This window comes from Eschscholzia californica, unplaced genomic scaffold, assembly GCF_041429995.1.
Source record: "Eschscholzia californica isolate CP2 unplaced genomic scaffold, dmEscCali1.0.p SCAF_2, whole genome shotgun sequence".
Taxonomy (NCBI): Eukaryota; Viridiplantae; Streptophyta; class Magnoliopsida; order Ranunculales; family Papaveraceae; genus Eschscholzia; species Eschscholzia californica.
The window spans coordinates 24,558,801-24,630,889 of record NW_028238309.1 but is presented as its reverse complement, the minus strand read 5'-3'; the positions used below and the strand labels follow the sequence as shown (position 1 = coordinate 24,630,889).

Here is a 72,089-nt window from a genome sequence, read left to right as displayed (position 1 = left end):
ACTAACCTGCATGGGATACACATCATGGTGACTCTTTGCCTTAGCTATTAAGGAAACTAATATGGGCAGCCATATATCCATAACATATCCCATATTCTATTGAATTTTCACATACAAATATGATAGACAAACTTCATAAAAAAAAAAATTTGATAGACAAAACATCTCTAGTTTGCTAGTTAACTAAAACTCCCTAAATGTCACAATATATATAGCTGCCCATAAAATTTTTCTGCACTTGTATCATTTTTAGGAGAGATTCCACTCACAACACTTCATAACTTCCTGCATACTTAAAATATCTTTTGTAGAGCTTCGTATCAGATGATAAACTATGCTAAATCAAATACTTCTCTATAAAGAATATGAGTTAATTCCTATTTGGCCCCCTACTTTGTGACCAGTTTCCTTTATGGCCCGCTATCTTCTGTAAATTCAAATATAGTCCCATTTTTTTTTATGTAAATGCCCTAACTACCCTTCTTTTAAATATTTTTTCAAAATAAAATTAAAAATAAAACATTAGTTCCACCTCATTTCCCTCTCCACCACACATCTCTCTCCACGTCACCTCTCTCTCTCTCTCCAACTCACCTCTCTTCCCAACTCACCTCATTTCCCCGATATCGTGGCAAGACCGAGAATTTGGAGGGCTTATGCGAGATTTTGATAGGGACCCTTCGTACTATAATTGATAACTGTAGAACAAAAGCTACATGTAAAATTAAAATAAAATTTGAGATAATTAAAATTTAAATGCTATATTAGATTGTAGTTCAAACTACGAAGCAAATATAACAAAAAAAATTGAAAGAAAAAAGAGTATTAACAACTTAGAATCTTCATCTATGTGATGTTATGTGTCTCAATCCACAATCTTCACTTTAAATATTTTCTTCTTAAACTTTTTGAAGCATTTCTATCTATTAGATCTTCATTATTGATCTTGTCGAAAAATCCATTTTCAATGGAGAGCAAAGCTAACCCATGTCGTCTGTCTTGCAACATAGTCAATCTCAAGTACATTTTTTTGAAATTTTTATTGTTAAAATTTTCTTTTTGTTGATGAAACAGTCGCTGGTATAATTAACAAATTTTAACAATTTAAAAAGACAATAATACATAGATGCAAGATAAGATTTTTATGACAATATTTGTATTCTATGTTCAAGCTTCTAAGTTCTAACATACCTTATGGGAACTAACAATTAAAAATACTCTTGAACAAAAGTAAATATATGTGAAGTCAAAAATTGTTGAAAGTGTACATTTGTTATAGAGGTCTTGTAATTTGTAAATTTTAATGAAGTAAAATCTAATGTTGTATTTTGTATTTCTACCAAAATATCAAGTACCACTAATTTCCATTTGTGGTGATTAGAAGTAGAAATTTAGAGAGGAAAGAAAAGAGTTTGAGATGAAATATGAGTCTGGGATGATATAATCAGTAGTGTTGTGAAAAAAAGAGGGGAAAAAGAAAGATAATGGAAATATAAACCAAGAGATAAAGACAAGAAGAATTAGATTGTATTCTTATTGCTAATGTCAAAAATTGGCTTTCTGTTAATCAGTCAGAGAATTGAGACTTGATGCATGACAGCGTCTGTTATGAATGGATATTCCGTCTGGATGATTGATTCTCCTTCCTCCCGCCCCTGCTCCTTAGAAACCCAGGGGAAAACCTGCAAAGGATTTAGAAACCGCTCTGATACTCAAGACAATCAGATTGATGTTTGCAGTTAAAGAATGAGTATTGAGTGATCATTGTTGATGGGCCTAAAAGATTACCCTAAAAGGTCACCACCCGCAAGTATACGGACGTCAAGTAATAAGATCTGGTATGACCAAGGTCGATCCTCAAAGACTTAGTCAAAATCGTTCTTGATTTAGAATTAGTAAGGTTTTGTTCGAAGTTGATTTGGTGATGAAAAGAAACAATTAAATGCTTAAAGAAAACAAAAAAATACCAAGGATACAAGGAGATCAATGTGGGAGAAATCGTAGAATTTTAGAATCCATCCACGAAACAACTCTAAAGATGATCTAATTCAATAGTCAACCAATTCCTTTTATTACTCGGACCTCAAAACATGAATTTTTGAAAATCTGGAAGATATCTTCATTAAAACGATAAAAACTAAAGATACATGCATCATTCCCTATATACTAATTTCTCGATTAAAATGCATCAACTAAGAAGTATAACCCATCAAAGCAATTTATTTTAAGCATGGAAAATCAACTTAAGATGAATAATAAAGGAATTAATCAAGAATAACGCAAGTAAGACATGAACGACAAAGGACTAATTAACTCGCATTGAGTCACATCTAGAAAGTAATTATATCATGAACTTTATTAAAAACCTAATCAAAGGGAGTTAGTTACACACAATCATTAAAGATTTCATAGAGGGTTTCATTACAAAAATTAAGGTCAAGAGACAAGAAAGAAAGAGGTCACCAAAATGATAGGTATCTTGTTGATGGTGATGACAGATGATAATGGATGTGTATGATGACTATTATCAAAGTCCCACTCACAAAGACAAAGAAAATTTAACACATCAGCTCTTTAATCTCTCTCTTCCAAAAAGACTAATAATTCTTGTCCCTCTCTCTCTCTCTACAATAATTTCTCTATGTTTTTCAATGAATCACAAAATCAAGTTCCTGTCAACTCTCTCTTTCTCTCTCATTCTCATTTACTGTGCATCATAAGGGCAAGGACTGTCGGATGGAGCAATTTACGTGCATGTCGTAGAAGGGTCCGCTGGATCTTTTCGGAAAGACCAAAGTTTGGTAACGTGTAAGTACTGGATCCGTTGCTAAAGAGATCTCGAGCACCATCCCGTGGTTCCCAAAGGTGTACCAAAATTTCAAATTATGGTTCTGGATTTGCTCCACTTATGTCACATGAAGATCAATGTTGATATTTGGTCAACTCGTTTTGACCCAAACTTCCATCCACCATAATTTTCTCATCCGGACTCGGACTTAACTTCCACTTTTGCCGATGGGGTTTGTCTTGGACTCTACTTTTCATTGGGGCATCAACATTGACCAAAATTGGCAGATTACCCTCATCACCAAATGACCAGAATGCCTTAGTTGTAATTCTCCCAATTTTATCCTTTTTTCGAGCTCAACTTCGTAAAAGGCACATGGACAAGAAAACGAGTAATTCATCAGCGTAACTACTCCAAATGGACTAAGTATCCCAAGTTAAGAGATTCACTGGGACATTTTCATGTCTCATCAAACATCCCCAAACTTAGAATTTGCTAGTCTTCGAGCAAAACAGAAAAATAAAACTAGACCCAATTCATCACTTTCATAGGGGATCACGATTGCACTTAGCACGTGCAACAAGCCGTTAAGCCTCTACGTTTCCTTAGAGGACGAGTTTTGTCTCGTGAGGGTTTCTAGTGAATTTACCCACAAAATTCAAAAATATCATAAATTTAGAAGGGTCTAAATCTAACATTGTTTGAAAAATGTTTATCCGCTAGAAATTTTTGAAAGCTAATAGAAATGAAATCCAAATCTAACATTGTTTGAAAAATCCCTTCACTAGTAATTTAGACTCGAAGGGCACGTGACCAGCCAACATGAGTATCATTTCGGTTCTGAACAGACAAGACCTCGATTACTTTCTCAATACATTTTGCCTCGACTCCTGCCTCACGGTCATACACTCAAAAATTTAAGTCACTCAGAAATAGTTCACTCAATGTGCGAGTATGAGCAAGTAGAAAAACTCAACACATTACAAAAGACGGACTAAAATTTTTGTGAACGACTGATCTCATAGGAAGGAAACAACCACTAATAATTAATGGGGAAGCTGAAGGATATATCCGTTCGGTCCGAAGGAGTGTCCTTCGACCAAGGTGGCAATGCGATCAATTTGTCAATTAGGATAACGATGACCATACGGTGAAGATCATCCAGTCCGGTCCAATTAGGGGTCGTAATGCTTTGCTAGAAGCCAACTACGATCGTCGGATCAAGTCGTTGATTTGCGGCTAACATAGACCGGATCCTACAACGGGTTACACATAAGAGTGGTAACTTGATCGGAGAGACTTGACTAGACGGGAACAGGCTAAAGATGGATTGGATCCAACTAGAAAGGCCGAAAAGGTTCGAATGGAGATTCGGAACAAGATAGAAAGAACCGGGCCTAAAAAGGGGTGTTCGGAGGAAGGCTTATTAGGCCGGCCATGTGATGGCCGACCAAGATAAGTGGGCCGACCATAGAAAGCCCATAGTGGGCTGCCCTGGCCGGCCACACTTAAAGGGTTAGCCAAAATACCCCAAAAGGGTATTTGGTAATTATCTTTTCTGCGACCCGAAAATAGAAAGACCTAATCTGAATGAGATTCTAATTAGGGTTTCTCTATATATAGGGTCAGTAGAGAACAGAAAAGGTGTGGATTTTTCTCTAAAAGAAAAATATACAACTCTCTCTCTCTCTCTCAGTATACAACTAGTGGAGAGAGAGGAATACAGAGAAAAAGCTCCCGTTCTATCAATCTAGTCAAGAAGAAGAGTTCTTCTCGACCTTCTAGTAAGTCCTAGCAGTCTGAAAGGAAGGGAGATCAAGTCTATTCACTCGGTGTCTCAAGTAGAGGAGCTACAATTGGAGCTCTCGATCTTCACACGCGATTGGAAAGGTTCGAGGGAAAAACGCGATAAATGTATTTATCCCTCTTCTAGTTCATTGATTAGTTCATGTGTATGATTCTGGGTATTCTAGTGTTAACATATGATGTTTGAGATTCCGCTTAGAACACTAGATAGTGTATTAGATACACACAAAATCCTACAGTGGCATCACGAGCCGGTTGCATGAAACTATCTCTGACTAGTCGAATTAGATTCGAGCTTGATTGATTAGATGATTTTATGTTTAAATATGGATTTAAACATGAAATTGATTAGTTTAAATTAAATTTAGACGTAATCGGATAGAATTTGAAAGTGTTTCAATGGGGAGAACTTTAAAATTTCGAGTTTTTGAAAAGAGTTTTCAAAAAGAAGTTTTAAAATAGATGGTTTTTGAAAAGAGTTTTCAAAATCTGCTGTTTTTGATGAATTTTCATCAAAAACAGCAGCTAAAGTTGGTTAGACAAGAAAACCAGGAAGGGAGAAGGTGTTGTCCAAGAGCCGGACTGACCAGAACGCGTCTGGCCAGTCGCGGACGTCTCGGACGCGTCCCAGTCCTTCCCGGATTGGGAATCCGAGACCATCTCGGGCAGACGCGTCCGAGTTCCTCTCAGACAGAAGACGCGTCCGAGATTGCCAGGACACGTCCACCCGAGGGACTTGCCACGTTCTGGTACGTGCCAATCAGGTCTGACCTTGGCTCGGACCTTGACCGTGACTTGACTAGGTCTAGTCAAAGGGTTCCTTGACCAAGTTTGACTTAAGTCTTTAGAGTTTGACTCGGGTCTTTTGGGCCTTGACTTAAGTGGAAGGTTTCGACTTTTCTTCTTCCGACTTTAACCATATTTTTCCGAAAGCGACCCGGGCCAATCAAAAGCCTAAAACGGAGTTTTTCCAAAACGATTTCAAAATCTTTTAGAATAAAACCAAAACGAGCCATTAGTCCGAATTTTGAGAAAATTAGACTTAAGGCACGTTAGACATAGAGATGTCGGTAGTATCTCCCGAATAGCTATCTAGAACATAGCAAACCTAGATTCGACCTAAGGAAGCGAATCTCATACATACTTGGGTGTTTTATGAGTGTCATATTATTATGTGTGTATGAATGTGAATGCGGGTTCTAGTATGGCCATAGAATTGTTTTATTCTTGTTTTTAATCATGGATGGGTGCCCGATGTAATTAATCTAATTTCAAGTTTTATACGATCTGCGAATCGTTGAGTCTTGTAATTAGAGTTAAGGGTCCAATAGAGTCCATTGAAGAGTCAAAGGATGAGATCGTGGTTCGAGTGGGGGAATTCAATGGAGGTTCGAGGATGGAGATCCAGGCGAACAGAGGCAAAACAAGCAAGAACCTAAGAAGTTTAGATCTTTCAGGTTAGGGGCCATACTAGAATCATGTCTTCTTGATTTATTTTCTCGCGCGCATTTACTTATTTACGTTTTATGTCGTGTATGATTATGTTAGAGTTCACAGTAATGCAAGCATGCTAAAAACGTAAAAGTCCCCAAAAAGAATTTTGAATAATGTCTGCCCAGATTAAGACATCTATTGAGCCCTTGTTCATCGATGGTGGGTCATGCCAAAGCAGGGTGCCATCTTTTACCTCGGGACAATACGGGTAGACCTATGAAGAGGTCTACATGTCTAAATGGTTATTCTCAACGAGTCAGCAAAAGGGTTTTGGATTTCAAGGCAAAAGGATGAATTGAACACATAAGTGTTATTCATCAACCAAGAGTCATAGAAGTATGATCAGTAAAGAGTTACTCACCCAGGAGGGTGGAGTTAAGGGCAGTGCCAAAGTACGCTTAACTCCACAGGAATGGGATCTTGGAATCATATTATTCAAAGGGGGACGGTTTTCATTGAATAATATTGCAAAAACTGTTTTTGCTTAAACATTGAATGTAGTACTTAGCAAAATCCTTATTTTGTTTATGTAGAGTAGAGATGACATATAGTATTAGTTCACATTTAGATATAGATCTATACGACTTTCTAGATTGGAAGGAAGATCAGAGAAGAGTTCTCGATGCTTCGAATGAAGAAAGCGTAATAGAGATACCAGAAAGGGAAGTGGAAGTCGGTGCCTATGTTATAGAGGTCAATTTGGCAGATACGGCTGACTCTCCTTCATGGGTATTTGATACCGGATGTGGAGCACATATAATTTCGGAATTAGATGAGCTCAAGGAGATCAGGTATCTGACAAAGAACGAGATGGTTCTACGAGTCGCAAATAAAGCAAGAGTTGTTGTTGTGGTTGTAGGAACCTATAAGCTTAGTCTAGAGACTGGATTGATATTAGTGCTGCATAATTGCTATTATGTACCCACTATTTCAAGGAACATCATCTCTGTGTCGGTGCTAGACAAAGAGGGATATCATGCAATAATAAAGGACAAGTGTTGTTCTTTATAAAAAGATGAGATGTTCTATACCAGTGCTAGACTACGCAATGGTCTTTATGTTGTGAACATAGAAGACGAAATCCTGAACATAGACACAAAACGACTTCATACTCACGATTTTAACCAAGGCTATCTCTGGCATTGTCGTTTGGGTCACATTAACATGAAACGCATGCAGAAGCTTCATACAGATGGACTTCTGGGATCGTGTGATTTAGAATCATACGATACATGTGAGCCATGCTTAGTGGGCAAAATGACACGATCGTCCTTCAAGGGGAAAGGAGATTGAGTGAGTGAACCATTAGGACTGATACATACAGATGTAAGCGGACCTATGAGTACACTCGCGAGAGGTAACTATCGCTACTTCATAACGTTCACCGATGACTTCACTAGATATGGTTACATATATCTTATGCAGCATAAGTCGGAATCGTTTGAAATGTTCAAACAATTCCAGAACGAAGTAGAGAATCAACTTGGCAAGAAAATAAAAGCCATTCGATCGGATCGAGGTGGTGAATATTTGAGTCAGGAGTTTGAGGATCATCTTAGGAGTTGCGGAATAGTATCCCAACTCACTCCACCAGGAACACCTTAGATGAACGGTGTGTCCGAAAGGAGAAATCGAACCTTGATGGACATGGTTCGATCGATGATGAACTTAGCCGATCTTCCTAACACCTTCTGGGGATATGCTCTAGAAACGGCCGCTTTCACACTAAACCGAGCTCCGTCAAAAGCTGTAGAAAAGACGCCATATGAGTTATGGACTGGAAAGGTTCCAAAGTTGTCTTTTCTCAAAGTCTGGGGTTGCGATGTTTATGTAAAACGTTTACAAGGAGATAAACTAGCACCAAGATCAGACAAGTGTCTCTTTGTTGGTTATTCAAAAGAGACAAAGGGGTATTACTTCTACAACCCATCAGAGAACAAAGTGTTTGTTGCTCGTGATGGTGTCTTCCTTGAAAAGGAGTTTCTTTCCAAGAAGACAAGTGGGAGAAATATAGAGATCGAAGAAATTCGATCCGAGCAATGATGGGCCTAGAAAGGTTACCCTAAATAGGTCTACACCCGCAAGTGCACGGGTGTCAAGTTGTAATAATTTCCGGTAAGACCGGTTCGTTCCTCAGAGACTAAGTGAAACCTATTCTAAGACTTGGAAGTAACACGGTTTTGAAAATGGTTTTGGTTTTGGTGATGAAATAATAAAGAACAAATTAATAAAACAAATTATGATACAATGAACTTAAATGGGGGAGAGGACCTAGGATTTTAGAAATTCACCACATAAAATCACCTTTAGAAACAAATACTTAAAATGGTTAATTCTCTTCTTTTTTATAACTCAGAATTTCGGATAATGAACTATCCTAATTCCGGGAGATGTTTTCGTTAAAACCGAATAAAACATAACAATGTAATCATTTTATTTTAAATAAATAAATCTCTAAACTACTATTTATCAATTAATAAGTATGAACCGTCAAATGATTTAACATAAGCACGATGCATCAAATCGAAAAGTATAAATAGTGAAAAGAAAATCTATTTATCAAACTAAAACGAATTAAACTATGAAGCATTAATCAAGAGTTAATCAATAAAAATTATATCTCTAAAAGATCAAAAATGGGTTGCATCGTAAAACCCTAGATTAGATAAATTAGCTACTCATCACTAACGAGATCATAATCATGGTGGGAGAGATAAAAATTAATAACATTAAAGAAAGAAAAAAATTCGGAGAAGAAAACACCTTTTTTCGCTTTTTTTTCCTTCTGCGCAGCCAAACAGAACCTTAGGGAAAATTGTTTTCTCGTCTTCTCGGAAAATACTTCTCTGTGGGAAAGTTATTTTCCTTACTTGAATTTTCTCTCTCTCTACTGTTTTCTCTTTCTTTCTCTCTCTAAACTTTGTCTTTCTCTCTCTATAAAACTAATATAACTATCTCTTTCTCTATCTGACCGAAACAGAAAAGAAAGAAGAAGAAAAAGAGATTTTAATGGAGTTTTATAATATTAATTCAATCTCTCTCTACAAATCAATAGCTTACTCTCTCTTCAACTCTTTCAATCTGATCTTCTCTCTCTCACAAAGATAAGAATCATAAAGAATAAGAAGAAACAGAGAAGAAAAGCTCCAAAGTTCCTCTCTCTCACTACCTCGGTTTTAGTTGTTAATGGCCGAGTATCCTCTTCTCTCTCTCTAACTTTCTTTTCTCTTTCTTTTGCCGTCCAGAGATTCCTTCCAATGGCCGAGCTCGCTGGTTTTTTTTTTTCTTGGCCGTGAGAAGATGATCCCATCCATAGCTCTCTGACTTTCTTTTGTATTGTCTAACCCGAGAATCTCCTCATCCCGATCACAGCTATCATCTTCCTGATTTCTTTCTAATTAGATAAGAAAGATCTTATCTTTCCATATTCACAAATCCCCTTCCATCTTCAACGTATATAAAAAGAGAAATCTATGTCTTTCCTTCTCGGCTTCATCTTTCTTTCCATAAACTTCTATTCTCTGTCTACTGAATGTAACGAATCCCATCTCTCTCTCTCTTTCCAGTGTTAAATTTCACCTTCCATCTTTCTTCTCTCGGTTATCTCTTTATCAATCTCTTTCTTTCCTTCTCTCCCAGTGTTTCCTTTTCTGTGTTAATTCCCTTTCCAAAAATAAAGGGAGAAGATGAGAAGGGACGTCAAGTACCAGGCAGTCATGCGTTGATGAGTTGGCTAGGAAGAGGTGCGATTCGGCGTTTCGCGGCAAGATAAGAAAGAGTTGCGTAGCGTGTCTGATGAAGCCACGTGACCGGAAATCCCACTAGTCGTTGGATCTCTCATGCACGTACAGAAGCAGTATGTTATCATGTCTCGCGCTACATGAAATCAAAGTGAAGAGCAGATCCCGAATATAACCAGAGAGCCCACCAGAGTTCCCACCAGAGTACCGAAGTTTCACATTAACGTTTAGATGCTTGCCATGTGTCACCTGTTGACTTGGAGAGTGGGTTTTGAACCAAACTTTGACTTGCTCCTATTTTCGCATCCGGACTCCGATTCCACTTCCGCTTTCGCCGATGGACTCGTCTTGGACTCTACTTTCACATGAGCACTAATATTGACCAGAATACCCTTGTCATTAAAATGACCAAAATGCCCCTCAAGTATGTCTTTATCACAATGTTTTCGCATTGAACTCCGTAAATGAGACCTGAGAAAGAAAATCAAACAAATAATCAGAGTAACCGCTCGAACTGGACTAACTAACCCGAGTTAAGAGATTCAAATGAGACTGTTACATGTCTCATCAAACATCCCCAAACTTAGATTTTGCTAGTCCTCGAGCAAAACAGAAAAATAAAACTAAGCCATTTCACCACTTTCGTAGGGAATCACGATTGCACTTAGCACGTGCAACAAGCCGTTAAACCTCTAGGTTACCCTAGAGGACGAGTTTCGTCTCGTGAGGATTTGCAGTGAATATACCCACAAAATTCAAAAATCTCAAAAATGCAAAAGGTTCAAAATATGACATGGACTAAAAATGTTTATCCGGTAGATTTTCGAAAGTTAATAGAAATGAAATCTAAGTCGACCAACCCATACAAATGCTAAAAATCCCTTCACTAGTAATCAAGACTCGAAGTGCACATGACCAGCCAATATGAGTATCATTTCGGTTCAGAACAGATAAAACTTCGATTACTTTCTCAATACATTTCGCCTCGACTACTGCCTCACGGTCATACACTCAAAAATTTAAGTCACTCAGAAATGTTTCACTCAATGTGCGAGTATGAGCATGAAAAAAAACTCAACACATTACAAAAGACAGACTAAATTTTTTGATGAACGACTGATCTCATAGGGAAGAAACAACCACTAATACGGAATGGGGAAGCTTACCAACTCTTCTCACCTGATCTACTTTCTAACAATGCTTCCTAGAGGTCAATAGATATTAAGGATGTGACTAGAACTCCTGAGAACTCGACGTCTTCAAATCTTCAAGAACTACTTCAGGGAATAAACACTTAAACACAACTAAACACTTTTTTTTTTTTCTCTTCTTTCTTTTTCTATTTCTATTTTTTTTTTTTTTTTTTTTTTTCATCCGACTCATAATACAAATACTACTTTCTTCACATTATTCTTTCCTTGGTAATATTCTCTTCATTTTGCTTCATGCCTTATTCTCAGGGTTCTAAATGATGGATGAGGTTCCTATCTTCCTCTAGTTGACACTGTTTTCAAGTTTCTCAGACTACAAGAGAAAGGTTCACTTCCTGATGGCATCCCTAGTGGTTGTAAAATTTGAACTCAGGAGATCAAATGAGCTCTTTTGAATATTGCGAGGTTGAGTAGCTCTTCACTCTACTCGGAGTTAGCGCAGAAGAGATCACTCAAAACAAAAAGAAAGGCTCAGAATCTCACATAGGTTAAGTCTCCACTAATGATCAATCTAGTTCTCTCAGAAATGTCTACTCTTCACCTATCTAACACTCACATGGCTAGTGCACAGACAACTCCAAGACTCGAAATTCATGGAAAAACCTTTAGCAAACTGATAGTCCGACCAACTAAACTCTATAACTATTAACAAGCAAAAACAACTAGACTCACATTTTCAATCAAAAATTTTAAAATTTTGAACCCTTTTGATTTTTTAAAATAAGGACTTAGCAAAAATTTCAATCCCCTATCCCCAAACTTAAACCGAACATTGTCCTCAATGTTCTGAAGACTATGCAAAAATAAAGGGTGAAGGAAAGATATTACCAGATTCAGATGTCCGATGCATGGGTTGCCTCCCAGAAAGCGCTAAGTTTAACGTCTTCAGCCAGACGATACAGATGATTCAACAATCCTTAAGTAACATCTCCATAAACCAATAGGCGAAACATCTGAGGATCTACCCAAGACACGAAGTGATTAGTGAATGATAGTTTCACACTTATGTAAGTATGTTGCAGTACCCGTGAGACTATCGTGATCAGGTAAGAATCCCCAAACTTAGACGACAATAAAGTCGTTAAGTTTGGCCATGGACTAGAAAGGGTATAGTCCTCGTAGAAAGGATCTAAGTATGGAGGAGAAACCAAGTGAGGTATTGCAAAAACTTCTAAACATGCTCCTGAGGGATACGATACAAGAGGATCTAGAGGACTATCAAATACACCCAGAGTTAAACAAGAGGTTTCTAAAATAGGTAAACGGAGTTCTTCCAAAGGAATCACTCGGTTACCAGACTCAAGCTCTACCAAAGTTGGTTCAGATAAACCCTCTATAATTTGTTTGATTATGATGTCATTAGTGTCCTTAAAGAACTCCCGGTCCTTGACTAAGTCAAGCGAGTCATCATTCTCATTTACTAGATTGAGCAGCCAAGATTCATCATCTTCGTTTCTGGAAAGAGTTTCGCGGTTATCCATAAGATTATGGATAAAACGAGGTGTTGATACCGAAGATGACATGACCTCGACTTCTCGCTCCTCTAGAAGTGCCTCGAAAGTTTTGTCAGAACTAACAATTGACTCATACGATGGAAGTGGTGACTCTAAGGTGTGCAAACTAATCGACTCAGATACTAATAAGGAAGTAGACTCTGATATGTTTTCTATCTCATTAATACTAGCTTCCTCATCTAAGCATAAAAGTGCCAATAGAGTTTCTAAAGGATCTCTCGATTGAGTTGTTGGTAATGCATCTTGAACTAATAACTCCACCAAGTTCAACCCACTAAACTCATCTATGTCATCAGGGTGAAGTCCCGCATTAAAAATATTCATCTCCACCGTCATATTTCCAAATGACAATCTTAAAAGACCACTTCTACAGTATATGACAGCATTTGATGTAGCTAAAAATGGTCGACCCAAAATGACAGGGATTTGACTTTGTGTATCATGAACTGGTTCAGTATCTAGGATGATGAAATCTATAGGAAAGATAAACTCACCAACTTTTATCAGAACATCCTCTACTATGCCACATGGTCGCCTAATAGACCGATCTGCCAACTGAAGAACTACTGAAGTAGGTTTTATTTCTCCTAAACCTAATTGTAAGTACACAGAGTAAGGAAGAAGGTTGACACTGGCACCTAGATCTAACAAAGCTCGCTCGATCTTATGGTCCCCTATAGTGCAAGGTAATGTAGGACTTCCTGGATCTTTGTACTTAGGTGGAAGGTTTTGTTGGATGATAGAACTCACTTGTTGAGTCAAGAAGACCTTCTTATGCACATTCATCTTACGCTTTCTAGTACATAGGTCCTTAAGGAACTTAGCGTAAGCTGGGATCTGTTTAATTGCATCTAATAATGGGATATTAATGTTGACTCGTTTAAATATTTCCATTATCTCCTCGAACTGAGACCTCTTCTTTGGCTCTACGAGACGCTGAGGATATGGGGCTCTAGGAATGTAAGGCTCAGGCACTACAGGTGGTTCCTCAGACTCAGGAGTCTTCTCAGGCTCATCACTAGGGACTCTGGTTGGCAAAGAAGAAGGTTCATGATCTACTTCACTATCTTCGGGAACTCCTACCCTATTATCAATTACCCTACCACTTCTAAGGGTGGTTACTGCATTGGCTTGATCCATTGGTTGTTTACCTAGTGTACCTTTTGGGTTTTGCTCAGTTTGACTAGGAAACATACCCTTTTCTCTCTGGCTAAGGGCTTCTGAAAGTTGACCTACCTGGATTTTCAGACTATTCAAGGATTGGTTGGTCTCTACTTGGCTATTAGCCAGTTTTATGAAGGCCTCCTCTAGAGAGTTCTTGTTCTCCGGAGGATATTGTGCACTAGGCTGAGCATAGGGATTCCTAGAGGCATTAAACTCAGGAGGATTTATTGAACTGCTAGGTTGACTATGGTTTTGACCCCTGGACCAAGAGAAATTGGGATGATTTCTCCAACCTGGATTGTACGTGTTGGAATAAGGATCATACTTCTGACGATTGTCTGGCCTAGAGGTTTGATAAAGAAAATTGGCATGTTCTTTTTCGGCGAGTTTAAGTTCTGACTCATCAACTCTATAGATGCCACCTTTATTTGGAGTAATATTTGTCCTAGTAGGAGGTCCTCTAGAAGTTTCCCATTGGTGGGATTTCTCAGCTAATTCTTCTAAAAAGGCCATGCAATCATCAGCACTCTTACCGATAAACCCGCCATTACAGAATGACTCTACCATGGATGTAGTTGAATAATTTAGTCCATCATAAAGAATCTGGACTAGTCTCATTTTTTCAAAACCATGATGTGGACACTGCAGTTCAAGTTCTTTGAACCTCTCAAGATAGTTATAGAGAGACTCTCCTTCTTGTTGCACAAAACTGTTAAGACTTTGCCTTAAAGTGATAGTTTTGTGTTTAGGGAAGAATTTCAGAAGGAACAAATTGCTTAATTCTTCCCATTTAGTAATGGAATGAGGTTGTAAGGCATACAACCAAGATTTTGCTTTCTCTTTTAAAGAGAAAGGGAACAACCTAAGTCTCAAAATTTCATCAGGCATATTGGGGAGATTCATAGTCCCACAGATTTCTTCAAAATCCCTAACATGGTGGTAGGGGTTCTCGTTCTCAACCCCATGGAAGGTAGGGAGCATTTGAATAATGCTCGGCTTCAACTCGAAGTGAGTCGTGGAGTGGGGTAACCTTATGCTTGATGGTTGACAAGTTCTAGTAGGATTCATATAATCCCTGAGTGTCATAGGTGGATTTCCATCCCTGGCTTGGTTTAGATTTTCACCCATAGTGTCACTCAAAGAGAGATTGGCTAGAAGATTACTTAGATAAGTTTCTCTACTAATGAAACGACCTCTCTTATCACGATATCTATCGGGCATAAACTAGAGCCCAATGACCAAGGATATTCTCAACAAAGCTCTATTTTTTTTTTTTTTTTTTTTTTTTTTAATTGAAAACCGAGGAATCACTACGAAGACCCTAGAGGAAAGCAAACACAATCAGTCTGACTCCACCAAGCAACCTAAACAGAATCTAGACAGACAAGTTGGTCAGATTCACCCTAAAAATCTAGACAGCTCCTACTTCGTTACAAAGCTTGAACTATAATTGTTATGAGGGTTACTCCGTCAAAGTAACACGGTCAAACAATTCTTGGTGACGACCAACGATGAACGTTGTGATAGCCGTCCAACCTTCGGTAGCGTTGCCTCTTCTCGAGGTGACCTTTTAAAGAATTGATTAACACTTTCCTTTGAGGAATGCCCAAATAAAAATCAAGTCCCTGAATTGTTCCAAAGATCCTATGAGCTCGTCACCTTAGGGGCTGATGTCTAAATCAAATTTTAGTTTTTAGGTGAGGTTTAGGATCTTGAATGTTGTTACCTATTTGGGCAAGAGAACGGTGATGAAATCCGTCTCCTATCTTTCAATTGGGTTATTGCCCTTACTAGAATGCTTATACTAAACAATTCGATCAAGCAATTAGGCACACAAAACACACAATTACCCACTGACAGGGGCTTCGTGGGTGATTAGAGAAATTACCTCCCGTTCAAGACGGGCGATGACCCTTGCAGACGACCCGGGCCACTCTCCCGTGAGTGTTCGAACCCGAGGCTTCGTTTTGGTTTTCGGTTACAATTTATAAAGCCCTCCAATTTAGGGTCAAAACTTTAATACAAAAAAAAAAACTAGAAAGTCTAAAAGTCTCTCTCTCACCAAAAATAAAAAATACTAAAAATAAAATGTAAATTTTCCTTCTTGAGCTCCTCTCCTTGTTGCGCCTTTTCCTTCGCTCCTTAGCGTTCTACACACCAAAAATGGAAAAACAAGTCAAAGTGTCCAAAAATAAAAACTTACCAAAAATAAAACTTTCCAAATATAGAAATAAGATAAGACAAATTCAAACTTAGTCCCCGGCAGCGGCGCCAAAAACTTGATGGGCCTAGAAAGGTTACCCTAAATAGGTCTACACCCGCAAGTGCACGGGTGTCAAGTTGTAATAATTTCCGGTAAGACCGGTTCGTTCCTCAAAGACTAAGTGAAACCTATTCTAAGACTTGGAAGTAACACGGTTTTGAAAATGGTTTTGGTTTTGGTGATGAAATAATAAAGAACAAATTAATAAAACAAATTATGATACAATGAACTTAAATGGGGGAGAGGACCTAGGATTTTAGAAATTCACCACATAAAATCACCTTTAGAAACAAATACTTAAAATGGTTAATTATCTTCTTTTTTATAACTCAGAATTTCGGATAATGAACTATCCTAATTCCGGGAGATGTTTTCGTTAAAACCGAATAAAACATAACAATGTAATCATTTTATTTTAAATAAATAAATCTCTAAACTACTATTTATCAATTAATAAGTATGAACCGTCAAATGATTTAACATAAGCACGATGCATCAAATCGAAAAGTATAAATAGTGAAAAGAAAATCTATTTATCAAACTAAAACGAATTAAACTATGAAGCATTAATCAAGAGTTAATCAATAAAAATTATATCTCTAAAAGATCAAAAATGGGTTGCATCGTAAAACCCTAGATTAGATAAATTAGCTACTCATCACTAACGAGATCATAATCATGGTGGGAGAGATAAAAATTAATAACATTAAAGAAAGAAAAAAATTCGGAGAAGAAAACACCTTTTTTCGCTTTTTTTTCCTTCTGCGCAGCCAAACAGAACCTTAGGGAAAATTGTTTTCTCGTCTTCTCGGAAAATACTTCTCTGTGGGAAAGTTATTTTCCTTACTTGAATTTTCTCTCTCTCTACTGTTTTCTCTTTCTTTCTCTCTCTAAACTTTGTCTTTCTCTCTCTATAAAACTAATATAACTATCTCTTTCTCTATCTGACCGAAACAGAAAAGAAAGAAGAAGAAAAAGAGATTTTAATGGAGTTTTATAATATTAATTCAATCTCTCTCTACAAATCAATAGCTTACTCTCTCTTCAACTCTTTCAATCTGATCTTCTCTCTCTCACAAAGATAAGAATCATAAAGAATAAGAAGAAACAGAGAAGAAAAGCTCCAAAGTTCCTCTCTCTCACTACCTCGGTTTTAGTTGTTAATGGCCGAGTATCCTCTTCTCTCTCTCTAACTTTTTTTTCTCTTTCTTTTGCCGTCCAGAGATTCCTTCCAATGGCCGAGCTCCCTGGTTTTTTTTTTTCTTGGCCGTGAGAAGATGATCCCATCCATAGCTCTCTGACTTTCTTTTGTATTGTCTAACCCGAGAATCTCCTCATCCCGATCACAGCTATCATCTTCCTGATTTCTTTCTAATTAGATAAGAAAGATCTTATCTTTCCATATTCACAAATCCCCTTCCATCTTCAACGTATATAAAAAGAGAAATCTATGTCTTTCCTTCTCGGTTTCATCTTTCTTTCCATAAACTTCTATTCTCTCTCTACTGAATGTAACGAATCCCATCTCTCTCTCTCTTTCCAGTGTTAAATTTCACCTTCCATCTTTCTTCTCTCGGTTATCTCTTTATCAATCTCTTTCTTTCCTTCTCTCCCAGTGTTTCCTTTTCTGTGTTAATTCCATTTCCAAAAATAAAGCGAGAAGATAAGAAGGGACGTCAAGTACCAGGCAGTCATGCGTTGATGAGTTGGCTAGGAAGAGGTGCGATTCGGCGTTTCGCGGCAAGATAAGAAAGAGTTGCGTAGCGTGTCTGATGAAGCCACGTGACCGGAAATCCCACTAGTCGTTGGATCTCTCATGCACGTACAGAAGCAGTATGTTATCATGTCTCGCGCTACATGAAATCAAAGTGAAGAGCAGATCCCGAATATAACCAGAGAGCCCACCAGAGTTCCCACCAGAGTACCGAAGTTTCACATTAACGTTTAGATGCTTGCCATGTGTCACCTGTTGACTTGGAGAGTGGGTTTTGAACCAAACTTTGACTTGCTCCTATTTTCGCATCCGGACTCCGATTCCACTTCCGCTTTCGCCGATGGACTCGTCTTGGACTCTACTTTCACATGAGCACTAATATTGACCAGAATACCCTTGTCATTAAAATGACCAAAATGCCCCTCAAGTATGTCTTTATCACAATGTTTTCGCATTGAACTCCGTAAATGAGACCTGAGAAAGAAAATCAAACAAATAATCAGAGTAACCGCTCGAACTGGACTAACTAACCCGAGTTAAGAGATTCAAATGAGACTGTTACATGTCTCATCAAGCAACAAACTGACACCGTTGTACCGATGTCAGAAGTCGCGATTCCTAACTATTCAGAGCCAATAGAAAAGGGAACAGAGGAAGAGATGGTAGATCTCGAAGATCCTCCCGCGCAAAGCGAATGTGATTCGCAAGAGAACCCTCAAGGATTTGAGAGTGTCTCACCTGTTGTTCAAGCCCCGCGTAGGTTCGCAAGGCTGATTGAATTATCTCAACGACAAGAGGTCTTGTTGATAGAAGATAATGAACCCAGCACCTACAAAGAAGCTATGACGAGCCCAGACTCCGAAAAATGGCTGGGAGCCATGAAATCCGAAATGGAATCCATGTCTGAAAATCAAGTTTGGAACTTGGTTGATTTGCCCGATGGAGTAGAACTCATTGGATGCAAATGGATTTTCAAGATGAAAACAGACAAGGATGGAAATGTAAGCGTTTTCAAAGCTAGACTCGTGGCAAAAGGTTACAGACAAGTCCAAGGAATAGACTACGAAGAAACCTTTTCCCCTGTCGCAATGCTTAAGTGCATTAGGATTATTCTAGCAATTGCAGCTCATTACGATTATGAGATATGGCAAATGGATGTCAAAACCGCCTTCCTGAACTGAAAACTGGAAGAGGATGTGTACATGACACAACCTGAAGGTTTTGAGGACTCCAAAAACGCTGGAAAAGTTTGCAAGCTTCAAAGGTCCATTTACGGGTTGAAGCAAGCAAGTCGGAGTTGGAATCTTCGATTCGACGAGAAAATCAAAGAGTTTGGTTTTTGAAGAACGAAGAAGAATCTTGTGTATACAAGAAAGTTAGTGGGAGCAACCTAGTTTTCTTGGTCCTGTATGTAGATGACATACTGAACGTTGGAAATAACATTCCTATGCTTAACTCCGTGAAAGAGTGGCTTAGGAAGTATTTTTCAATGAAAAACCTAGGAGATGCAGAATATATATTGGGCATCAAGATCTATAGAGATAGATCGAGGAAGATGATTGGACTCAGTCAAGAAACTTATATTGATAAGATTCTTCGGAGATTCAAGATGGAAGACTCTAAGAGAGTATTCCTACCCATGACACATGGCACGATGCTAAGCAAGACTCAGTGTCCCCGAGATCCTGATGAGCTAGCATACATGAAGAAGGTGCCTTATGCTTCGGCAATAGGATCAATCATGTACGCCATGGTCTGCACTCGCCCAGACGTCTCATATGCCCTGAGCATGTGTAGTCGTTACCAATCTAATCCAGGTGAGAAACACTGGACCGCAGCCGTACTTGAGAAGGACGAAGGATCACTTCTTGGTTTATGGCGGGAAAGATGAACTAATCGTGGAAGGCCATGTGGATGCGAGCTTCCAAACGGACAAAGATGATTTCCGATCGCAGTCATGTTACGTCTTTTGTCAAAACAGAGGAGCAGTAAGCTGGAAAATCTCAAAGCAGACTACTGTAGCAGACTCTACCACAGAAGCAGAATACCTAGCCGCTTCGGAAGCAGCCAAGGAAGGAGTTTGGATAAAGAAGTTTATCTCCGAACTTTGTGTCGTTCCTAGCATAGAAAATGGGGTTACTCTATATTGTGACAACAATGGAGCTATTGCCCAGGCTAAGGAACCAAGAGCACACCAGAAGTCCAAACATATTCTAAGGAAATACCACGTGATTAGGGAAATCACTGAGCGAAAAGATGTGGTCATTTGCAAAGTAGATACGGACGACAACGTTGCCGATCCGTTAACTAAACCACTGCCTCAGCCCAAGTATGAGAGTCATAGAAGGGGCATAGGTATAAAGCGCATCGATGAATGGCTTTAGGTTGTAATTGGATTAATGAAAGGAGTTTCATGTAATCAATTAACTACATTCAATAAAAGAAATAAATAAGTTATTTCTGTCATTAAATAATGGTTTAGTGTTTAATTGACAGTCCAAAAATAATGAAGCATTCCAAGTAGGTTTATCAGATATGTGATCTGGTAAATGGAACCCTACTATGTGAACATGGAATAGATTCATTATTAGGTCCCTAGTCCAGGTCATTGTATGGACAACAATGACTCATGAAGACTAGCATGGGAGATTGACTGATAGCGCAGTTTTATGGGCTATAGGAATATAGTATTTAAGTCAATTACATGGGTGTATGATTGGGGAATATACACTGGATAACCCAAACATGAGAGTTCTTCAAGGAGTTGAAAAACGTCACGAACTCTCATAGGCAAGATTGGAGAGATTCCTTAAACATGAGTACTCCACTCATCTTATGTAAGGAATGTCGAACTTTGGTACCGTCAAACGCTGTGCCGTAAAAGGAGGTTATAAAGGCGGATTATTGGGGGAGACAGGATAGACATGAAGTTAAGTGGGAGTACAAGACTGGATGATGTCCTCCTATTGAGTTAGGATAAGTATCTCCGGGCCACTTGAGGAGGAGCAACTGGAAAATGTGTGGCCATACTCAAATGGGTTAATGGTTAATCATTTGTATTGACTGTTGTTCTCCAGATCAAGAAAGTCTGAAGGATATGACGTATCATATGAGATACGAAGTGACATGGGAATCGAGCATTGCACTTGTTTAAAGTACAAGTGGGAGACTGAAGGATATATCCGTTCGGTCTGAAGGAGATGTCCTTCCGAAGGAGTGTCCTTCAACCAAGATGGCAATGCGATCAATTTGTCAGTTAGGATAACGATGACCATATGGTGAAGATCATCCAGTCCGGTCCAATTAGGGGTCGTAATGCTTTGCTAGAAGCCAACTACGATCGTCGGATCAAGTCGTTGATTCGCGGCTAACATAGACCGGATCCTACAACGGGTTACACATAAGAGTGGTAACTTGATCGGAGAGACTTGACTAGACGGGAACAGGCTAAAGATGGATTGGATCCAACTAGAAAGGCCGAAAAGGTTTGAATGGAGATTCGGAACAAGATAGAAAGAACCGGGCCTAAAAAGGGGTGCTCGGAGGAAGGCTAATTAGGTCGGCCATGTGATGGCCGACCAAGGTAAGTGGGCCAGCCATAGAAAGCCCATAGTGGGCTGCCCTGGCCGGCCACACTTAAAGGGTTAGCCAAAATACCCCAAAAGGGTATTTGGTAATTATCTTTTCTGCGACCCGAAAATAGAAAGACCTAATCTGAATGAGATTCTAATTAGGGTTTCTCTACATATAGGGTCAGTAGAGAACAGAAAAGGTGTGGATTTTTCTCTAGAAGAAAAATATACAACTCTCTCTCTCTCTCTCAATATACAGCTAGTGGAGAGAGAGGAATGTAGAGAAAAAACTCTCGTTCTATCAATCTAGTCAAGAAGAAGAGTTCTTCTCAACCTTCTAGTAAGTCCTAGCAGTCTGAAAGGAAGGGAGATCAAGTCTATTCACTCGGTGTCTCAAGTAGAGGAGCTACAATTGGAGTTCTCGATCTTCACACGCGATTGGAAAGGTTCGAGGGAAAAATGCAATAAAGGTATTTATCCCTCTTCTAGTTCATTGATTAGTTCATGTGTATGATTCTGGGTATTCTAGTGTTAACATATGATGTTTGAGATTCCGCTTAGAATACTAGATAGTGTATTAGATACACACAAAATCCTACAGAAGCTTACCAACTCTTCTCACCTGATCTACTATCTAACAGTGTTTCCTAAAGGTCAATAGGCTCTAATAGTAAACCAGAATTCCTAAGAACTCGACGTCTTTCAATCTTCAAAAACTACTTTAAAGGATAAACACTTCAACAAAACTAAACAATTTTTTTTTCCTTTTTCTTTCTTTTTTTTCGGTTTTTTTTTTTGATTTTTTTTTCATAATACAAGAATCACTTTCTTGGTACTACTCTTTCCTTGGGTAAAAATTCTCTTTACTTTGCTTCATGCTTTATTCTCAGGGTTCTAATCAATGAATGAGGTTTCTATCTTCATCTAGTTGACATTGCTTTTAAGTTTCTCAGACTATAAGAGTAAGGTTTGCTTCCTGAGGACATCCCCAGTGGTTGTAAAATTTGGACTCAAGATATCCACTGAGTTATTTTTAGCATTGCGAGGTTGAGTAGCTCTTCACTCTAGTCGGAGTTAGCACAGAAGAGATCACTCAAAACTACATAGAAAGGCTCAGAATCTCACATGGGTTAGGTCTGCACTAATGATCAATCTAGTTCTCTCAGAAAAGTCATCTCTTTACCTATCTGACATTGACAAGGCTAGTGCACAGATAACTTCAAGACTCGAAATTCATGGAAAAACCTTTAGCAAATGGATAGTAAGACCAACTAGACTCTATAACTATTAACAACAAAAAACAACTAGAATCACCTTTTCAATCCGAATTTTTTTAAAATTTTGAACCCTTTTGAATTTTTGAGAATAAGGACTTAGCAAAAATTCAATCCCTATCCCCAAACTTAAACCGAACCTTGTCCTCAATGTTCTGAAGACTATGCAAAAATAATAGGATAAAGGAAAGATATTACCAGATTCAAACGTCCTAAGCATGGGTTGCCTCCCAAAAAGCGCTAAGTTTAACGTCTTCAGCCAGACTAAACCGTTGATTTGACAAAATAGAAAGAATTTATACCTACTGGATTACGGATATGTGACTAACTTGTAGGGTTGTGGTGTCACCTAGTGTTCTAAGCGGAATCTCAGACATCTCATGGCTAACACTAGTATGGTCCCAAGATCATCATGCATAAGCTAATAATTAACTAAGAGTTAGAGATTACCTTAATCGTTAGTTTTCCCTCGAACCTTTCCAATCAAATGCGAAGACCAAGAGCTCCACGTGTTGCTCCTCTACTCAAGACACCTGAATGATCTACTTGATCTCCCACCTTATAGCTAGTTAGAACTCCAATGGTGGTTTGATACGAAGAACACCTTCTTCTTTATTGACTAGTTAGATAGTTTGGGAATTAGCTCACTTTCTCTTCTCTGCTTGATGTTGTAGAGTAAGAAAGCTTATTGAGAAATTCCACACCTTATTCAAGTCCTTAAGAGACCTTATATAGAGTTCTAAGTTAGACTCCAACATAATTAGATTCCTAAAAAGTCCATTTTGAATAAGATTAAGGAAACTAGTTTCTATTTTCTCTAATCCCTTAGATGTGGCCGCCCCATGCATACCATCACTTCTAGATATGGCCGGCCCCTGATGGGCTCCCTAATGTGCATGGTCGGTCCACCTATTGGGCTCAAAACACCCTTTCGGTGCCCCGACCCAAAATCTCTCTTTTCGGGGCTTTTGTGCTATCTTTGTCTAAACTTATTTTAGACCTATGAGACATGTTTATGGGACTCTCCCATGATTATGTGTCTCATTCCCACTAGTCATATCATCCGATTAAATACACACTCTTATGTGTAACCCGATGTAGGATCCGGTCGAAGTTAGCCGCGAATTACTTCATAATTCGACGATCGTAGTTGGTTTCTAGCTAAACACTACAACCCCTAAATCAACCGGACTTGATGATCTTCTTCATCAATTATCCTATCCGACAAATTTCTTGCATTGCATCTTTGGTCGAAAGACATCTCCTTCATAACTGTAAACCAATAATCGAAACATCTTTGGGTCCACCCAAAACACAAAATTTTTAGTGAGTGGTAGTCTCACATTTGTCTCAATTCTTGATAGTGCATGTGAAACTATCAAGAAAGAAGGGCAATCCCCAAACTTAGATGACAATAAGGTCGTTAAGTTTGGAAATGCAATAGAGAGATTGCAGATTGTATAAAATGGGTCTTCATATGGATGATCGACAGAGAGTGCTTCAAAATCTACACATGTGTTTTAGGGACAAAATGCAAAGTAATCTAGAGGACTATCAAGGATACCCGAACGTAAACTAGAGGTCTCTAAAACAGGAACTTCGGGTTCTTCTAAAGGAATAACTCGATCCAACTCAAACTCCCTAGATGTCGAGTTAGATAATCCTTCTATACTCTCTTTTATCTCGATGTAATCAGGGTCCTCGAAGAATTCTAGATCTTCACCAAAGTCAAGTGAGTCAATGGTCCTATTTAACACATTGATCAACCATGATTCATTGTCCTTAAGCGAGTGAGACGTCTTCAAATCATCTTCAACTCTAGCAAACTCTTCATTTTGGTCAGAAGGGATTTCAACTTTGGTACTACGAGAGGATATTTCATTATTAGGTTCCATCGTTTATGAGATTTTAGGCTCAGTAACGATATTTTTGGGTGGACTATACTCCTCTAAAATTGTATCCTCATCATCATCGTACACAGGGTACTATGTATTGCACTCTATATTATCCTCGTAATCCTCTTCTATAACACTGTGTTTCTTGTAGAGTTCTGCAAATTTTCTCACTATTTTTTTCTACATTCTGACAAAACTCGAAAGTACTCTTTTTAAGATCACTAATAATTTGGACTAAAAATGGTGATGCTAAAGATGAAGGGTTAATAGTTTCAATGTTATCCCATTGATGTTGAGACACGTTTGAAACATAAGACTCTCCATTACTCCTCCTTAGCATACTAATAGTTTGGTGCTACAAAGATGAAGAGTCGACAGTTTCACCGTTATCCCATTGAGGTTCAGACACGTGTGTAGCATAAGGCTCTCCATTATAATGCATGTAAGATGATCTACCAGGATATCTATAATCAGACTCATAACCTTCTTAAGGTTGACAATAATCCCAACTATCATCATTATGCAAATTATAGCTAGGTTGATGAACACTATTTTGACCATTTGCTAAGTACCACCATGGTAGATTTGAAGAACTTTCATCTCTTCTGTCATTATGTTGGGACCAAAATTTATCCATCTCTCTTCAAATTTTTTTCAAAAAACAAGGAACCACTACGAAGATCCTATAGGAAAACAAACACAATCAAGTTGACTCCACCAAGCAACCTAAGCAAAATCTAGCAACAGGTTGATTAGACTTACTTAGTGAATGGGTTAGTCAGATTCACCTAAAAGTCTAGACATACTCCTACTTCGTAACAAAGCTTGAACTGTAATTGTTATGAGGGTTACTCCATCAAAGTACTACGGGCAAGCAATTCTCCAGGAGATAGCCAACTATGAAAGCTGTAATAACTGTCCAACCTTTGGAAACGTTTCCTCTGCTCGAGACGTACGACCTTTGAAAAGAATGCTCGACACGTTCCCTTTAGGAATGCCCAAATAAAAATCGAGTTCTAAAATTGTTTGCAAAGATCCTATGAGCTCGATACCATAGGGCCAATGTCTAAACCAGATTATAATTTAAGTGAGGTTTGGGATTCACAATGTTGTTACCTAAATGGGCAGGTGATCGGTGATGAAATCTGACTCCTATCTTGTAATGGGATTGTGCCCTTACTAAAGATGATTAAACAAAGAAGTTCGTCAAATCAATTAGGAACACAAAACACACACAAGTACTCACTAACAGGGCATTCGTGGGTGACCAAGAAAAGTTACCTCCCGTTCAAGACATGCGACGATCTTTGCAGACGACCCGGGCCACTCTTCCCTCAAGTCTAAAGTCTCTCTCTCACCAAAAATAAAATAAAATAATGTAAATTTCTTCTTTTCGACCCCTCCTGCTTGTTGCGCCTTCCCCTTTGCTCCTTAGTGTTCTGTAGATCAAAAATAGAGAAGCAAGTCAAAGAATTTAAAAAGTCAAAAGTTACAACAAACAGAAAAATTCCTAAAATTACCTAATTCGAGATAAAAAAATTAATTTAATCCCCGATAGCGGCACAAAAAACTTGATGGGCCTAAAAGATTACCCTAAGGCCGTGTTTGGCACGCGGGAATCGCGTAGGACACATTCCCGACTACTGTTTGGCTCGCGGGAATACAGGGGGAGTCCTATTCTTGGAAGAATGAGATTCCCTCCAAATGAGGTAATAGCAAACCCAGGGAGGGAGGTGGGTTTGTGATTCCCATTCCCGGGAATGATTTGATTTAATATTTCTAGACAAAATTATCCTTGATAAAATATTAGAATGACTAGTATTAAAATCGTCATTCTCATAATTACTAAAAAATTAAAACCTAGGGTTTCAACCACCACCATAGCAACACACTCTCTCTCTCTCCCACCCTCTCGCTCGAGCGTAACTCTCCCTCTCTCTCTCTCTCTCTCTCTCCTCTCTTGCTTTTTGTTCATTAAAAATCAATTCCATAACGTTTAAAAAAATTAGTTGAGACCTTATTTATTTTAAATAAATCTTTAAATAACAATTAAATTAGTGTATTACGTTACTATTTCATATCTATAAATTTGAATAGACAATACTAATTAAAATATATATAACAAAGTTGACCTATAATTTATGTAGTTTAAGTAAAGGATATAACAGGACTTTCGTAAAATTTACATTCCTATTCCTACACAATCCAAACAACAACTTAGGGATCCATCAGGAATTAAATTCCCATTCCTGGTCGAACCAAACATTAAACCAAAATAATTTGATTCCCGGGAATCGCAATACGGGAATGTGATTCGCGGGAATGACATTCCATTCCCGCACGCCAAACATGGCCTAAAAGGTCACCACCTGCAGGTATACGAGCGTCAAGTAATAAAAACCGGTAAGACCATGGTCGATCCTCAGAGACTTAGTCAAAATCGTTCTTGATTTAAAATTAGTATGATTTTGTTCGAAGTTGATTTGGTGATGAAAAGAAACAATCAAATGCTTAAAGAAAACAAAAATATACCATGGATACAAGGAGATCAATGGGGAAGAAATCCTAGAATTTTAGAATTTGCTGCCGGGAACAGGAACTATTAGTCTTTTTGTGAGAGAAATATTAATGAGAATTAGATAGAGAGAGAGAGAGACATTAAAATGTCTCATGTGAACTTCAAGTTGCAGTTTAGAACTTGGAAGCAAGCAAGGATAGCTACAAGAGACTATAACTAACATAGAAATGGTCTTATGCTGAATGACTAATTTGTTATCGTTTATGTGACACCTCAAGCCTTATCAGTTATTTATATTTTCCTTGTTTTAGACACCAGTTCCAAGTCCATTGGTATAAAATTATGTTCTTGAAGAAGCCTCCATGAGCCCATCCAAAAGTCATCGACACTTATTAAACTTGAGCGCACACCTATAAGCTCGGCTCCAAATCTCTCGAGTGTTGTGGAACTATTACAATCCCTTACCGTCGATGACGAGTCATCCTCAAATTTGATACCATTATAACGCTTAAGTCTTAGCAGTTATCGATATTGTCCCTGCGTTAGACACCTAGACCCAAATCAATGGGCGTGGGATTTTGTTTCTAACAAAGACCTCGACACTTACGAACCTTGAGCCTACACCTACAATAAGGTACATGGGGCAATCTTTTTATTATAAAAATTATCAAAATTTTGATCGGTCTATCCATCATAACTTATATTATTATGGTACCAAAAATTGTTTGAGATATCTTAATTTGATGTTCAGTATAAATGTTTACAAGTACAAATTTCATCATCTATAAGTAGTCCAAGATACACATCTTGGACAATGCTTTTAGCTTATGGGACTTCTGAATTTTAAAGTTTTTCATCAAGTCTCATTTATAAAATATTGTTTATCTAATATGTAAGCTTTGGTGTATCGTAAAAGATGAAAACTTCGATATTTTCCATTCACATTCCCTTTGGAAACCTCAAGATTTTTATTCATTTTGAAATTGAAAAAACGTTTCAAAACTGATGTGCCTATCCTTTCTCTCTCTCCTATAGCCGACTAGAGAATCTCCAACCTCGCTAGAAAGCCACCTCGTTCTCAAACAAAAATGGGCAAACCATTTAAGTCTTCATCATCATTCGACATTGTCTCAAGTTTGGTTCATCTTATTTGCATCCTCCTTCTTGCTTTCATCCTTCAAGGGTTAAGAAATTGTGTTTCGAGCTAGGTATTAACCATCTTCATTATTATTGAAAAAGGAGTTTCTAAAAATTGGGTCTGAAGATCAAATTGATCTTCTTTGAGCTTGCAACTCTAAACTAAAGTTTGAGAAAGTTTTGAAAAAAATGGATTTGAAACCTCTGCTTAAGAACCCAAAGCTCCTCCCTTCATAACTCTAAACTAAAGTTTGATCCTTTATCAGGGCCGACCCAGGCGACAATATCAGTACATGGGTGAAAAGTATAGTCAAAGACGAATCCGTAGGCGAAAACGGAAGTCAAAACGGAGTCCTGACGAGAAAGAGATAGAAATACGAAGATTTGAGGAAATCCAGTACACTTTCGGTCACGGTTTTGGTTGTGGGATGATGGTAGATCACGTGGCACAAATCAGGAGGCCGACACATCGTAATTTCGATGTAACGTAAAGCATCCAATCACTTTTCCAGGGTGCATTATTCAGTGTAGCGCACTGCAACTTAATCCCGTAGTTCTCGCTTGCCACCTGTCTCGAGGATTCGTGATTTCAAGATCCAAAGGTTGCTGAGTCTTGGTGCAACTTAATCCAACAGTCTTGTTACACCTTAGCTTTCGAATTAAAACTCTAGCGAACAGTAGACACGTGGCTCCTCTTTTCTACACAAGTCCCTCTTGGAATTACGAATTGCTCCTCCTTTTTTGTCCAACCTAATTTTCAGCCTATAACTAGTTAACAATTGCCTTTCTTTTCACCACAACTTCCTCCAGAAATTCCAGATTTACCCTTATTGATTTCCAACTAATAAGAAACTTCCTTGCATAAAATCTAACCCAAACATCTTCATTTTACCCTCCTCAACCTTATATCTTAAAACCCTAACCACAAACCAATATAAATACTAACTCTTTTCTTCTCATTCTTGAGCAGACTTGGGTATCCGTCTCATTTTCTCTAACCCTTTCTCTCTTACTACTACTTTTTTTCTCTCTCTCTACCTCTTTTTCTAGTTCTAACAACAAAAACCCTAGCCTCCATATTACTCCTATCCTAATTTCGTCTCAATTCCTTTCTAATCTATCTTCCTTTCCAAATCTTTCTCTTCTCTTCTCACAATTTTTTTCCTTCTTCATTTTCTTTTCTAAATCTAATTTCTCTCATCAACCAAAATCTAGTAATTGGAATTTGGAGCATAATTTGGATCATACTTGGAGAGCATTTGGAGCAAGGATTTGGGTGATTTCTTTTCTTTGTCTCATTTATTTCCATGTATTTTGTTTTATCAATGTATATGTCTTTAAATTCAATGAGTAGCTAATCTTGTATCTAGGGTTTTAGAGGAAATCCATACTTGATATATTTGAAATATGTTATTAATTAATGAAATCCTTTAATTGAGCCTTAATGTCTATTGATTGTCTTCACACTAGATATTATAATATTTTCATTGTTCATGTTTCATAATTAGATATCTCATGCTTTCATTAAGTTGTTAGAGTGAATATGCTTATTAGATGATGAATGATAGTTAAATGAGTATAGTCTTTATAGGATTGTCAATTAGAAATACATGCTTATGAAATGTGTTAATAAAAATTATATTTCAAAATCTAAATAGTTCATTATGTTAGATTTGAGTTATATTAAAAAGGGTTAGTTAATTAATTGCATGCTTTAGGGAGTCAATTTATGTGGTGGAATCAAAATCCCTAAATCTTTTTCCCTTCTTGATTTCGTTCTTTAGTCTTTTATTGTTTTCTAATTAAAATTGTTTTCAACACAAATCAACTTTACGAAAAGGGTGTTAATTTAAGATTTAATCCAAAATTACTTTTCTTTAGAACGATTCCGGACTTCTGGATTTACTAAACTTGATCCCGTATACTTGCGGGAATAGACCCATTATGGGCCCCTCAACATGCTAAACCAAAGCACAACCCAACTGTGTAGCACGACAAAGCAGAATCTAATGAAAGACGATATGTTAGACTTCCTCTTATTTTATTTAATGGGTGGGCCCCAAATAAGTGGCTTCTATATCTTACTTTGATAGGATATTAAACACCCAAGCGTTTCAATCGGCCTTATTTCCCCTCTCACTAATCATTACTCATCTCCCATTTATCAACATAACTATAATAATATATCCTCATAATATACACACACTTAATATGTAGTCACAATATATACTCGTTCTCTTCTTCTTAGATATACAAAATGCTAAAGTTTCCACTTTTCAACTATCACTCTTGTTAAATCTTGGATTTCAGCAATATGTTGGCGCGCCACGTCAACAATCTTCCTAGATCTTTGATTGTTGTATCATTTTTGTAGAACAAACCTACGAGAGATAGGAAATTTTAGAGGATCTCCATGTAACTCCCGAAGCCCAAATAACATCAAATATGAAGCTCATAGGTAACAATAAATTAACTCCACAAAACTTTATTAAGGGTTCGTTTCTTAAGTGAGAAAAGGTTAGATATAAAAACAAACGTTTTCTGACGAGAAAGAAAATAAGATTTTCACATTTGAAATTCAAACATTAGTTGTTTAACATAATTGCAAGAAAATAGATGGGTGCCTTTACAATCCCTAGATTAACCGTTAACCAGGGATGAGGGAGATCTAGTTGAACTTTAAAGAACTGTTTAGAGGTCAAGAAAAGAAGCATTTGTTTTTTTCTTCAAATTGATGACAAGGGCAATAACATCAACAACAAAGATCCCGCTTTGTGTTGATTTTGCAAAACCTTTATTTAGAAGATGGTAGATATGAAGGAAAGAACACCCTGAGGCAGGTAAATTGATGGATGAAGATAATGGTGGAAACCCTAATTTTATTGGCAAAACAGGTAGATATGAAAGAATAATACTTCAACCAACCAAGATAATGATCGGAAGTATTAACAATTAGAGAGAGAGATGAATCAAGTAAGGAACAAAAGTGACGAAGCTTCTGGGTTTTTGGTTAGTTGAAGTATAATTCTCTTTCTCTCTCTTCATGTGTCCCTTTCTCTCTGTAAAACTCCATGGAACCAAAAAAGGGTGTCTTTTATTATAAAAAAATGAAAAAAAATGCATGAGATGAGGGATTGAGAGAGAAGATAGACCAACGATGGAGATAAGCTGAGTGCTAGAGAAGGATAAAAAAATGAAAAAAAAAACACGGGAGGTGAGGGATCGTGTTTATTTTGAGGGTCGGAAATCTGTTTTCCCTATGGGAATTTTCTTTAACATATTTTCTAGTTATTTTTCTAATGGAAAACGACTTTCCCACCTTTTGGCTTTACCAAACCAACAGTGGAAAATCGATTTTTCTTACGAAATTCAATTTTCCCACATAAAAACGGATCCTAAGTCTTCAAAACTAACCTAATATCTTTAAATCATCTTCACTTAGGTTGGACAATAACAAACAAATGAAATAATTAGTTAGGATATGCAACTCCCGACTGAAATAAAGAATTGCTACGAAACTCCTCCAAACGCTAACTAAGACTTAAGCAGGTGACACTTTTTATTTCCTTGTCCTGAAAAATAGGATCCAACAAGTACATCTCCCAATCCCTAAAACCTTACTGGACATTTTCAAGACATATCAAGACAAATAGACAACTATATAACGTATATAAAGGTGTTGAAATAAGTATTTAAGCTATAACAATTATAATAAATGAAATCACACTTGTCATACTAAACTAGAAGTGATATGATAAGTTAGTGTCCACCGAGGGAATCAGATCATTCATCTGTACCCTCCCCATAACCCTCGTTTTATGAGAGTGTGGTCCACTAGGCTATCTTTGTGTTAGCATCGTCGATATACGCTTCATACCTAGGTCGTACCTCAATACGCCTTTACCATGCGAATCCGTCGATTATCGCAACAAATAATCGGTTGAGAGGGTCGAACTAACCACCCAACTCATACAACGTTCCACCAACTCCATCACATCATCCACACATCATGACATCACACCACAATAGACATGTATTACAATCATGTTCGCCGACATGTTATTATGACCTACTAGTTTGATACCGATAATGTTAGGTAAATACTGCTCTATGTATAACAATAACTTAAACCACATAATTCACATATAATGTTGAATTTTATCACCTATACATGCATCTACATACAAAGATTTCGTTTATTAGCAAAGGGTGGCTCTAAAGGCACCTGGCCAAAAGTCTGTTAGCGGGCGACCATTTTGTTGACTCGGGTCAATGACCATTGACCCGAGTTGGTCATTGACCCGAGTTCTCTATAAGCACCCGATTAACTAACTTGGGTGAAGTTCACCTCCGTTTTCTTCTTTTATCTTCTTCTTCCAAAACAAAATTCCTTTTTTTTCCAAAACAAATTCCTAGGTTGTGTACTACTACCGACAACCACATCGACACCTATCGGTGACCACTCAAATAAGCGAAACCATCAATCTGAGGGAGATACTCATCTTTCAACTGTGTTGTATCATCTTTTTAAAAGAAGTAAAGGTCCACTATTATCGATATTCTTAGATCCCAGATCAGCTGATCCGTTTGGTCCTCTTTGGTCCCAGATCAGCTGATCCGTTTTGTCCTCTCAGGACCCGGACTAGTCCAGTCCGTCCGATAGATTTTTAGGGCAAATTAAAATTTTCATCTTTCATCACTATCCGTCTTCGCCAAATGATTGTTGATTCTAACACTCAGAGAGTGAAAGGACTGATGGAGAGCAAAATTTGAGATTCGATATTGAGCTTTAGAGAGAGAAAATGAAGGTTTTTCTCCAAATTGATTTTCAAATTGTGAGATTTAGATGGAGGTTAGGGTTAGGTTACATGAGGCATGGTGCTTGCAGATGAGGTCGGTGCTAACAGAGAAATTAGTTGTTGGGCCTGGTGCTAATAGAGCCCGCCGGCTAACAAACTTTTGGCACGGTGCCTTTAGAAGCACCCATTAGCAAAAGGCACCTAATTCTAGTTGCAGGAGTTACATACTTAAATCATGTCAAATAAAAGGGGTTTAAGTCATAATTATCATTGTAATACTTACTGAATTTTCTTATTATCATACTAAGTTAGATTGCTACACATGAATATGACATGAGAATTATAATAGAAATTAAATGGTTCATTATCTACATCGTTAAGATAAATTTTAAACGAAGGGGGTTTTTAGTCATAATTATTATTGTAATACTTGTTGAATTTTCTTATCATCATACTAAATTAGATTACTACACATGAATATGACATGAGAGTGATAATAGAAGTTATATGGTTTATTATCTACATCATCAAGACAAATTTCCTTCAAAATCTATTATATTGATTCTAAGTGACCTAAATTTCTGGTTTTATAGAAGTGATTAATCTACTACATCCTAACGTGTACTTGTTTCATGATCCTTGATTTACAATTGAATCATATTAAATCTAGGGTTTTATTGTATTCTCTAATTATTTGATTTCTCTAGGAAAATGGTTATTCAAGTCATAAAAAAAAAAGAAACCTACATCGGATTCAAAGCAAAGTGAATCCAATGCGAAGAACAACGAAGAAAAATTATTCAGTTTCGACCCTTCTTCTTCATCATCTTCTTCTTAACTTTCACTCTCTAGAAAACCCAATATCTCCCCCTGTCTATCACTCACGGCTGATTGAGAAAGACAAAAAGAAGAAATGAGACGCCTCCCTCTTTTTAAAAAGTAAGGGATTCTGAAAAGAATTTGATTTCCATCCCACTTAAATTTTGGGGCTGTTGCAATCCTATTGTGTTAAATGCGTCTCTCTCAAGACATTTTTTGAATGACGTCTCTCTCAAGACATTACGACCATAATACACTGGATCCAACAATGGAAAACTCTAGATGGAGAAATTACTAACATGTACGCCAAAATCCTTTGGTTTATTTGGAAAGCGCGATGTGAAAATTGTTTTTCTACGACTAAGCAAAACCCTTTGCAAATGATAGAGAGGATAAACAATACCTCGACTACTTCACTTAAGATTGAGTCCATTACTAAGAATAAATGCAGGTAAACAAATAATGATCAAACATGGAGACATCCATCGACACCATATTTGAAGATCAACGTCGACGCCTCTTTTACTAACATCAACGAACCAGCTGGTATTGGTTGTATTATCCGAGATGCAGAGGCAAACTACATCATAGCTGCTGCGGATTCAGTGAGATCTCAGAATGCGGAAGAATGCGAAAGTATTGCTATACTATCCAGCCTTTAATTTATGGGCAATCCAATTACAAATCTCTCATGTTCATCTAGAAAGCGACAATCAAGCCTTAATCCTTTTCATCAACGGCAAAAGTGTAGGACTTCACTGGCAATCCAAAAGAATCATACAACAGATTATGGAACTCAAGGCTAAATTCACAGGGCTTATCTTCACCTATGTTCCGAGAGAATGCAATACTCAATCGGACGCGCTCGCTAAACGGGGTCGTAAATATAGTCAAAAGAAAATTTGGAATGTAATACCCTCTTTTATTTCCGCTTTTATTTAGCTTTCGTGTAAGTGACGTTTTCATTAATGCAAGTATCCGTCATCAAAAAAAAAAAATCTAGGGAAAGGATACGCCTTTTAACACTTATAGGAGTGCCTTTTATCACTTATAGGGTGCCTTTTATCACGCTGCAGAATCTTACTTTCCTGATAACAATGCGTCGAATATCTCACTTTAGTCGCGGTGGACCTTTCTCAGCCGTCGGATTTATAACTTCTCGTATATCTTTTCAACTTTCTGAAAAGGGACGATAGAGAGAAAAAAGGAATAGGGTTTTTGGAATCCGAATTAGAGAAAGGGAAAATATCCATTAAAACCTAGAGAGAGAGAGAGGGAGAGGAAGAGAAAGAGCGAGCGAGAGAGAGAAATTCAGATTTTGGCTTCAAATCATCATCATCATTTTCATCTCAAGTTCCGAAGTAAGAGATGGGAAGAGGAAAGTTTAAGGGAAAACCTACCGGACGGAGACACTTCTCCACTCCAGAAGAGATGGGTAAACACTAATTATGCTCTTTCTCTCTCTAGATTAATCAGATTCTATTACCCTTTTCTGGACTTTCTTTTAGATCTGTTATTATTTTCCTGTGTTGATATCAAATAGTTTAGATAAGATTTGTGAAATTTGTAAGTTTAATATAAGTTATAATGACAATCCCCAATTTAATTGTTTGGGAAAGTTATTTCTAATTTATTCAGGAGGTCTGAGAAATTTATTCAAATCGAAAATTTTGGTTTGATGATTATTGAAATGAAGTAAAATAGTTTTGGAGACAGACTTGTGTAAATAATAAGTGGTGCTTGTTGATTTAGAGCTCGAGAGAATATAAATTTTGATTTAAAAGGTGAAATTGATTAGGTTTAGCTATTAGTTGATCATCTGGGGTAAAAAATATAGAAAGGGCAGACTAATTTGAGGGATTAATGAGGAAAAAAACTTTTATGCGAGTTTAAGGCTTTAATAGGTATGAAAAAGGCCAAGAGATAAGTGGATGTTCGTAGCGAGGACATGGAACGAGCAGATATGTTTGTTTTTAGATAAGCTGGAGGATGATGTCAGCTCGCGCTTGCTCTATTGTTTGTGGTGAATGGGCTCGATAGCCACTTTCCTTACCATGACTCATGGTCGGCAAGCTGAGTCAATCCTGGTCTAGTCTCCTTGACACGTCTGCATGTATTTCCGTTGTCTTTTTGTAGATATTCATTATATTTGTGTTGAAAACGCTATTGATGTAGATCATCACACAACTAAACCCTGTTTGCTGCTTTGAACTTTGCAGCTGCTGGGACTTCTGCTCGCCCTCGTACTTTCAGACAAGTATGTTACTGTGTTTCCCTTATACGTGTAGAAGTATCTATTTAGTTATTTGATTTGAACTTATTGTGAATCATACCATCAACTATGCTAATAAGTTACCATTTGGCATTGTAAAATACTCATTTTCCAACAGTTACCTTTAGTTTCTATGTATAAATACTACATGGTATTATATCAATAGTGGTACCGGAGCCCGAGCATAGTCATACTTGTAGTTAGTGATAACAAAATCATCATTTGCTACCTTATTTATTTATTCTACTTGTTCCAATTCCATCTACTGAAATATCTTTTTGTGAAGCTATCTATAGTTCCTGCCTTGTTGCGTTAAGACCAAATTTTTTATTTTGCTTTAATAAGTTAGGTGTAACAACTATAGTACTTAGCCTCTTAGGGGTCTAACTTCCTGTATTTGGAAACTTCTAGTTTATAATATTGGAAGATATGTGCTTTGGATTACTATCGTCACCTATATAGGGCTTAATCTTAATGAACAAACTTGTTAAACGCAATTTAAATCCTTTAAGATGATATTGGTTGCTATTGTGGTATTCTTTAATTATGAGGCCATCTATGTGAAGGGTTTCTCTTGTTTATTTCAGTATATGTCTGTAGTCTGGCCCATTTTTAGATATTTCTATTTACATATCGTGATTTGAAGAAAATTAAAGAACTTTGAAAGTTTGGGTTACATCCTAGTAACATTTGTCATAGAGTTATAGTGGACTCTGAGTTTCTTGTGCTTCTGTCAAACTGGTGTTATTTTCTCCTTTTGTTCTATCTGATTGAATATTACGAAATCAACCTATTTGGTACTATTAGGAGGAAGCTGAAGAGGTAGAAGAAGATTGGGAATCAGAATCTGAGGAGTCTGAAGAAGAAACTGAGGTCAGTACTTATATAGTCGTATTACTATTTCTTGTTTCATCATAGTTATTTATATATTTATTTGTATTTTTTTCTAATTGTGGCTCCATACTTGAACGCTTTTTTCCGTATTTTGGATCAAGAATCCAATAGGACTAGTTTACCTTTGTCCCACCAATACTCTCTCAAGTCTCTAACTCGCACATACTGCCTAAACTCTCTATAGCCCAAAAGTAAGTTAAATGTAGAGTTGTGATAGAGATAGAGTTAGAATTTTGGTCGACTTTCATTCAAATGGAGGAGTATCAGCATGGACTTGATATGCCAATAACTGGACGGTGTATGACAGTTACTACAACATTGTATAGTTCATGTGTCATAAGTAATGATTGAGAAATATGGGAGATGTTTTAGGCAGGAGTTACCTTTATATTAACATTGTTGTACATACTATCTACAAACTGCTGATATATATAATATTTTGTTTAGACAAATGTCTTTATATATCTAGTGCTATATTGATTACTTTTCTGTGCAGAAGCCGAAAGGCACCCAGGGTGTTATTGAGGTTCAGAATCCCAATCTGGTAAAACAAAAGAACGTGAAAGCAAGAGATGTTGATGTAAGTTTGCACCATCTTCCTCTTATATGATCTTAATGTAAGTTATTGTTAACTGGTAGTTGGAGCCTTGGAGGCTTGAATTTTCTCAACTTACAATAAGAACCTTAATTATCTCTTCGATTTGAGTTCTCCATGAAAAAGATACATGCTTTAGGAGTTAATTTTATTTTCTCAACTGTACCTTTAAACTTTGTGATAGCATTGAGGTAATTAAATTTCCCTTGACCTAAAAGAGAAAAAGTTTCCCTGACCAATTTATTTCACTCTCCTGCTGTTTCAGGAGCAGATTGTTGTGTAATTTTAACATAAACTCTTATTTGTTTTTCTATTTAGGTCGAAACTTACCTAATTCTTTTTTGCAGACAGAGAAGACGACTGAGCTCTCAAGGCGTGAAAGGTCTGTGAGCTCCTGTTATGTTGCCTCTTTTGATGCCTGTCTAGTTAATGGGACTCATTTCACCTATCAAACTGAAGTCCATACCTTTCCTTACCTAGTGCATTGTGCATACTAAGAAGTTTACCTTCATCAAGTATTTTACACTTAATGGAGTTTTGGTTTACTAAGATGAAATATTCCTATCCTCTACTCACATCTTCCATATATCCATAAAATTTGTTTGCAGAGAGGAGATAGAAAAGCAGAGAGCTCATGAGCGATACATGAAGCTGCAGGAACAGGGAAAAACGGAACAAGCAAGAAAAGATTTGGGTAAGTTTTTATTTTCTCTTTGATAATTGTTGTGGTAAGCTTGTCGAAATAATTTCGAGCCCTGGTTTACAAATTTACACTATTTGCAGCAGATGCATGAATCAACCATATGTCTACGTAATATTTTTTTTCATGTATATGTTCCTTTACTTGGGGTCTTTTATAAACGACAATATATACTGATAATGACTGCAAATCTTTGGAAGAGTTGAAATATGAAAAAGATATCTATTGTATTTGAGGAACCTAACTCGTGAAGTGATTCTGATAGTTTACTAGTTTTGTTTAGGACCAGTTGCTCTTTAATCTATATTGTTTATTTTGTGTATAAATTTGACCTTCAGATCAGTTTCATTCATTTGCTATAATGGGTAAGCTGTAATAAATATGTTTGTCTTCTTAGTTATTCTTTCTAGTTAGATAGGAACTAGGAAATATCATATAAGGAAAAGAGTTCATACAAATCAGACTTAAAAAATAAAGAGAAAGACAAGTTTTTAAAGGGGCTAACCCTAGACTCGGGAACTCGGTGGGACTCGGCTGACTCGGCCGAGTCGTACTTCTTAGAATCGAACATGGAATAATCAAGTTGGATGTTTATCGATCTCTTGAGGAATCTTCTGCTTTCGCATGTAAACTTGGTCCTGCTTTGATGTTCATATATTGTTGACTTGTTTCTTCTGTATTTGATCAATGACCTCGTGTGTCATGCTTTGATGTTCATATAATTGTTCATGCAGACCGTTTGTCTCTAATACGACAACAACGAGCAGAGGCTGCAAAGAAGCGAGAAGAAGAGAAAGCTGGTATCTAATCCCATTCCTCCACTTAATGTGTTATTTTATTCTTCTTCCTTTCTACTCTTCTCCCTTGAAACTGATAGAAGTATATCAATTTCTCCAGCGAAAGAACAGAAGAAGGTTGAAGCTCGCAAGTAAAACCTCGATGGTTCAACAAAGGCACGGGTCAAATCGGTTATTCTCTCTCTACTAGTAAAAAAAGAAATTAATAGAAATATATCCTATTCCATGCCTGGTTTTAACTACTAAATTAATTTCAATGTGGACACTCTATTCACCAATCACATATATGAAACTGTTATTACTAAGATAATGTCTGGAAGTAAATTGAATTATCATGAGACTATATCCTGTTGATTGTGCGTATCCTTGGTATTGTTTTGCTTTTGTTTTCGGAGTTACTGTCACTCTCCCACCTACTATGGTAGTTACATGCCTGAAAAGTTATACACAGCTGGGGATGCCACAGACTGCCTCAAGTGGTACAATTTTAGATGGAGTTCGAAATATGAAAGTTATTAAGGCCCCTGAGTGAAGTTCGTCGGGCATTAGGGTCACGGGTTCAAAATCTGTTCTGTTTATTGGTATCATTGAAGAATGAAGATAAGTTTCTTTTCCAACCAGACTAATGAGAGATATTTATTCCATAACTAGTATAGGTGTTTAGTTAAGCCTTAAATTTGATTTGATCTTTGGGTGAACAAAACTTGTGCATATCTTATGCAATTTATGTTTGTTCATCAATAAGACACGAACACTAAAGTTAGAATGGAGATGGAAACTATACATAAAAGAGAAAGGGAAAGTATCGAGGTGATTTTGGAGTCCTTATAACTCTTTGGGTTATTATCCCCGTTTATGAATGGTTCCGTGCCTGTTTCTAGTTTATTGAAAATGCCCATATGATCTTTATTTCTTCTTTTCTATCCATAGTTTGTTAACGTCTTAGATGTTGTTGGCTAGTTGTCAGGCTCTCTTTCCAGCTAGCTGTCGCTACAAAAAATTTCGAATCATTTGGAAGATTTGGAACAATCTAGATTTACTTTTCCTCAAGTTTGTCAATTCTAATTGATTTTAAAATCAGTCCAAATTTACCCCTATTTCCCTAAGTTAATTTACCTTCTTCTTCAGGCGGGCGTTGTGAAGAAATTAGAAAAAAATTCGGGGTACAAAATTTAAAGGAAATTGTGAATTTTTATAATTTTTCCAGGAAACACACATCATCCTCCTCGTTTCATATTACAAACTCCGATCACCACCACCATCATTTTCCTCTCTTTTTTCTTTTTCTCTCCTTCCACCACTTCTACCTCCATTTATCCATCTTTTCGCTCCTTCGCTCTCCTCTCCCTTTCTCTCCTTAATCATCTCTCTCTAGTTTGGCTAAGGGACAAGATGAATCGTCTCTCTCTAATCTGGCTAAGGGACAAGATGCACATTCAAACCAAACTTGGATGCCGTGTCCGAGAGAAATGAAACCCCATCTGGAACCTAGGGTTTCTATTTTCATTACTGCGCCCATCTCTGTTTGTGTTGTCAAATCAAACATGAAAAACCACTTCTATCACCTAGCGAATGAACTCTGTTTTTCTAATACCCCAACAATTGTTCCACATTATCTGATACATAAGGTCTTCAAACTCTAAACCTTCTGCCTAGATTTCGTTTATGACTACTCATGATGAAGTTGGTGATGATAATAATGAAAACAAGTCAATACTTGGTTGTCCAAGTGGTTAATAGTGTTGATAGAAACTCCAAAACTCTGGAGTCCCAGATTCGATTCCCAGAGGAGGTTGAATCTATGGTTATTGAATTTGGATTATTAAAGGTATAATAATGTAATAAGTTTGTCGAGCTTTAGACCTCTTTCATGTTGTTGGGCTTTAGACCTCTTTCATGTTGTTGGGCTTTAGACCTCTTTCATTATTAGTTTAGCTTAGGCGGTTATCGTGCTTATCACATCTTCATGATGTATCAATGCCCCGTAACGACTAACTTAGACCGTAGTCGATTTCTCAAAAGAAAAATAATGAAAACACAAAACATGAAATAAAGTTTTGGAGCTAGAAAGAGAATAAGGAGCTTATACCTTGTTCGTTTCCAATAGTGAAAATAAAACCTAAACCTTAAAACTTGAAAGAAAGTTTTCTTTTTCCCCTGCCAATTTGTTGTATGTCGTTGTGGTTTGGAAGAAAAACAAGATATGTGTGACAACATTTGGTTTTGAAAAAATTGAAAGGTTGTCACCAATGGTGGAATTGTGGGAACAATTACCGAAAAGGAGAAAAAATAGTGATGGAGTTGGGGGAAACATAAAGAGAAAACCAAAAATTTCACTCAGAATTTCCCCATTACAATTAGAAAATAAATTGGTCAACTAAAATTTACCCATTTTGACAAAAAATTTGGACCTCGGAATATTTCCCCAAAGCGTTGGTCTTACTAAACACCCAATGGTTAGGTATTCCTTCATTTCCATGAGAAGAGCAAGAAATGAAGACATCTGTGGTGTGGTGATGAAAAACAACCAATGCTGGTAAGTGGGAGTTCTTGAAATGGTTCTTTATGTTTCTTCCTTTTTCCCCCCTTTTCACTTCTCTAAGTTCTCTCTGTAGATTTGTCAAATCGTTATGAAAAATCACCTTATGGGTTGGATTTCCACATATTTAAATTCCATCCAAAGTTCCAAAATGTATAGGCATTAAATGTATGTTTGGCTCAAGGAACAAAGAGGGTGAGTGAAGTGTCCAAATATCTAGGCATTAAATGTATGCCAGTTAAGTGCATGCCCTAGCTTCCAAAGGCTTGATAAGCAAACGACGAAGTCAAACACGAATCAAGTGTCTCAAAGTATCCATAGGCTTCAGCAAATAGATCAAGTACTTAAAATGTGTTGCCCAAACCTTGCTTATGTTGTGGTCTTCTTGATCATTGGGCCGAGGAGTGTCCATGGTTCCCATACTCCTTGTCTGATACCACATTGCACAGGTAAGATGGTGATTCAAACTTCTTTTTTAACACAAAAATTATGAGCGGAAGTTCTTTTCGTATGGTAATTGCTTTCAGGGTGGATTGAAAAGGCTGAAACACGTGCAATTTCAGTTTGATGTCACTTAGGGACCAAACGGGAAAACTCATAACATAAGTTTGTTGTAACTTAGTGGACCAAATGAGAAGACCCATAACATAAATGTGATGTAACGAATGGGCTAAATGGGAAAAGTAACTAACTCACACTCATGTGACTTCCGAAACCCAACGGAACCCAAAAAAAGTTTGATGTAACTTAGGGGGTCAAATAGGATGATCCACTGATGACCCAACTGATGTATGATGTAACCTAGTGGGCAGATGGGAAGAGAAGACCAAGTTTGATTTAACTTAAGGGTCCAAATGGGAAAAATAAGTCATGCGGACTATACTAAAGAGGGACCAAATGGGAAAGGTGATTGAGACTAGGTATATCATCAAATCAAACATATATACACAACTGAACACCTAAAAATCTTAACAAAAAAAAAAACTGAACACCTAAAACATGTCTAAAGCATAAAAAAACATGCCTAAAACACAAAAAGCATAGCCCAAAATGTTGTTACAACACATGTCCAAAACATCATCAACAAAACATCTAACATAACATCAAAAATATCAAGGGCGTACATGTAGAAAATATTTAATAAAAAGATAAGGAAAGAAGACCATCATAAACTGCTAGGGTATTGGATTAAATTTTAGTATGTAGTACATCTTCCTCCGCGACCCCTTCGTTTTGTGAAGATTGGTTGCGTCTCAGACCTCCCAGGAACAACCAATCTTGGCCTCTTAAACAATTGAGGTTGTTGTTAACTCGATCGCACCTGTGATTGCTGAATGGATGAGATATGATCGATTGTTGAGTATGCTCGCTATGTTGTTGTTGTTGTTGTTGTTGTTGTTGTTGATTTTGTTGGTTGTTGATTTTGTTGTTGTTTTTGACTTTGTTGTTGTTGCGGTTGTTAAGTTTGTTGCAATCCGGGACATGCCCCCACACCTCTTTCTTCCACCTCCCCTTCATGCACCCTGTCTCAAAGCCCTCTCCGCCTTCTACCTGCACTAGTAGATGGTACACTGGTTGCTGTTGATGGCTGTGAAAAGGTAAAACCTCGATGAATAGAACAACACAAACTAAAATAAAGAACACAATGGTTTACGTGGTTCGGTCGGAGGATCACGACCTACATCCACGGAGAAAGCCATTCATGGCTGATTTATATTATCTCCACAATCGTGGGATTGATTGGTTACAGACTCGAAGACTCAATGCAACTCAACTCAATGTAAAATACATAGAGGTCACTTCTATTTATAGAGTGATTCCGGTATCTTATTTTCCTAGGACTCTATCTAGGATAAGTATAAATAATATCTTCATATATCTTGGACGGTTGATACGGATATCTACGGATCTCGATTCATCTCGATCTTTATACTCTTAACACTCCCCCTCAAGTTGGAAGCGGAACTTGTGAAGTTTCCAACTTGAAAATTGAACTTGAAAAAGATGGATGTTGCTCGCATACGATCGGATTCAAACTTGAACTTGAATTTTAATTGTTGTTTAATGTCGAACAATTGCCCAACGGTGTTGAATTCTTTGTCTGCAACTTGAACTTGTAATCGCACATAAACTTGATATAATATTTTTGTCTATCGTAAGCTTGAATCTCATTATTTTCTTCTTTGTTTTTTTTTTTTTTTCTCGAGGTCAAACAAAATTTGGTGAGAGGGAGGTCAACTTCAAATTTATCAACAAACTAAGGAGGAAACGATATCATATGCAGTTGATGATGGAAGAGAGGTAACGGTGGACATAATAGATTCATCTCGAGGATCCATGAAAAGGATGATGAAGACGTAGTGTCACAAAAGGAAGAGAAAGGTGACAGAAAAATTATGTCACAACTAGAAATAGATGGATATAAGGGACAGAAGAAATCCGTCGCAAAAGAAAATTTCCAACAGTAAAGAACTGCGGCAAACGACTGTGACAAATTCCCGAAATCAGGATTTCTCAAACTCGATTTAGGGTTAATGTCAAATAATAGAAATCACATGTAATGTGTATTAGACTCATAAACAATGATTTGTATGGACCATATGAATCGGACTCGGCCAAGATCAACCGGCGGTGATCCGTTTGTAGAGAGAGAGAGTGATCGGAAGTTATCACAATGGATTCGTCACCAAATCGAACAAGGAAATTGTTGGTGGTCAGTAGAGTGACGTCCAAATCGATGAAAGCAATGGATTGGTGAGTAAAACTCGTCGAAAATTCAATAAACCAGACCCTAGGGTTTATGTCGCGAGGAAGAATAAGAAATAGTGGGTGTTGCCTCACATTACTACCTGCAAAGGGATGTCCACCAAAGAAGACTTGACTTTTGAAAAGAAAAGATTGCTCATAACTGAAACTGTGTGGTTTGAGACCGAATACGGTCTAATCTCATTAGAACGATGGGTATGAAGCCATAAGCCACATGATACATTGGGGTCATTAGCCATCTTTTTAGGTCTCTGTTCTTGAATGCTTTTGAAAGGCATGAAGTGGGGTGAGGCAGGTACCTTACTGGAGTATGGTCACTTCAAAGAAGATTGTCTCATGGATATTAAATCGACATAAAGCAATAATAGGCAAGGAGGAACCCATTAGAGCATGTTACTGTGAACAAATCTCCACCCTTAGTGACATGGGCATGTGGGCGTGATATCTTGTAGATTTAATACCCAAGTGAATAACGAAGATCAATGGAAAACATAAGATAATCTTGGATATAATTTCTTCTTGAAAATCCATAAGAAGATGATTGAAAAACACAAGATAACCTTGGAAAAATTAAAAATTTGATAAGGTGATTTATCGATTATCTAATCACAACGATTACAAATTGAAGAAGAGTCTAACAAATCGACAAAGTGATTGAAAGGTAGAATCACGACGCAAGACAATCGTCGAAAATAGCGGAAGCTAAATTTTTTTTTTTTTTTTTTTTATGAAACAGTATTGCTGAACCTGCTCAGGATAATTTAATCGATAAAAAAAATCGAGAATTTGCGTAAGTTTAATCAGGATTGATTAACCTGCTCTTGATACCATGTGAAAAGGTAAAACCTCGATGAATAGAACAACACAAACTAAAATAAAGAACACAATGGTTTACGTGGTTCGGTCGGAGGATCACGACCTACATCTACGGAGAAAACCATTCATGGCTGATTTATATTATCTCCACAATCGTGGGATTGATTGGTTACAGACTCGAAGACTCAATGCAACTCAACTCAATGTAAAATACATAGAGGTCACTTCTATTTATAGAGTGATTCCGGTATCTTATTTTCCTAGGACTCTATCTAGGATAAGTATAAATAATATCTTCATATATCTTGGACGGTTGATACGGATATCTACGGATCTCGATTCATCTCGATCTTTATACTCTAACAATGGCTCAACATGTGGTGCAGCAGAAGAAGACTCCAATTTTGGTGCAACAATTATACATTGCTACACCAGAAGATAATACATTTCCACTATCTTACATAGTGCTTTCTCTCATTGCTAGTATATGGCTGTTGAAGCTCTCAAAGAAGTTATTTGTATTTCAACAAAAAAAAAAAAAAGAAGTTATTTGTAATATAGTCGCTTGACAAAGCTACCAAAATGAGATCTTATCGTAAACTTAATAAACCTAGAAGGAACAAGATCTAATAAAATAAAATACTATACACTAAAACCTAGAAAGTTTGTGTGGGAACCCTTGAGATGGAGCCGAGTGAAATACCAGATGATTTAAAGAAGATAGTAAATGATGATCAATGAGGTGTAATTAGAGTTCGATATGCTTAGTTTTTTAGAAGATTATTTGATTTTTATAGTTACTATTAAGTTTTTAACTTTTTAATTTCTTTCTAATTGTAAAGGGTTGCCCTTCACCCCGTAACAAATTCAAATAAAAAAAAGAGATACGAACATGTTAGCGCGTATTAAAAATATAAAATAAAATACACATAAATCTAATTCAAATACGTAAAAATGACAAATACTCCTTCACTTAGAGTAGTTCAAGAAATCAAAAGTATCAAAAGCATTATCCATTAGCTCAAAAAGTAAAAAAGAAATGGATTGAAAGCTACAACCATGAATCTATAAACAATATAGTAAATTTTGCATCATATTAATATTTCAGATCAAACTTCAGTGACAATGGTAGGAAGGGAAAGGAATTAACAATTACAGTGTAATACGTTAAGCGACTGTCGAAATTAGAAAATAATAGTTTTACACACTAGTTAATATAGAGCAATTTTAGCGTCTACTTTTACGATTTTTGAAATTTAAAAATTCACAGACTTAGTAAAATAAAGATAATGAATGATCATATCACCATGTGTGAAATAGTGTGACGAAGTACTCCCACTACAGCGATATCTAAAAACATCCTATTTTGATTTAGAGAAATGCACATGTTCTTGGCTTCCTTGGTCGTTTTTTCGGTTTTGGAGGTCGCAGAACAACTTTGATGGCAGCATCGAATACGGTTTTCACATTCTGTAACAAGCAATACAAATAGGATTAAGAAAACAAAGTCCCCAGTGAGCTTAAGTCATAAACCATTACCACTACCAGTCCTTATACCAATCTAGTCTTAAAATTGTACTAGGTCCACCTTTTCTCATTGAATGATGTTAAAGAAGTGTAAGAAGAAATATACATGACGATGAGTATCTTTGGTCTATTGATATTCTTACCTGTTGAGTTTTGGAGCTACATTCGAGATAAACGGCTGCACCTATAGCCTTTTTTAGATTTTCACCCTGATAAAATGTTTAACAAAAAACCTAAATTAATAAACAAACCCTCCCTTGATCAAATCAATTAAGATCGTGTGAAACCGGATTCATGACAACATGACATACTGAGGAACTTCGATTCTTCGAATGAAGATTTGATTGTCATAAGTAGTTGTTTACTTACTTGAGTAGTTGTTATTGGTGTCGCGCCAGGATGATCAATCAGAAACTGCTTGTCTTCTCTCAAGTCTGTAACCAAAACGATAAAATCATATTACAATGCATGAAGGTCACTTTAGTTAAGAGACCACATGTATATCTTCCCACCAGAGACGTCAGAAAATGTTACTATTTTCAACAAATTCATTTTACAATTCTGCATACTTTCAGAATGATTAGGCAATTGAGTAAAAGCCCAATTAGAGGTTGGAAACGAGACGTTACAGATACCCGTGACTATTAGGACATTAGGCGAGTCTAGAAAGGTGCTAAAACTAAATCCTGAAAGGACTTTTGGGCCGAATCAGAACTTCGCTTTTAAACTAGGCTGTCATAAGTACTTCAGGGACACACTCCTAAATCTTAATAAATATACTCCAAAGCTCTACCAAATCTGCAACCCTCTTGACTAAAACATGAACTTCGCCCGTAGTAGAGGAGAAGAGGGGCGAGAGAGATCAAGACCGAGAGAGAACCCCTTACCCCTCTTTGTCTCTATCTCTTTTTCAATCCCACTAACATAGGCTGTGTCCTATGAGGTTCTGCAAAGCGGAACATGTTAAGAGTACACCCATGTACATCGTTTTTCAAACCCTTTGAAAATGTTTGAAAAGACAAAATTACTCCTTGTTTTATTCAAGATGGTTGTGTGGATGGTACATGGGGTGTACCCCTATCGGGGTCGGTACAAGAAAGGGCCCCCGGCCCCCCCTTAACTTCATAACTCTTATCTCCTAATTTTGAAGTAATTGATCTTACCAAGTTTAGTCCCAACTAGTATAATTGGAACAGTTGGAGCATAGTGTCTAAGCTCAGAGATCCACTGTAAAATTATTGTCAAGAAATGAAGAAATGTGTCAGATTCCGGTGATCATTATCGGCTGAGTAAATTAAAAACGAATAAAGAAATAAAAAGACAAGTTAAGAAAACAAATAACCTTTTTTGAAATATTCTCATAACTAGCTTTGCTGATGAGAGAGAAAGCCAATAAAAATACATCAGCACCTCTGTAACTTAGAGGCCTTAGCCTGTTATAATCTTCTTGCCCTGTTAACATATTAAGAATTTACCCCCTATTTCATCTCCAATTTCAATTCAATACTCAAAATAGAATAAAAAAAAGATGCAAAATCTGTTTAATTTCAATGAAATTTGATTTTCAAAATTTGGTTTTCATGTTGTGGGTCTAATTCCTAAACCGGAGTTAGGCCTCATAACTTATTGTATGACTCAAATCTAAATCTAATTCGTACGAATGTGACTTATTCTACTCAAATAGACTTGGCATCAGCTCAAATCAACCATTCAGACGACTCGGATATTAGGCATCATTCATTAAAAAAAAAGGTATAACAGCGGACTCGAGTCCATTCACGCCTAGATATAGATTTTAGACCTAACTTCGAAAAAAAAAAAATTGCACTACCTTAGTCTGTAATTAGACATTGGATACAAAAGTGGGGAATTACCTGCAGTATCCCATAATCCAAGACTCACAGTACTTCCATCTACCACAACATTAGCACTGAAATTGTCGAAGACAGTTGGAACATAATCCTGTTCACAAAACAAGAAATAGACCAACCCATTTTATCATAACAATCGATCATATCTCTCTATCTCTCTCCATATGTATACACAAAAATGATTGTCTCTCCGAAAAGTGGGACGATATTAGGCCTAAATCCAATGGTTGGATTCGTCCCACTGTCTTTCTCCCTTGATTGGGCGAAATCCAACCGTCTAGCTAGTCAGCCGAATTTCGGCCACTTTTCCGGGGAGACAATCACTTTTGAATTTTGATATAGAAAAACTGCGAAGAATCTATGATGAAGTATATATATAAAGCTGATCATACCGTAGGAAATGTGTTACTTGTGTAGGAAATAAGCATACAAGTTTTCCCAACAGCTCCATCTCCGACTGTCACACATTTAATGAACCTAGCTGTACTCATTCTTCCTTCTTCTTCTTAAATCTTGAACCCTTAATTTAGTTACTACCCAACTTAAGGATGAAATGTTAGTTCCATTAGAATAAGTACTACTACTTGAAAAAGAAAAAGTGGTCTATGAAGAAGAAAGGTAAAGTTAGAGAAAGAAATTCTGTTATTGATTTGGTAATGAGTTTGAATTTTGAAAAAAGAATTGCGGAAGGTGGGTAGCTTTTATCAACCTATACACCCACTTTACCACTGTAACCATTTGGCTTTACAATGATTGCCTTGTGGCTTTCTGTTTCTTTAAGAGAGAGAGAAAGAGGGAGAGAGAGAGAGAGGGAGAGAGAGAGAGGTTTTTGGGTTTGGTGAGAGAGTTAGTTGGTTAAGTGTGGGAGAAGGGAGGAGTTGGAATGATGGAAAAGAGAAAGAAAGAGTTGCTTAATTAATCACCTAAAGAAAAAGAGAGGAGCTTTTGTGGGTGTCACCATATGTATGAGAAAGTTAAGTTGTTTATGTGCGGGGTTGGAGTGTTTAGATGAATTAGGTTAGACTTTTTAGGGTCCACATGTTCTTTCAATATCTATGAACAATCTTTCTTGGCTACCTTTCTTTTGTGAAAGAAATAGGGCAACTAACCCTGTTAGTTTGTTATGTTCATTTTCTAATTTAATTTCCTTTACTTATTACTCGTAAGGTGAGTGAGCAACACCACCTGTCCACCCATCTATCTTATAAAAAAGTTAAAAATTTTAAGCCAAATTTTCTGTAAATTTCATATGCACTCGTCAGTAATTTTGTATAGTATGGAACTGAAATAAAAGAAAGATTTCCAAATAGATACTGAAGGTCGGCTCTTGAATTTTTTTTTTTTTTGATGAGAGGGTCGGCTCTTGAATTAGTTGCAAACTTTCTATTAGTGTTTGATGCATTGAACAAAAATCTGCGCATAAGTATTGTGACAAAAACGTGTCTATTCTTATCTTTTATTTCTTTTGTTGAAAATGTCCATTCTTGTCCAGGGTCATGGTAAACAAACAAGAATAAATCTTATTTTAATGTTATATCTTTTTTGATAAGTAATTCAGAAACTCTACTTGCCTTTCTCACGCTTCCAATCACAATTCCACTTGTTTCTACTCTGTTGAAAGTGTCTTTGATGCAGGGAGGTTTTCATGAGATATTCCAAGTATCTTGGATATCTTAAAATCTAGTTATTTTAGTAGTATAATATTTTTGTTCGTTGAGAATTATTATTTTTAGCAGTTTTATATTTTTAGGAAACCTTATAGGTTTTAGATTCTAGTATTTTATTTATTTAGAAGTTGTTATTAGAATTTGATTAAGTTTACAAATGTGACGCCCCGTGCCCCATAACTAGGCATGACCACGCCCCGACAATTCACAGACGAGCCGAAAATTCGACAGCACCTCCTCTGTAAATCGAACCGGTCGTACCTGTAACCTGTCATGCAAACCATACATTCGCATACACATACGTAATGGAAGCTAAAAATAAGACATAACTCAACTAAAAACTCTGGTTCCAAGCTGAACCACCAACACTAGGTTAACTCAACCTGCACACAACCTTACATCCCTGCACAACCTATGTGATACATATATATTTACATTATAAGGTGTTCAGTGTATAAAAGTATAACTTCCAAGATAAATCAAAACCGAAGTGAAAGGAAATAACACCAAAGTGGCACCACGCCACAACCCCTGCAATTCATCTGCTAACCCTGTCGCTGCAAATGCTTCTAACTAGGAATCTGCATACTAACACACTGGTAGGGGGTCAGTAACTCACCGACACGAGTTAATTGGTAGAGGAGTCCCAAAATAAAACTACGATAAAACCATTTTCGCCATAAAACATGCACACGTATAAATATATATCAATCCTACTCTAACATACAACAACACCCATGGTATGCTCCTCAATCAACAGAGAGTTACGCAGAGAACTCTATAGTACTTGGGCTAGTATCGTCCCATACCGGCACTAACCCAGGTACTCAAGTTCTCTCGAGAAAGTGGCTTACCCCTAGGTAGGTAAGCCCTTCTCCCACTAGGCGACTCCACAGTCATTGAAAAGCTAACCTCGTGATAAATATATACACCTAGCTTAACTAGATACGTTTTAGCTTTACCGAAGTCGAATAGTCAGGTCGTCCCTCCAGTATTCGTGTTGGGACGAAAAGCATATTCTCATCGGTACCCTAGCATGCAACTATCCGTTCTGGTTTTGGAAAAGAATTTATTGTGTCAACAACCGAAATAATACTCTTTTCTTGTGAAAACATCCTTCACCCACAATTTCAGCAGATTCAGAACTCGCCCGTTACGCCCTCGACTGAGATAGGCTTTTTAAAACATTACTTATCTTATCACACACAGAAGTGGCGCAACCAAGAGTCATGTCATAATGTGCAGAGGGATCCGAATCACCAAACCAGTCGGGCGGTCAGAGGTGTACAACCCCTGAGCCCCGAGGGTAAGAATAAACAGGCTTACAGTCCAATCGAGCGGTCAAGGGTAGAAAATCCCTGATCCCCGAGAGTCCAACCTAAACGAGAATCCTGGCCAGAGAGTGGAGCACTACAACTGCCAAGACCCTCATAACTCGTCTCAGTCCACTTCATCAATCACATACAGCATACAAAATATTTATGATTTCGAAACATCGATTATTACAAATCAGTTCAAAACTATTAGTTTGAAAGTCCTTTGCGAGTAAACCTCATCGAAACAATCCATCGATAACACAATCAACGATACAAACTTCATCGTAAAACATATTGAAATAGGCATAATCAATAGTTAACTTCATTTAAATCAACCGTATAAATCATGCATATATGATCACCTACCATCTACACATAGTGATGCATGCATATCTCCTATTTCTAGCATGGATCTCGACAAAAATATAAAAGAAAACAAAAGGTATCCCCTATCTAGCGATTCAGGACTCCGTCCTCATCCGCTTTGCTTCGAGCATCTCGCCCCCAACTCATTTCGGCTTTCCTTCCGACACCCTAGACAAAGATAAACCTGAGATTCTTCGAGAAGAATCTTAACATAACACAAATAACTCCGAAAGAACCATAAGAAAAAAAAATACAAATAAGACTTGACTCGCAGTAACGTCGGAAGAACCCGAGTGACTCTATCACGTCTTAGCTTCATTCCCATTTTAACTCTGATCGGTTTCGGTCATACCATATATAGATGGAAAGCTAATTCAATTTCTAACATTTCATTACTTGGTATCTCGGTCAAACTTAAAGTGTACGGTCCTCGAAATAGCAAAATACAAACAGCAGCAAATCTTTCTTTTCTAACAGCGCGCTGCGCACTATAACAGTCGTAACTCTCTCGTCCGAGATCGAAATACCTTGTACCATACCTTTTCGGAAAGCTAACAACCTAAGCTACGATTTATCTCTTATCTAAAACTTCATCCGGATACTCAAATAACACAGAAACGTATCACAACAGACTGCATTGTGCAGCCCTCTGAAATTGCTGTTCGGTCTATAGTCTAACCCCTATTAACTTTTAACATTTCTTAAATACCAATTCACTTACTTCCCAATTATTCGAATACTAACATTTCATTACTTAAGGTCTAGGCCAAATCCCAGTGTACAACTTCGAAACGAACCAACTAAACGCAGCAGTGCATCAGTCATTCCCGAATGCGCGCTGCTAACTCTAACGGCCATAACTCCTCCATCCGAACTCGAAACGACTATTACCATACCATTCTGGAATCGGCTCGGGACGAGCTACAAGTTTGTAGAAGACTCTAAAAGATTTTGAACCATCCATATCATGCTACAGCCCTAACAGTACACTGTTCTATAGAACTCATTAATTTCGACCTTATTTCACCTCTTGGTTCCACCATCTCTTAAATCAAGCATCACGCTAAAACTACATGAAATTGTCACTCATTCAAACCCTAAAATCAGAAAACCCCTAAATTTCAAACTCATAAACCCTAAAATTTAGAACAACACAATTAAATCATCAAACTACAAGTTTTACCTTGATTTAGTTGCCTTTGATTTACATGTTCATAACGTCCATCAATTCCTCTCAAATCACATAACCAATGAGTTTTAGAGAGAGAAACACAAAATCTCTTACTAAAATTGCACAAAAACCATGCTTAGATCACATCATGAAGATTAAATTCGATGAAGCAACTATTCCCCTCTTGAATTTCTACAAATTTCCTCTCTTGATCGAATTTCTTCTCCCACGATACCCCCACGCCACTCTTGAACTCGGTTAGAAGAAGGAAGAACTCAATTCTGATTTTCCCCTAAAACATACGAACTTTGACTTTAGTCCCTGGGTTTGTACTAATTGCAAAATACCCCCTGACTCTGACCGGATTGCACACTTAGTACCAGTTTTTAACTTGGCCTCGGTTTAGAATGGTCCCTCGTCTAACTTAAAATCTTGGGATGTTACAACGAAAGTAGTATTTTATTTATTAGAAATTGTTATTTAAGTTTGATTAGGTTAAGGAAACCCTAAGTCTATATAAAGGGGGATCTTGGAGTTGTTTTGTTCATTCAGTTTAATCAATAAAGTTCTAGTATTTTAGTTTAATATTGTTAGTTTTGGTTCCATAAGTCTTAAGATGGTGATCTAAGACTTTTTCTGAGTTTTAAAAGTTTTAGACGGAGTTCTAATTCTTTTCGGAATTTTCCGCTGCGTCAGTTGGCATCAAGAGCGAGGATTTGCCTGGTTCGATATCATCTACGCGAAAATCACTTTAGAACACATCGATGGATTTGCCAAAAATGCACCTAAAGTTGGTTTTAAAAAAAAAAGAAAAATCAAATTATTATTAGTATTCTCTATTTTGTTATCAATCAGTCAATATGGAGAATTACTATCATGATAACAGTTTTTCAGTTCAAGTGCACCCACGTAGAGAGTATAATGAGTATAAGATCAACGAAGAGATACCAATTTTCGACGGATATTTAACTATTAAAGAGTTCTTGGATTGGCTAGAGAAGGTTGAACGACAAGTTAATATGTCAACTAATATTCTCAATGAGAAGATAGTTAAAATTATTGCTTGTAGACTTAAAGGAGGCGCCGCAGATTGGTGGGACAATTACAACATCAAAGAATGAGACAAGGAAAGGCACCCATCCAAAATTGGTCGTCTATAAAAGAAAACTTGAGGGAGTGGTTCTTACCTCCCGATTATCAACAATAGTTGTTCAGGATATACCAGAACTGTAGACACGGGTTGCGTTCAGTTGATGAATATTACGAGGAGTTCTCACAATTGCCTCAAAGAAACAGAATGGAAAACATTATAAAACCTAATAATGTTCTAATAGATCGATTTCTGAACGGATTAAAATTTAGCTTGAGATGTGGTTTGAAGAAAAGGTGAAGTTAGTTAATTTATGGATTATTCAAGAGGCATACAACTTGGCACTAAATATGGAAGCTCAGGGGCGAGAATATAGGAACTTTGGAATTTGGAGAGAAGAACAACCTCGTTTTAATACAAAAAAGATAAAAGAAGCTCCGCTAAAGAATGTTGAACCACCGCGAATTGTCACCATCGACGATTCAAACAACATTATTCATGAAGCAAAATCCAACGTTATTGTGTTTAAGGATAAGTCTCCTAATATCAATTTACACAATGAGGAAATTGTTTCCAAAGAATTGGTTCGTGAAATTGAGTTAAAAGAAGTTCTTCCAGAAATTGAGTCAAAGAGAGTTGTTAAGAAAATTGAGTTAAAGGAAGTTGTTCAGGAAATTGAGACAACGGACGTTGTTCAGGAAATTGAGACAAAGGACGTTGTTCAAGAAGCTGAATCAAAGGAAGGAGAAAAACTTTGGAAGTCAGACATTAGTCCAATTGAAGTTCCTTCATACGAAGATCTGTTCTCAGAATTTTGCGAATCTCAAATTGTTTCACATGGATTGACAAGTAATTTTATTCGAAAGTCTTCATCGAAGTTCATAATTTTCAATCACTATACTCATGATCTGTACAAGTTTATTTTTGGGGTGAAAAGAGAGCTTGAGTCAAATTACAAATATAGGCAGAAAATATTTTATGGCCTAGTAAAATTGTCAATCAAATCTAAAAGTTTGGTAATTCCTATGCATAGTTCACGAGAAGGATATAGCAAGGGAGTGTCAATCAAGATAACATTCAAGTCAATTCGTAAACTCGAGGCGAGTTTCTTTCAAGTGGAGGAGACTGATGCAGGGAGATTTTCATGAGATATTCCAAGTATCTTGGATATCTTAAAATTTAGTTATTTTAGTAGTATAATATTTTTGTTCGTAGAGAATTATTATTTTTAGCAGTTTTATATTTTTAGGAAATCTTTTAGGTTTTAGATTCTAGTATTTTATTTATTTAGAAGTTGTTATTAGAATTTGATTAGGTTTAGAAAAGTAGTATTTTATTTATTAGAAATTGTTATTTGAGTTTGATTAGGTTAAGGAAACCCTAAGTCTATATAAAAGGGGATCTAGGAGTTGTTTTATTCATTCAGTTTAATCAATAAAGTTCAAGTATTTTAGTTTAATATTGTTAGTTTTGGTTCTATAAGTCTTAAGACGGAGATCTAAGACTTTTTCTGAGTTTTAAAAGTTTTAGACGGAATTCTAATTCTTTTCGAAATTTTCCGCTGCGTCAGTCTTGAATATGGGTTGATATCGAACCCGGTTTACCACCCTCCAACCCGCTTTGAAGCGAAATTTCGACCCGTTAGCGGAGCTGATTACTGAGACAAGGCTGGTATGTGAAGCAGGGCTCCGAGGCAGAGCTGGACTCTGAGACAGAGTTGGAATACGAAGCTAGGCTTATGTCGGTTATTAGTGTTAGCGTATCCATGTGTAATTTGGATTTAGAGAGAGGGTCGGTGAGGCGGTGGTGCTGATGTCAAAAAATGGTTTTCCGTTAGATCAGCATGAATAGGGAGTTGATGCATGACAACCTCTGTTATGTGTGATTATTCTGTTAAGTTGAGTGTTGCTCGGCTTAGAGTTCCTGCCTCCTGCTCTGCCTCCTTTTCCATGCTCCTTGTTCCTGCTCCTTGTTCCTGTTCCTGTCCGTCTGCTCCCAAGGGGGGAAAACCTGCAAAGGGTTCGAAAATCGCTCTGACGCTCAAGCCAGTCAGGGTGCTCTTTGCAGTAAAAGAATGAATATTGATTGATCCTTTGGGGCGAGTTATGGGAACTCTGAGGTTTTGGGTGATCTTTTTAGGGTAAAGAGATCGTGTCCTGGGAAGGACGATATGTGGGGCCTTTTATAGGCGATGTTAGGCCGACTATGATTAGTGGTGGTGGTGAGGCGGTTGTCGTCAGACCAAAGAGAAAGTTTCCTCTCTTGAGTATCTAGGGTTTCTTTTAGGGTCTATCTCGGATCTTTGATAAGTGGAAGTTCCTAAGTTCATGGAACACTCATAGATATCTTGTCGATGTGATGGATCCTAGAGGAGAAGTTTCCTCATTTAGTTACGTGGAGTTCAAGCTAGCTTAAATACTTCGAGATGTCTAGCCGACTGAGATCTTTCTGGAAGATTCGGGATTAAGTCGGTAGATCGCCTAGAGCTGCTGCCTACCCAGTTCTGGGCGTAAGACATTGGCCGGATCTGTTTGGACCCCCCTTACTTCTCTGAAGACCCCAGGGCTGATCTGTCCATGCCAAGGGCATTTTGCAGGGCTATTTCTTCTGGCCGACCTCCCAGTTAGGGGAATATTTGGTGGACCATTAAGGGCTCAGCGGTCCTGCTACCTTAAGCTGGTTTGACCCAGTAGACTTCAGGTCTGATCTTGACTCTTCAGACGTTAGTCAACGTCTGGACATTTTATGCATCATCAGGTGGGATTGGGGTTTAGGGACTATATAAACTAAACCCTAAAGAGATATCAGTAGCATAATCTCACGAATCTCTTCTGTAACTTGTTTGCTTATCATAGTGGAAATCATCGCGCCGTTGTCGCCGTAGAGTATGTCTCACCAACCGAATCACGTAAATCTCTGTGTTCAGTTCTTGATTTTTCTTTCTTTCTTATTGCTTCTGCTTGATTACCTGTATTGATCACATTAAACCCCATTCGGTTATAACAAACTGGTGTCAGAGCTAAGGTTTTGAGGTTTCTATGATGGCGAAATACGAGATAGAGAAGTTCGATGGAAGTAACAATTTTAATCTTTGAAGATTAAGATGCGAGCAGTATTAGTTCAACAGGGTCTGTTGAAGACGTTGAATGGGAAGGTTGCACTCGCTGAATCATTATCAGAAGCAGAGAAGGAAGATCTCATAGAAAGAGCTCATGGTCAGATTCTGTTATGTTTGAGTAATGAGGTCTTGCGGGAAGTAGCGATGGAAACTACAGCCGATGGGCTATGGAGTAAGCTGGAGACAAGGTATATGAGGAAATCTCTAACTAATCATTTGTATCTAAAGAAGAAATTATTTAGTTTACAGGTGTTAGAAGGAAAATCGTTGAAAGACTATATGGATGAACTCAACCGAGTATTCTTGGATTTGGCAAATATAGATGTCAATTTCGAAGATGAAGATAAGGCAGTACTATTGCTTGCATCCCTGCCACCATCATATGAAAGCTTTGTTAATTCTTTTATGTCTGGTAAAACAACTACAACCTTTGAGGATGTTAAAGCAGCATTGAACTCGAAGGAGTTGAGACGAAGGTCAATAGAAGAAAGAAGCTCAGGAGATGGTTTGGTTGTGAGGGGAAGGACGCAACAACTAGGCGATGGGAAGGGCCAGTCTAAATCAAAACCTAGGAAGTACATGTGCTTTAATTGTAAGGAGGGACACTTCAAGATGAATTTTCCTGAGCTTAGCAACAAGCCAGGTGAGGCAGCAGTCATCGAGGAAGATGATGGTAGTGTCTTGGCAATCATTGAAGAATGTGATGAAGCTATGGTTCTGGCGATCAATGCCTGCTTCGCTGAAGATAGGTGGATTTTGGATACTGGTTGTACATTCCGTGTATGTCCTCATGAAGAATGTACAGCGGTTGGAAAACTGGAATTCTGTGAACATTGCGTCTTCGGGAAGCAGGGTCGGGTAAAGTTCAGTATAACGGTTCATACTACCAAAAGAACTCTGGATTGTATTCAGATCTTTGGGGTCCCTCTAGGGTTAGCTCACATGGTGGGGGTAGATACATGTTAACCTTGATAGATGATTCTTCCAAGAAAGTATGGGTCTACATACTGAAATGCAAAGATGAGACATTCGTCAAGTTCAAGCAGTGGAAGACCTTGATCGAGAAGCAGGCTGGAAAATCAATCAAACGCTTGAGCACTGAAAATGGCGTGGAGTTTTGCGCAAACGAGTTTAATAGGTTCTGTGGACACCAAGGGATTGTGAGACACCACACAGTCAGAAAGACACTACAGCAGAATGGTGTGGTGGAGCGTATGAACAGAACTCTATTAGAACGAGCTCGTTGTATGCTTTCAAATGCAGGGTTACCGCGGATGTTCTGGGCTGAATCAGTGAACACGGCAGCGTATCTGGTAAATATTTCATCATGTACATCTATTGAGTGTAAAAATCCTAATAAGGTGTGGTCTGGTTATCCTGCAAAGTATGAGAACTTGAGGATTTTCAGTTGCCCGGCTTATGCACATGTTAAAGAAGGTAAGTTGGATCTGAGGGCTAAGAAATGTGTATTTCTTGGTTTTGAGCCCGGGGTGAAAGGTTACCAGTTGTGGAATCCGAATGGAAAATCAAAAGAAGTTTCTTACCAGCAGAGATGTTACTTTTGATGAGTTAGTCATAGTAACTCAGAAGGTAACACCTGTAGATGTTCGGGAGGGTGTTGGTAAACAGGTGGAGCAGGAAGATCATGTAGAACAGGTGGAGTTTGAGATAGATACTCGGGAAGAGCTTAGACCTCAGGTAGATGAGCAAGCTGAGGAAGATGAACCACAGCTGGTTCATTACAGTGTTGCGAGGAACAGGGGAAGGAGAGACATTCGGGCACCGGAAAGGTATGGAATGGTAGATATGGTTGCATTCTCACTTAGTGTGCATTGATGGAGGTGAACCATGCACATATGAAGAGGCTATGAGGACTAATGAATCAAGACACTGCTCTCTTGCCATAAATGAAGAGATTGAGTCTTTTAATAAGAACCAGGCCTGGGAATTAGCCGAGCAGCCTAAGGGTCAGAAGATTGTTGGTAGAAAATGGGTTTTCAAAAAGAAGGAAGGAATCCCAGGGGGTGGAGGATGCACGATACAAAGCACGGTTAGTAGCTAAGGGGTTTACACAGCGAGAAGGGATGGACTTCAATGAGGTATTTTCTCCTGTTGTTAAACTAGGTCTATTAGAGTATTACTTGTTGTGGTTGCTCTGTATGATATGGAATTGGAGCAGCTTGATGTGAAGACTGCGTTCTTACATGGAGAGCTGGAGGAACAAATCTATATGCGTCAACCAGAGGGGTTTGAGATTCTCGAGAAAGAAGACCAGGTCTATTTGCTGAAGAAGTCCTTGTATGGACTGAAACAGTCTTTTAGGCAGTGGTATAAGCGTTTTGACACGTTTATGGTTAAAAATGGCTATGACAGAAGCAGGTATGAGAGTTGTGTGTACCACAGGGAACTATTCGATGGTTCTTATGTGTATCCACTCCTATATGTGGATGAAATGTTGATAGCTTGCAAGGATATGTCGGAAATCCACATGTTAAAGGATCAGTTAAAGGGTGAGTTTGAGATGAAAGACTTGGGTGCCTCAAGGAAGATATTGGGTATGGAGATATGGAGAGACATATCTGCTGGGAAACTGTTCTTGTCTCAAAAAACGTACGTCGAGAAGGTGTTGGAACATTTTGTTACGACTGAGGCAAAACTTGTCGGTACTCCATTGGCAGCACACTTCAAGCTTTTGGGTGAACTGTCACCGACAACTGATGACGAGACGGAGTACATGTCTTGGGTGCCTTATGCAAATGCAGTAGGTAGCATTATGTATGTTATGGTGTGCACAAGGTCTGATATTTCACATGTTGTTAGTGTAGTAAGCAAATACATGGGCAGACCTGGGAGAGGTCATTGGCAGGCTGTGAAATGAATACTGCGGTATCTGGGAGGAACTGCTGAGCTTGGGCTCGTTTATGACAGAAGGGCTGACACTTCTGGTTCGGTAGTTGGATTTGTAGATTCAGAATTTTCGGGGCATCTTGATAGGAAGATGTCGCTGACGGGCCATACTGTGACACTCTACGGGAGTGCCATTAGTTGGAGAGCAGTGCTGCAGTCGGTAGTAGCTCTATCTACAACAGAAGCTTACATGGCAACAACAGAGGCGGTGAAGGAGGCAATATGGCTGAGTGGCTTAGTTCGAGATTTGGGCCTGAAGCAGAAGATGACAGAGGTCTACTGCGACAACTGGAGTGCTATTCATTTGACCAAAAATCAAATGTATCACGAGAGAACTAAACACATTGATGTCAGGTATCACTTTATCAAGGACGTGATTGAAGAATGAAAGATCACAATGAAGAAGGTTTCCACGGTAGATAATCCAGCGGATATGTTGACCAAGGCAGTTACATCTTTCAAGTTTAAGCATTGCTTCGACTTGATTGAGATTCCAGATGTTGTGCCCTAGTAGGGCTAGAGCAACGACGACTCAGAGGCGCTGAGCTATGATGGTGGCAGACTTAAGTCAAGATGAGCATATTCAAGTCAAGGTGGAGAATTGTTGCAAGTGTCATGAATATGGGTTGATATCGAACTCGATTTAGGACCCGCTTACAAGCGAATTTTGGACCCGTTAGCGGAGCTGATTACCGAGACAAGGCTGGTGTGCGAAGTAGGGCTTCGAGGCAGAGCTGGACTCCGAGAGAGGGTTGGAATGCGAAACTAGGTTTATGTCGGTTATTAATGTTAGCGTATCCATGTGTAATTTGGATTTAGAGAGAGAGAGTCGGTGAGGCGGTGGGATTTGTATTTAGTGACTATATAAACTAAACCCTAAGGAGATATCAGTAGCACAATCTCACGAATCTCTTGTGTAACTTGTTTTCTTATCATAGTGGAAATCATCGCGCCGTTATCGCTGTTGAGTAGGTCTCACCAACCGAACCACGTAAATCTATGTGTTCTGTTCTTGATTGTTCTTTATTTCCTATTGCTTCTGCTTGATTACTCGTATTGATCACATTAAAACCCCATTTGGTCATCTTATAAGAAGGTGAAAAATGCCGAACTTTTAGTTATGGGAAATTCGACAACCTTGAAAGTTGAATGCAATGGGACAGTTATACTGAAAGTCACATCTGGGAAGGAAGTAACTCTGAAAAATGTTCTTCATGTACCCAGCATCCAAAAGAATTTAGTTTCTGGTTCTTTATTAAGTAAGAATGACTTGAAGCTTGTATTTGAATCGGGTAATTTTGTTATTACTACAAATGGGATGTACGTGGGAAAGGGTATTTAAGTGAGGGTCTATTCAAGATGAATGTGATGACTGTTATTCCTAAGATCAATAAAATTAATAATTCTGCTTATATTATTGATTCTTGTATTAAGTGGCATGAGAGGTTAGGACATGTTAATTACGATTCTTTAAGAAGATTAATTAACATGGACCTTATACCTAAATTCGACTTAAATCCCAATCATAAATGTGAAGTTTGTGTCGAAACTAAAATGACTAAGTCGTCTTTTCAGTTGAAAGAAACACAGAACCGTTAGAAACTGATACATAGTGATGTATGGACTTAAAAACGGTTCAAACAAGAGGCGGAAAAAAAATATATACTTCATCACGTTTATAGATGATAGTACTAGATATTGTCATGTTTACTTATTAAGAAGTAAAGATGAAATAGTAGAAAAATTTAAAATATATAAAAGTGAAGTTGAGAATCAACTCGATAAAAAGATCAAAACTTTACGAAGTGATAGAGGTGGTGAATATGAATCACCATTTACTGATATTTGTGCTGAAAGTGGTATTATCCATCAAACAACGGCTCCTTATTCGCCTCAGCAAAATGGAGTCGCTGATAGAAAAAATCGAACTTTAAAAGAAATGATGAACGCATTACTTATAAGTTCAGAATTACCCCAAAATTTGTGGGGGGAAGCTTTGCTTTCAGCAAACTATATTTTGAACAAATTTCCTCATAAGAAAAAGGATAAAACTCCTTATGAGTTATGGAAAGTAAAAAAACCCTCTTATAAATACCTCAAAGTGTGGGGGTGTTTAGCAAAAGTGGCGATTCCTACATCAAAGAAGGTCAAAATTGGACCAAAAACTATCGATTGTATTTTCATAGGATATGCACATAATAGTAGTGCATACAGATTTCTCATACATAAATCTGAAGTTCAAGACTTACATGTTAATACGGTAATCAAATTAAGAAATGCTACATTTTTTGAGGACATATTTCCATGTAAATTAGACGATGAGAAAAGTTCTCAAAAGAGGAAATTTGAGAATATTAGTAACAATGAAAATACAAACCAAAATGATAAAGAGAATGTGATTCAAGAACCACAAGCAGGAGAAAATAAAGAGGAACTCCGAAGAGGCAAGAGACAAAAAATTGCCAAAACATACGGTCCGGATTTCCTCACATATTTGTTAGAACAAGAACCGCAAATATACAAAGAAGCAATGTCTTCTCCTGAATCTCAATTTTGGAAAGAGGTCGTAAATAACGAAATTGAGTCTATCCTTCAGAACCATACATGGGAGTTAGTAGATCTTCCACCGGGGTGTAAACCATTGGGTTATAAATGGATTTACAAGAGAAAATTAAAAATGGATGGTTCTATAGAAAAGTACAAAGCAAGACTTGTCGCAAAAGGATTTAAACAAAAAGAAGGATTAGACTATTTTGATACATATTCTCCTGTTACGAGAATAACATCAATTCGGGTGCTAATTGCTATAGCAGCCCTATATAATTTAGAGATACATCAAATGGATGTTAAAACAGCTTTCTCGAATGGCGAATTAGAAGAAGAAATTTATATGGAACAACCAGAAGGGTTTATAGTTACTGGTCAAGGAAAGAAAGTTTGTAAATTAGTAAGGTCATTGTATGGGCTAAAACAAGCACCAAAACAGTGGCACGAAAAATTCGACAAAGCCATGCTGTCAAATGGTTTTAGTATTAACGAGTGTGATAAATGTGTCTACACTAAATCTACTACCAACGGAGTTATAATTCTATGTTTGTATGTAGACGACATGTTAATAATGGGTAGCAATTTAGATATGATCAAATCTACGAAGAAAATGCTATCAAAAGTATTTGATATGAAAGATTTAGGTAAAGCAGACTTAATTCTTGGAATCAAGATATGTCGAACTTCTAATGGAATAGTTTTATCTCAATCACATTATATTGAGAAAATTTTAGAGAAATTCAACAAAAATGATAATCAAGTTGTAAAAACTCCAGTAGACCTTAGTCTAAATCTAACTAAGAATACGGGTCATAGTACTAACCAATTAGAATATTCTCGGATAATTGGTAGTTTAATGTATCTAATGAATTGTACACGACCTGATATTGCATACTCAGTAAGTAAATTGAGTAGGTTTACGAGCAATCCAAATACAAGTCATTGGAGTGCTCTGATAAGAGTTCTTAGATATTTAAGATATACTAAGGAGTATGGGTTACATTTTACCAAATACCCTGCAGTTCTTGAAGGGTATACTGGTGCAAATTGGATCTCAAATACAAACGATTCTAAATCCACAAGCAGTTATGTTTTTAGGGTTATTTCCCTAATGGCCCCCTACTTTGTGACCAGCTTCCCGCCTGGCCCCCTACTTTACAAGAAATACCCATATGGCCCCCTTCCGTTATAACACCGTTACTCTCTCTCCTCCATCTCTTTTTCTCTCTCTGCCATGTCACGCCACATCATCTGTTACGCCACCTCATCACCTTCTCCGTCAGAAGTCGCCGGCCGGCCAAATTTTCCGGCCGGCGACCTTCAAACTAAAATAAAAAATAAAAAATTTCTTTTCTCTTCTTCTTCTTCTTCCTCTCTCTCTCTCCTATTTTCTCTCTTCTTCTTCTTCCTCTCTCTCTCTCATCTTCTTCATCTCTCTCTCTCTTCCCCTTTCTCCTCTCTCTCTCTCTCTACACACTCCGGCGAAGGGAAAACCCTTCGTCGGAGTACCTCGATCTGTTCAAGGAACAGACCGGGATCTGTTCAAGGAGCAGACCTTCAAGGTCGGCTCCTTGAACAGATCGAGGTACTCCGGCGAAGGGTTTTCCCTTCGCCGGAGTGTGTAGAGAGAGAGAGAGAGGAGAAAGGGGAAGAGAGAGAGAGAGAGGAAGAAGATGAGAGAGAGAAAGGAAGAAGAAGAAGAGAGAGAAAATAGGAGAGAGAGGAAGAAGAAGAAGAGAAAAGAATTTTTTTTTTTATTAGTTTGAAGGTCGCCGGCCGGAAATTTGGCCGGCCGGCGACCTCTGCCGGAGAAGGTGATGAGGTGGCGTAACAGATGATGTGGCGTGACATGGCAGAGAGAGAAAAAAGATGGAGGAGAGAGAGTAACGGTGTTATAACGGAAGGGGGCCATATGGGTATTTCTTGTAAAGTAGGGGGCCAGGCGGGAAGCTGGTCACAAAGTAGGGGGCCATTAGGGAAATAACCCATGTTTTTACTATAGGTGGTGCATCAGTTTCATGGAAGTCCTCAAAACAAACTTCCATAGCAAGATCAACCATGGAGTCAGAGTGTATTGCTTTAGGCAAAGCTGGAGAAGAAGCTGAATGGCTTCGTAATTTTCTAGAGGATATTCCAATTTGGCCAAAACCGGTGTCTGCTATTAAAATACATTGCGATAGTAAATTGGCAATTGGCAAGGCACATAATAAAATGTATAAGGAAAATCTCGACACATACGTCGAAGACATAATACCGTTAAACATTTGCTCTCAAGTGGAACTATAACAATTGATTATATAAAATCAAAGGATAACCTAGCGGATCTGTTTATAAAGGGGTTATCGAAAGAGCAAATGTACAAGTTATCAAGGGGAATGGGCTTAAAGCCTAAAGTAAATGAGTAGATCACAATAGAAACCCAACCTAGTTGACTAGAGATCCCAAGATCTAGGTTCAAAAGGGACAACATAAATGTGAAATACTCGCTAGTAACACTGAAAGAGTCATTCTCTTACCCATTCCTAAGTATCAGTGTTGCCTGTCAGGTGATAGGATAAGCGATGCTTTTAATGATGCCTATATTCTTGTGTAAACAAGTGGGGTACGTCAGGGTACTCTTCATAGGACATCACCCATGTGAGTGTAGAACTGATGTCGGTTCTATGAGAATGTCTTAAGGCGGAATTCTCTAAAGCACTCATGAATCCAGGAGCTGTCCAGGGCCGAAAAGGACACAACCAAAGAATCAAATATGTACGGAAGAAGTTGTGTGTTGGCTATTGTATCGACTTACTGCGAAAATTGAATAGTTCAAGACATCATGTTCACTAATCAATTAGTAAGTCCGATAGTCATACACTAAGGAAGGTTCAAAGTCAAAAGCCACCTCTCCTGATGCAACAACTTCCATTTGAACTCTCTTAGTCTGTATGCATTGTCAGTTTGCATAGTCTTCATATAGAATAAATTTTAATTCATGTGGGGAATTGTTGGCAATTTGAACCATTGCCTTGGTTGAATTAAAATTAAAAGAGACACATCCCTAGGATCATGTCTCTCCATATAGATGTCTCTCCATATAGTCACAATCATCTCTATATATACATAATCCAGATTTCATTTTAGATATAGAAAAATCAATTAGTTTTCTGAGTTTAGAGTTTGCATTAGAAGTCTAAGGAGTTAAGAGAGTTCTCTACTTATTTGGTTCGAAGTTTCTTGAAGAACGAAGTACTGGGCTTCAAGAAGGTAAGACTGTTTTATCCTGGGAGACGATTCGTATATACAACCCGGGTTAGCACCATTGCGGGACGAATAACGTCTTAAGGAGAGAGTATCCAATACTCGACTCGATCATAAAACTATTACTTGTTATTCTACTTACTTGATTATATAATTTGTCGAGCGGAATCATTATTGAATTGTGTATTCGAGAAGGACAATTAAACTAATTAGTCCAACAAAAAACACCAAACATTTCATAATTTTTATTCAAGTCAAAAAGAATATAAAGACTAAAATACTTTTTTTGTAACTAACTCTTTGATTTTTTTTCTTTAAACTTTAGATACATATAACTTTTTCATTAGATGTCGGATTTCAATAAATCTTATATATTTAGAAAAGAATTTTCATCAGCTTTTCTAACAAGATCACTTTCATTACATTTTCAGAAAAAAAAGACTTTTTTCCTTTTCGTTTTTCTGCAATCTGGGTATGGAAATGTATATTAGAAACTGGATTTACAAAATGTAAATTACAAACAGAGTTTGCAAGCGTTGTAGAGTAATCTCGGGTTGCTTATTTTGCAAACTCGATTTACAAATCAAGAGTATAAGCCAAAAATATGTACCTAAGAAATTATGGTGAAACTAGTTTAGGGTTTGGAATTTGATTTCATGATTCATCATGTAGAATACATAAACGATCAAATCCATAATCAAATCAAACATCGTACCAAGTAAACTTGCAAAGGAAAACTTCATTAAGATGACATTCAAATTTCAACAAGAGATATAAAAAGAAAACCTCGTTGTCTCCTTTAATTGATAATTTCATAAACAACTAATGTTTAGAAAGAGAAAGTGTATATCTTAAGATTATAATTGAATCTAATTCAATAACTATAAGAGATCTCATACGTCACTTTTAATACAAATTTCTTAAGCATCAGATCGTTAAATACCACAATTACACTGAAAACCCTAGTCTCCAGTCCTGCCCATAAAAGACACGACACAAATTTAACGATCTATAACTAGATCTAAGAGATCCATTGGATCTCAAAACATAAACTTTAAGGGTCACAAAACAGAACATAAATACATAATAAACATTCAAGTTTGCTTTTCAGGGACAAATACAAGCTGAAATTCATGAAGTTCAGTCTTAAGAACCGAAAAGAGAATGAAGGGTATATATGTGATAAAAATCTAGAGAAGAAAACGAGTAGAAATGTTAAAACGGTGAAGCCAGTGATCGATGAAGAGAAAGATCAAAAGAAGAAGAATTGAAGACTGCAAGAAGAAGAAGATTTTTTTTGTTTCAGGTGACGTGGAACACGTGTGATTTTTAAGCCTATCACATTTTCTTTTTCGGTGACGTGGAACACGTGTGGATTTTAAGCCTATCACGTGTGGGCCTAGCTTTGGTACCATGTTAAATTTGTGGTCATCCAACTCAAAACCAATTGGCAATGAGTGGAGAGGATCTACACATTATATTCTTGGTTGTTAGTTACCCCTTCTCCCACGTGGGACTATTCTCATAAGTGTATTTTGGGAATGAAAAAGAAAAGAAAAAGATAGGGGATTAGACCAAAGCCCCTAAATCGGTCTACTACTGAGAACTCAATCCTGTGTAGGAAAAAAATTTGTTGCAGGTCTACACGCAGGTTTCCTGTCAGTTAAACAATGAAAGTTACAAAACTGGTTGTACTTTACACGATATTTACAAGATTTTCCATGAACGAAAATCACGTGTATTTCTTACTTTCCGATAAAATTACAAATATGCCATTCACTAACATATTGACACGCCATTTATTTTCTTTCTTTCTCCAAACTGAAGTATTTTCTCTCTCTCAAATTATGTTAATGAAAATATATTGGACATTTTTTATGTTCAGTACATAATGTTATGTATAGTACATAGAAGAATTCCTATACATTCCTTCCAAAAGGTAAACTATAACACTGAATATCTATAGGACATTTTGTTATGTACAGTACATAATAAAATTTCCTAAACACTCCTTTATAAGACATTTTTTTATGTACAGTACATACAAAAATTTCATGTACAGTCCTTTCAAAAGGCAAACTATTTCACTAAAAATTTATAGAACATTTTGTTATGTAGTAAACATTTTTTTTATATACTTCGATCTGGTTTAAAGATACCAAATTTGTTATTATTCGATTTAATCTTTAAGAAATCTTAGATTTTGATTTCAAGATTTTAAGATCAAGGAATCTAGAAAAATCAATGATTTCATTCAGAAATCTCTTACTAAGAACCTAACCAATTATCAACGAGCCTTAGAACTCTGAACTCAAATCGGAACTTTCTTCATCATTGAATTTTCATCAAATCTGTTCAAGAAAAGAAACCCAAACTTGTTCAAGAAAAAAAATCCAAATTTGTTCAAGAAACTCTTAATGTAATTTTGATGATGAATCTTTCAAATTTCTTCTTAAAACCCATTAATCTTTGCTTCATTGATTTGTGGATAAAATATTAGAGAGCGAAGAAATAGAATTTATGTAAATTTTAGAGAGGGAAATGATGAAAAAACCATAAAGAGAAATAAAGAAAAGGGAAGATTTGGTTGTCAATGTACGGTGCAAGGGTAAATGAGGAAGAAAAAATGTAAATGTACAACTGGAAAGGAAAAATGTCGCAAAACAATACACAAGCTGACGCTTTGGACCTGCGCTTAATTTCCTGTACACATTAGGGCAGAATCTCATTAATCCATGACTTTTTGGGACTCCAACCAATTTTATAAACAATATATTAGTTTTTTACTTATTATAAGTAATTTTTTACCCAAAAACCATTTTTTAATGTTGTAACTTGAGATAAACAAAGGCACGCCATTGGAACTCAGCATGTCGCGCCCCGTGATAAGCAAGTGCTTTATTTTGTTCTGCATAGTGCTCAACTCTGCCAAAACTCGAGTTCTGTGTTGAACAATTCATTAATTGATGTGACCTTTGCTTCTTCCAAGGTATATGTAGCAAACGATGGAGGAGAGACCTCGTATAAAACGTCTAATTGAGTTTTTGTGTGGACGTATGATAGGTTGTATTATACCGATAGTCGACCCATGATAACCATTTCATCCACCCATTCGGCCAATTACTAGTAAAACACCGTAAATAGCTTTTCATGCATTGATCCACCACCTCTTTTGCCCATCATTTGAGGATGGTTTGAGGAACTCTGAGAAATTTTAGCAGGTTTTTCATAACATTGCCTATCGATGCCGCTGTACAAAGCTGTCAAAATGCTATAAAGTAACCAAACTTACTGAATCGATCAATTACCACAAATTTAGCTAATTTTTGTCAGACATGGGTAGTTGTCGATGAAGTCCATAGAGATATCATTCCATATTGGTAAGGATTGTAACAATTTGGTCGGCGATGATGTACTATCTTATTACGTTGACAAGTAATGTATCGGGTTATGAAGTTTCCTAGTTCCCTATTCATTCGTGATGAATAAAATAATTTTGAAATATGTTTACTGCTGATGTCAAAAACTGGCCTTCCGTTATATCAACATGAAACAGGGAGTTGATGCATGATAGCCTCCGTTAAGTTGATTGTTTTGTTAAGTCAGGTCAAACTCTAGCGGTTGAATTTGCTTCCAGCTCTACTTCTTCTGCTCCTCGCTCCTTGTTCCTTCTTCCTGGCTCCTGCTCTTGCTCTTGTTCCTGCTCCTTGCTCCTGTTCGTCTAACCCCGAGGGGGGAAAATCTGCAAAGGATTCGAAAACCGCACTGACGCTCAAGTCAGTTAGGGTGTTGTTTGCAGTAAAAGAATGAATATTGATTGATCCTTTTGGGGGCGAGTTATGAGAACTCTCAGTTTCTTGTGATCTTTTTGGGGTAAAGAGATCGTGTCTTGTGAAGGACGATCTGGGGGCCTCTTATAGGCGATGTTAGGCCGACTTTGATTAGTGGCGGTAGTGACGCGGTTGCCGTCAAACCGAAGGGAAAGTTTCCTCTCTTGAGTATCTAAGGTTTCTCTTAGAGTCTATCTCGGATCTTTGATAAGCGGAAGTTCCTAAGTTTAAGGATCCTTCGTTGATATCTTGCCGAAGTGATAGACTCTGAAGGAGAAGTTCTCTCCTTCAGATACGTGGAGTCCAAACTGGCTTAAAAACTTCGAGATGTGTGGCCGACTGAGATGTTTCTAGAAGTTTCGGGATTAAGCCGGTAGGTCACTTGGCGCTGCTGCCTCCCTAGTTCTGGGCGTAAGACACTGGCGGAACCTGTGTTGACCCCCCCTTACTCCTTTGAAGACCCCAGGGCTGATCCTTCCATGCCAAGGGCGTTTTGCATAGCTGGTTTCCTCTGGCCGACCTCCCAGTTAGGGAAATATTCGGTGGATCATCAGGGGCTCAGCGGTCCTGATGCCTTAAGCCGGGTTGACCTAGTAGACTTCAGGTCTGATCTTGACTCTTCAGACGTTAGTCAATGTCTGGACATTTTATGCCTCATCAATTACTTTATTGAGATATGCAAAATTTCTGACATTAAGAGATGAGTGAACTCCTTCATAAGTATTTTCTTCCAATGCGATGTCAAACTAATGGCCAACTTGTGCCTTCAGTTATATAGTGGCACCTTAGTAACTGAAAAAAACTTTCAGCAAATTTGGGATTGTCTAATTTTTCAGTGTCTCCCTTAACCCAAATGTCATCTTTGAGTTTCTTCTTTGGTGAAAACCACTCATTGTAGGGTTTTTACTATAGCCTAATGTTATTAGCAAGAATTTCAGACGTCTTATGTCTAACATTACCTACTTAAAGATCAAATGCACAAACATAAGATGAATTAGCTAAAACTAGAGACTTATATGTACGAGGGCGATCTCATGAGGATTTGATCAGAATTAAATCTAACCATAATATAAACTACTAAATTAGGAAATAGAATAATTTAATTGAGAAAATATTCGAAGGATAGAAAGAATTAAAATTTGGGTTTTTTTAGTTTACCCCCTCATCACTAATGGGTAATTGAGTTTACCCCCCTCAATAAGGAGTAATTGAGCTTGCCCCTTGGATTTACAATTTTTGGCAGAAACACATAGGTTGTGTCAGTGGCGGACCCAGAAAGTTCTCTTTGTGGGGGCACATTTGATTATACTAAATAATAAAAAAACAAATGTGTATGACCTTTTATCTTAATTTTTTTTCACAAATCCATATGCTATAAAGAATTAAGGAATGAGTGGAAGAGAGATAAGAATGAATTTAAAAAGAATATTGTAAGAAACTATATATAAAATTTAAAGATGAAGAGGACACATGAGTTATATGTGGATACAAATAACGTTACTAGAGGTTGAATGTTTACTACGAAATGTAGAAATCAAACTTGAATTTACAAAAGAATATCAAAAAGAAAATCGGAGTTAAAAAGAAAATTTAAAGTGTCAAATGATAAACACAAGAAAAAGTAGGAGCAAAAGCAAATGAGCAATTTCAAAAGGGTTGCTCAAATTGTTATTGGCGCCCCCATTTCTTCATACTTCATACTCGGCCCTCTAATAATTGCCTCCTAGATGGGCTCCAATACCATTTTCAAGGCGCCTTTAAAATCACTCAAAGAATTAACCAAAAAAAAAAAAGGGTTTTTTGGGTTTACCCCCTCGTCAGTAATTGGTAATTGAGTTTACCCCCCTCAATAATGGGTAATTGAGCTTACCCCCTTGAACTTACTATTAGTGACAAAAACACAAAGGCTATGTTTGGCGTACGTGAAATAATTGCCACTACCAAGAATAACTATTTTTCAATATGATTCATATTAGGGATTCTACCTCATTTTATTGTTTGATTTGGTCAGGAATATGATTAGTAAAGATTGATTTTGTTTATATAGTATTTACTTTCTGATTTTATTATCACATACCAAACATATCCTTAGTAGTTTTGACAAAAAATCTAAATTCAAGGGGGTAAGTTCAATTACCAATTATTGAAGGGGGTAAACTCAATTACCTATTAATTTTGAGGGGGTAAGCTCAAAAAACCCAAAAAAAAAAAGGAGCTGGTGGGGCTCGAACCCATGACCTACCTCATGCTAATCTTAGCATGCCTCCAATGAGCCAAACGCTCATTACTGATCCTGAGGTGCTATTATATATGTATATTAACATTCGGATAACTCGGAACTATAAGACT

The 72,089-nt window shown here is 37.4% G+C and overlaps 2 protein-coding genes and 2 long non-coding RNA genes across 4 annotated transcripts; 1 reads left to right on the top strand and 3 right to left on the bottom strand.

The window, feature by feature from the left end:
• Nucleotides 1–16,959: 16,959 nt before the first annotated feature.
• On the bottom strand, nucleotides 16,960–17,631 carry LOC147557086 (uncharacterized). Its single transcript, XR_015233848.1, has 2 exons — nucleotides 17,537–17,631; nucleotides 16,960–17,396 (listed from the first exon to the last, which is right to left on the bottom strand). It is a non-coding gene; the product is annotated as an uncharacterized LOC147557086 (long non-coding RNA).
• Nucleotides 17,632–34,772: 17,141 nt separating this feature from the next.
• LOC147557085 (uncharacterized) lies at nucleotides 34,773–39,309 on the top strand. The gene is made up of 8 exons (XM_086658102.1): nucleotides 34,773–35,143; nucleotides 35,928–35,965; nucleotides 36,788–36,853; nucleotides 37,371–37,454; nucleotides 37,817–37,851; nucleotides 38,078–38,163; nucleotides 38,904–38,969; nucleotides 39,067–39,309. Exons 1-8 carry the CDS (start codon nucleotides 35,077–35,079, stop codon nucleotides 39,099–39,101), a joined length of 477 nt encoding a protein of 158 aa, XP_086514228.1. The 5' UTR covers nucleotides 34,773–35,076; the 3' UTR covers nucleotides 39,102–39,309.
• Nucleotides 39,310–46,164: 6,855 nt separating this feature from the next.
• On the bottom strand, nucleotides 46,165–49,806 carry LOC147557084 (rac-like GTP-binding protein RAC2). The gene is made up of 7 exons (XM_086658097.1): nucleotides 48,878–49,806; nucleotides 48,489–48,576; nucleotides 47,957–48,066; nucleotides 47,778–47,841; nucleotides 46,984–47,048; nucleotides 46,758–46,823; nucleotides 46,165–46,557 (listed from the first exon to the last, which is right to left on the bottom strand). The coding sequence occupies exons 1-7, from the start codon at nucleotides 48,974–48,976 to the stop codon at nucleotides 46,459–46,461; spliced, it is 591 nt and encodes a 196-aa protein (XP_086514223.1). The 5' UTR covers nucleotides 48,977–49,806; the 3' UTR covers nucleotides 46,165–46,458.
• Nucleotides 49,807–50,460: 654 nt separating this feature from the next.
• LOC147557083 (uncharacterized) lies at nucleotides 50,461–53,260 on the bottom strand. Its single transcript, XR_015233845.1, has 2 exons — nucleotides 53,018–53,260; nucleotides 50,461–50,748 (listed from the first exon to the last, which is right to left on the bottom strand). It is a non-coding gene; the product is annotated as an uncharacterized LOC147557083 (long non-coding RNA).
• Between the last annotated feature and the right edge of the window lie 18,829 nt (nucleotides 53,261–72,089).

Excerpts from the sequence above, each read along its gene's own strand:
- LOC147557085 (XM_086658102.1), top strand. The coding sequence starts at position 35,077 with ATGGGAAGAGGAAAGTTTAAGGGAAAACCTACCGGACGGAGACACTTC. Across the intron at positions 37,852-38,077 it reads GAGCTCTCAAGGCGTGAAAG|AGAGGAGATAGAAAAGCAGA; the intron begins GTCTGTGAGCTC and ends ATTTGTTTGCAG. Across the intron at positions 38,164-38,903 it reads ACAAGCAAGAAAAGATTTGG|ACCGTTTGTCTCTAATACGA; the intron begins GTAAGTTTTTAT and ends TTGTTCATGCAG.
- LOC147557084 (XM_086658097.1), bottom strand. The coding sequence starts at position 48,976 with ATGAGTACAGCTAGGTTCATTAAATGTGTGACAGTCGGAGATGGAGCT. Across the intron at positions 46,824-46,983 it reads CACCAATAACAACTACTCAA|GGTGAAAATCTAAAAAAGGC; the intron begins GTAAGTAAACAA and ends ACATTTTATCAG. Across the intron at positions 46,558-46,757 it reads GTAGCTCCAAAACTCAACAG|AATGTGAAAACCGTATTCGA; the intron begins GTAAGAATATCA and ends TGCTTGTTACAG.